The sequence below is a fragment of the Aptenodytes patagonicus genome, chromosome W, assembly GCF_965638725.1.
Source record: "Aptenodytes patagonicus chromosome W, bAptPat1.pri.cur, whole genome shotgun sequence".
Taxonomy (NCBI): domain Eukaryota; kingdom Metazoa; phylum Chordata; class Aves; order Sphenisciformes; family Spheniscidae; genus Aptenodytes; species Aptenodytes patagonicus.
The window spans coordinates 29,912,684-29,984,772 of record NC_134981.1 but is presented as its reverse complement, the minus strand read 5'-3'; positions in this window follow the sequence as shown (position 1 = coordinate 29,984,772).

The window sequence follows — 72,089 nt, the reverse complement described above, 5'->3', positions numbered from 1 at the left end:
GGCACTGGTGAGGCTGCCCCTCGAATACTGTGTTCAGTTTTGGGCCCCTCACTACAAGAAGGACGTTGAGGTGCTGGAGCGTGTCCAGAGAAGGGCAACGAGGCTGGTGAGGGGTCTGGAGAACAAGTCTTATGAGGAGCGGCTGAGGGAACTGGGGTTGTTTAGCCTGGAGAAAAGGAGGCTGAGGGGAGACCTCATCGCTCTCTACAACTACCTGAAAGGAGGTTGTTGTAGCGAGGTGGGTGTTGGTCTCTTCTCCCAAGTAACTAGCGATAGGACAAGAGGAAGTGACCTCAAGTTGTGCCAGGGGAGGTTTAGATTGGACATGAGGAAAAATTTCTTCACTGAAAGGGTTGTCAAGCATTGGAACAGGTTGCCCAGGGAAGTAGTGGAGTCACCATCCCTGGAGGTATTTAGAAGATGTGTAGACGTGGCGCTTTCGTGGTGGACTTGGCAGTGTTAGGTTTACAGTTGGACTCGATGATCTTAAGGGTCCTTTCCATGCTAAAAGATTCTATGATTCTATGATTCTTTGAATTGGAAAATGATTATTTTAGAAAAAGATTCTTGTAATTTAACAAAATATCTACTTTGCCCTAGTCATTTTATTTACAGTAACAAACAAGAAAACGTAGAGAAAACATTGAAAATGTTACCAAACCATTAAATATATGATTTAATTTTTAGAAACCGTGGAGTAAAAATAATTTTTATTGTTATTTGAATTTGAGTATTGTTAGTATTTTTGTATTTTCCCTCCTTAGAACTCTTCATCCATTTCAAATTCCTGTTTTTTTGCCATGTTCTTTTCGAGATAATGACAGATTTCATCTTGTGGATACCACAACAGGAAATTAAAAATAAGGGGGTAAAAAGGGAAAGATTTATTGTTTAAACTCCTTACAGTCCTGTCTGTGAGTACTGAAACCTCTGGTGCGCTTTTTGATTTCATTGGAAGTCGTCCTTATTTGTGGTATTATTGAAAGACAGATCGAGACCACTAAAATAAGACTTAAATATGAGGAAAGAAAAATTGAAGGTACCTCAAAGCTTGAGTTTCTGTTGAGGAGGACTTTGCATTTTCAGGTCAACAAAGTGGTTTACTTTTCTGCATCTTTTTACTTCCTTGCCCTTCCAAGAGAGGAGAAATGTTGGGATGTTCAACACACTGCAGGCAGGGCTGTCTACAAAGGAAATCAACTGACAAAATTACTACTTTTAGTTAGCTCAAAAGTAAAATTGAAAAGAAAATATAACTATTTTATAGTTATAAATATAATTCTATATTTATAATATAACCTGTAGGGCAATAAGCCAAACATTTTGTATGAAGCCAAGGAAAACAACCCAAAAAGAACAGCCACAAATAGATAATGGACTGCTGCTTCTACTTGAAAATAGAGTGATTGCTAATAATGCAAGGAGTGCATTTTAGGGCCAGTGCTCTTTAATTTTTAAAAAATTATCTGGACGCAGGAGTTGAATGTACATTAAGTAAGTTAGCAATGCTTTTTGCATACAGTTTGTTTGATACAGAGAATTCAAGGAAATAGGATTAGCTATATGCATAACAATAACTTTGGTTTGTTTTTTTTTTCATGAGTCTGAACAAGTATTCTGGGGAAACATCACTTAAGCCTTGTCCAGTTCTTATACTCTTCCTAAAGCATCTTCTGTCAGCCATCGTTGGAGGCAGAATATTGGTGCAAATAGACCTTAGACCTGACCTGGTGTGATCATTCATTTGTAGTAACATGACAGTGTTTCAGTGTGAAAGCTGGGTATTGCCTTTAATGTTCACAAGCTAAGGCAACAATCAGCAATATTGCTATTTAAATATTTAGTTCAGGGGTGCATTTTTATTTGCAACTGCTTATTGTTTTGGTCTGTGCCCCCATTTTGTAAAACAAGCAAGTAATATTCTGTGATTTCCAGAGAATTTTGGGAGGATGCTTCTGTTGTTTGAGGTGCTTGGATAATGTCATAGGAAAGCTGGTAACAGCTTTGGAACTGTCCGGTTCGATTTCTAGCTTCTTTTGTAAAGTACAACTGTGATTATTCCCATTGATATTATAATCATGGGTAACATGTAAAATGCAATTAAGTGAATGCCATACTGATTTTCTTTAGTATGCTCTGCAGTCATACTGCCTCAAGCTGCATTCTCATTAGGAGCTAATGAACTTAGATGTAATGCAGTAGGACGAACTTGCATGAGAGGCCTTTAAGGAACAGATAGTTGCTGCAGTTTCTAATTCAACAGAGTGCGCTGTCCTCTTTGGTGATATCATTGGACAAGTGGCTTTCAGGCCAAAGTATTCTAGACAGAAGATATCTAAGTGATTAACTTTTTGAGTGTGATATGCTAGGAAATTAAAAACTATCTACTAACATTTTTGCAACCGATTTAACTGATGCCCTACTTTCTTTGAAGTGTTGAATTAAATATTAAGGTAGAAACATGCTGATAGAGAAATACTCTGGCCTCTAAGTTAGCTAAACTGGTTATCAGACACTGGAATTTTATTTTCCAAGGTTACTGAATATTAGGTGTCAAAATGCATGCTGTAGCTACTTTAGTTGACCAAACAAATGTTCATTTCAGGGTTGAGACATTAAAGGAAGGCACTAATTTAATAGTAAATTCTGCATTGTGGACAAATTTTGAGTTCAATTACGTACCTTTTTTTTTTTCCTGTAAAACTCCTGTAGTTTTTGTTTTTTTCAGTTGGGTCATGCCATTTGGTTACTGCTATACATTTCTATGTATTTTGGTGGTGTGCTCCATTTTAAAACAGAGCAACTTTTCCAAGAATAGGAAATAAATGCTACAGTTTGTACTGTTCACTGCTATGCATATAAAATGCTTTGGGACCCATTTAGATGGTGAGAGCTTCATAAATGAACTTTTGTTCCTGTGAGCAGTGCAAGTAATGGTGATCCATGCTGTGAAAAGTCTACCTCTATTTGCACTTAAAAGTTGAAACTAGAAACATCAGCCAGATGTCTCTAGAGGAAAAAAATGTAATCCTGGAACACTTCTACGATGAGAAGCAAATTATTCTCATAACATATGAAATCAGGACAAAGAACAGAAGGTAAGAACAGTATTGTCATCCCTTAAGTTTGTTATGGCTATTTTTTTAGTAATACAATTTTTCCACAGTATTGCCAGAAAAGAATTTCAATATGCTGCTAAAATGAACAATTTGGAAACCATGGAAAAGCTGTTTAAAAAGAATATTAATATAAATGCTGTAGATACTGTTAGTATGAAGTGTCTGACAGATCACTGGTCTGAAATGTGACTCCTCCAGGGTTGTGTGGTAGAATCCCAACGTGCTAGCCGCATCAACTGCAAGGCAGTGAGGCTGCCAGAGTCCCTTTTAGGACCTAATTAATCAGTGTTTCGCATGTCCAGTATGGACTGTAGGATTTCATGCAGCATAACTCACAGATCTCTGCATTTAGCCACTAGTCTGTTGTGGTGGGTTAATCTTGGCTGGATGCCAGGTGCCCACCAAGCTGCTCCATCACTCCCCTCCTCAACTGGACAGGGGAGAGAAAATATGACGAAAGGCTTGTGAGTCGAGATAAGGACAGGGAGATCACTCAGCAATTACTGTCACAGGCAAAACAGACTTGACTTGGGGAAATTAATTTAATTTATTACCAACCAAATCAGAGTAGGATAATGAGAAATGAAACCAAATCTTAAAAACACCTTCTTCCCACCCCTCCCTTCTTCCCAGGCTCAACTTCACTCCCAAATTCTCTACCCCCTCCCTCCGAGTGGCGCAGGGGGACAGGGAATGGGGGTTGTGGTCAGTTCATCACGTTGTCTCTACTGCTCCTTCCTCCTCACACTCTTCCCCTGCTCCAGCGTGGGGTCCCTCCCACAGGAGACAGTCCTCCATGAACTTCTCCAACACGGGTCCTTCCCACGGGCTGCAGTTCTTCACGAACTGCTCCAGCGTGGGTCCTTTCCACGGGGTGCAGTCCTTCAGGAACAGACTGCTCCAGCGTGGATTCCCCACGAGGTCACAAGTCCTCCAGCAAACCTGCTCCAGCGTGGGCTCCTCTCTCCACGGGTTCACAGGTCCTGCCAGGAGCCTTCTCCAGCGCGGGCTCTCCACAGGGTCACAGCCTCCTTCGGGGCACATCCACCTGCTCCGGCCTGGGGTCCTCCACAGGCTGCAGGTGGATACCTGCTCCACCTTTAACCTCCATGGGCTGCAGGGGGACAGCCTGCCTCACCATGGTCTTCACCACGGACTGCAGGGGAATCTGAGTTGCTGGATCTCCCGGGACAGTTTCTCCACAGCCGAGACGAGGGAGGAAGAGAAACTTCCCTCATATTGCCTGAGTTGACTATCCAATTCATCCACTGTTTGTTCCTCTCCATCTTTCCAGGTTATCACTGCCAATGAATTGGCGTATGATGATGGTGAGCTCCTTATAAACTTCCGCCACATGGGTCGTGTGCACTTGACTTCGTCTGGATCTTTGGATAGTTGTTCATTGCTCAGGTCATCATAAATCACCTCCAGCACAGCTAATTTTCTCACTGGATACCTTTCTCCATGGTGGCCCACTTGCTTGGGCGACATATGACATCTTCCTTAAAGGGATACCTTTCCTTCATACTTGACAAGAGTCGCCTCCAAAGGCTGAGGACTCGTGTCCCTTTTCCAATCGCTTTGTCAATGCCCCCTTCCCTAGAAAGGGATCCCAGCTGCTTGGCTTCCCTACCCTCTAATTCCAGGCTACTGGCCCCATTATCCCAGCATCGGAGCAGCCAGGTGACAATATGCTCACCTGGACGACGGCTGAAATCTTTTCGTATATCTCGCAGCTCACTCAGGGATAGAGATCGGGTGGTCACTGCCTCGTTTATGAGTTCTTCCTCTTCTTCCTCCCCGATCAGCGGCCGGCTCTCCTCCTCCCATTCTCGTGATGGCCCTTCTCCAGGGTCATCTGTCTCGTACAGTTCTTCCTCCGGCTCCCTTTTAGAAGAAGCTTCTTCCTCCCTTACTAAACGAGCCGACTTCCGCTTCCAAGATTTCTTCTTGTGTACAGGGGCGACTGATACCGGCACAGGCTGGTTCTTTGGTTCAGCCACAGGGCATGTTGCCCGGGTCTGAGTGACCGCAGTGCGTGTCATTTTACCGTCAGAGCCAGAGACCTTCTACCTCTCTTCCCTTTGAGAGTATTGAAGAGTGTTGAACAGGGCTTGGTAGGCATGGGCCAGGCCCCAGCACGTTGCAATGATCTGCATCTCTCTGGAGTTGCCAGGGTGACAGCATACTTTGTCCAAATATTCTACTAACTTTTCAGGATTTTGCACTTGCTCAGGGGTGAAGTTCCAAAACACTGGGGGTGCCCATTGGCCTAGGTACTTGCCCATCTTGTCCCACACACCCTGCCATTCATAATTATTCAGCCTTGGGGCAGATCTCTGGATGATATTCTTAAATTGCTTACCAACTTTAGACAAAACCGAAACAATATTCCCAAGAAGTACCAATAGAAGTATCTTAACTACCCAAGGATGTTCAAAATACTGAAAAGTTACTGTAATGAAGGAGGAAACATCATAGAGAATGGCAGTGTCACTACCTTCTTCTATTTCCTCCGTAAAAAAACTCTCTGAAAAGTCACTGTAGTTGCTAGTTGTCTCCATGAAATGGTATCCGTGGTACAGTAATGGCTTCATTGCGAAACCTACATACCACGCTAACGTCAAGGTCAATGTTCTAAAAACAAACCTCCCAAGCGAGACATCACTATTCACTGCAGACCACAGCAAACTGCAAAAACCAACACCAATCCTTAACATGTACAGCAGGAAAAAGAGCACGATGCAGATTACACAAATCAATGTCGAGAACAGAGAAACCAACATTGTGACCCACAACTATTAACAGATATAAGTTCCTTAATACACTCCGGTTAAGCTGTTATTATCTCAACCCTTCGAGCCCCACGTTGGGCGCCAAAAAGGACTGTTGTGGTTTAACCTCAGTCGGCAACTAGGCACCACGCAGCCGCTCGCTCACTCCCCCCACCCGGTGGGATGGGGGAGAGAATTGGAAGAGCACAAGTGAGAAAAACTCGCGGGCTTTGATAAAAACAGTTTAATAATTGAAATAAAATGATAATAATAATATGATAATAACAATAATAATACACAAAGCAAGTGATGCACAGTACAATTGCTCACCACCCGCCGACCGATGCCCAGCCAGTCCCCGAGCAGCGGCCCCCCCCGGCCAGCTTTCCCCAGTTTATGTACTGAGCATGACGTCACATGGTATGGAATATCCCTTTGGCCAGTTTGGCTGTGCCCCCTCCCAGCTTCTTGTGCACCTCCAGCCTTCTCAGTCAGTAGAGCATGGAAAACTAAAAAGTCCTTGGCTAGTGTAAGCATTACCTAGCAACAACTAAAACATGGGTGCGTTATCAACTTTGTTCTCATCCTAAATCCAAAACACAGCATTGTACCAGCTACTAGGAAGGAAATTAACTCTATCCCTGCCGAAACCAGGACAGGCAGGGAAGTAACAGGAGAACCTCGCCCACATAAAGTTAAAAGTAAAACCAACTTGTGATACTGAGCACTTAGTTTAGTGATATAGCAGTTACGGCTCCTCATTATTAAAATAAGAGGGAAGGGGAGAAGACGACGCATTTGAGTGAAAGATAAGACCCAACCAAGGGCTTATCTACTGAGACCATGCAGCAACAAAAGCATAAAGGACGCGGACTGGAGGAGGCTCTTCGGAGCTCCCTCTCAGCTGGACCGAGATCCCCGAACCATCTGTGACCACTGGCTTGATCCTTATCGACAGGTCGTATTACCCTCCCTGTGTATGTAGTTGTGTCGTGTTATGTGTTACTATTTCGTGAACCTGTATGCTTGCTAAGGATTCTGGCTCTCATAATAAACTGTCACCATATAGTACCCGCCTGACTGTGGAGTCTGAGTAGTGGTTGTTTCCCCCCGCTTCTTTTGGTACTATACGGTGCATGACAGAGGGTTTCTTGAGTCGGTGGGTCGTGAGTTGGTGGTCGTGATCTCCCCCTGCCGGAATTACTTCTCTTTCACCTTTAGCTTCATGTTTTACTTATCACTGCTCAGTTCCTGCTGACCCGGTTATTTCAAGTTCTGGCTGCCACCACCCACTCTTTGTGGTTTTACTAACAAAGGCCTTACTAGCAACACAGGTTATTAATGACCTTGACTATTCAACGAAGTATTAAACAAAACAATTGGGCATCAATCAATGTCATTCCCCTTACAAATGTACATCAACAGTGGAGACTTACAGGTAGATTGCCTGAAGTTAAAAGACATAAAACTTGAACAGTAAATATTAAAAAGCTACTAGATCATTTATTAACGTCAACACATATTTACTTCTCTGAGAACTAACTTTTTAATGAATCTTAATATTGTCTTAAGCAAGGAACAGTGTGGGGAACTGTTAGAAATACTTGACAATATGGATCTGCTATTCAAGCTAACAGCAATTTAGCAACCAGTGAGAGATTTCTCTATGACCAAAGGCTTAAGAAAACAATTTACATGAAGCACTAAAACAAGTGCCACCAGTGCTAAGATTAGCTCCTGAGCTCACTGGTCATTCTTCCACACTACTTTATTTCAAGAAGAAAGAAGCAAAAAGAATGATATAACTGTTTTTACAATTAAAAAAAAAAAAAACAAAAAAAAAAACCAAAAACCAAACAAAACCCGGAGTGGCTTTGATAGCCATAACATTTCTTGAAAGATTTGAAAGTCACAGTCTTTACAGACCTGCAAAGAGAGTACATTACTTTGCAGCACAAGAATGCTGTGGCAATATTAATTTCTTATACTTGTAATGCCCTCTAAGATTAGTGTAGAAGACATTGTGGAAATACAAAGCATTATCATTCATATGTGTCTGAATACCTGCACTAGCAGTCAGTCAAGTTTTCTGTACATCAAGCAAATTTCCTTCACAACTTCCTCTGCAGAAGTTCCAAAGGCAACCAAATTTTCCACTGATTGATCTTTGTTCAGGGTAGTCATCCATTAGAGGTGTGTTGTCTTCAAACAGTACCCATGAAGAAGAGTATCCATCTCCATTGAATTTGGCAGACATATTTACATCACCTTTATCTATATTAGATAGTGTCCTGGTCTCGGCAGGGATAGAATTAATTTCCTTCCTAGTAGCTGGTACAATGCTGTGTTTTGGATTTAGGATGAGAACAAAGTTGATAACGCACCCATGTTTTAGTTGTTGCTAGGTAATGCTTACACTAGCCAAGGACTTCTTAGTTTCCCATGCTCTACCGACTGAGAAGGCTGGAGGTGCACAAGAAGCTGGGAGGGGGCACAGCCAAACTGGCCAAAGAAACATTCCATACCATGTGACGTCATGCTCAGTACATAAACTGGGGAAAGCTGGCCGGGGGGGGCCGCTGCTCGGGGACTGGCTGGGCATCGGTCGGCGGGTGGTGAGCAATTGTACTGTGCATCACTTGCTTTGTGTATTATTATTATTATTACATTATTATTATTGCTATTATTATTTTATTTCAGTTATTGAACTGTTCTTATCTCAACCCACGAGTTTTTCTCACTTGTGCTCTTCCAATTCTCTCCCCCATCCCACCGGGGGGGTGGGCGGGGGGAGGAGTGAGCGAGCGGCTGTGTGGTACTCAGTTGCTGACTGAGGTTAAACCACGACAGATAGAAACACAATTAATCCATCCATATACAACATATACTGTATTGATTTCCTTCTGCAGTGGCTGAAGAGACTTCATTAGCAATTTTATTTTTTCTGTTTGGAAAAAAAAGCATGTAATTATTGAGTCAAAACAACTGCTTTGTTCTTAATATGATTTGAGCTTGGCTGAGATCAGAAGAATTGGCTAGGAGACTGGTCTTAACTTCCAGAAAAACATCAAGGTTTAATGGCCTGTTGCTGTAACAGCAGAAAAACATCAACATTTTGGCATTATCATAGAATCATTAAGGTTGGAAGAGACCTCTAAGATCATCGAGTCCAACCATCAACCCAACACCACCATGCCCACTAAACCATGTCCCTAAGCGCCGCATCTACACGTCTTTTAAATACCTCCAGGGATGGGGACTCAACCACTTCCCTGGGCAGCCTGTTCCAATGTTTAACCACTCTTTCAGTAAAGAAATTTTTCCTCACGTCCAATCTAAACCTCCCCTGGCACAACTTGAGGCCATTTCCTCTCGTCCTATCGCTAGTTACTTGGGAGAAGAGACCGACACCCACCTCGCTACAACCTCCTTTCAGGTAGTTGTAGAGAGCGATGAGGTCTCCCCTCACCCTCCTTTTCTCCAGGCTAAACAACCCCAGTTCCCTCAGCCGCTCCTCATAAGACTTGTTCTCCAGACCCTTCACCAGCTTCGTTGCCCTTCTCTGGACATGCTCCAGCACCTCAATGTCTTTCTTGTAGTGAGGGGCCCAAAACTGAACACAGTATTCGAGGGGCGGCCTCACCAGTGCCGAGTACAGGGGCACGATCACTTCCCTAGTCCTGCTGGCCACACTATTTCTGATACAGGCCAGGATGCTATTGGCCTTCTTGGCCGCCTGGGCACACTGCCGGCTCATGTTCAGCCAGCTGTCAACCAACACCCCCAGGTCCTTTTCCGCCAGGCAGCTTTCCAGCCACTCTTCCCCAAGCCTGTAGTGCTACATGGGCTTGTCGTGGCCGAAGTGCAGGAAATATTTTTGTTTCATATCAGAGTGAAGGCCAGATGCTCTCTTTTTTGTGGAAATAAAAATCCTTTGCAGAAGTTTTTTCAATATTTTCCAAAGAAATTAGGGTTCTGGAATATTTGGTTCTAGAACCGTCAGCCTGATTAGCTTCTTGTTTTCAACTGCAGTCATTGTAGAACAAGTAATGTCAGCAGCCCTTTGTCTGACTCTACGAAATTTAATTAAGTTTCACATTCTGAGTGCTTGCTTGTTTCAAAAGAACACAGATATCAGAGAAGTATGAAGAGGCACATGACTACACATCAGTGATATCTGTTTTGTAGAGACAATGCCAATTTGTTTCTTTCTATTCTACTAATGCTTTTCAGTATAGCGTATCCTTGATTATCCTCTTAATGGCTATTTGGATCATTTTTGAATACTGATAATATAAATGTTCCGGTTTGTGCATCAATCAACCATTTGCATGACGACTCCTTTTTTATTATTCCCGATTGGGTATACAGTTGTGGATGTGGTTCCAACTCCATCTTCTAGAGCCAAGTGAAATCCAGTCATATCTTAAGCATTACTGTAACTCCTGCAGTGCTCATTTCTTTATACAGTTTTAGTCTTGTAAAATAATCATGTAAATAGAGCTTATGCACAATGTCTTTGCAGACAATTTCTCATGTTTCTCATGTACGAGACTCATTATAGTATTCTAGGAAACATCTTTGCAAAATACAAATAACCTTTAGAACAATAAGGAGGTGTAGAATAAATAAATTTAAGTCATAAGATTATTACTACTTATTTGCAAAATTATCATGTGGAATTCTAAAGGCAAAAATACATATCTAAAGCACGCAATTGGGTTTAATAAACCTAGTACCACTTTTCACACATTTTATTCAAGTTAAAAAGAAAAAATCCTCCAAGTCCAAATCATCAGCAGCATTCCTTTTATGCACAGTTGAGTAGTAGAGAAAGTTAACCCATAAACTAACAAATCAGAGGTAGAGAGTATATGGGAGGACAAATTATGCAAGGACTTAAGTATCTACACTTTCAATGGGTGCAGCTTATCTGAAGCATGTTATATGCATGAAGAGAGAGTAATTTGCTTAACTTTTTCTGTAGTGCTTTCTGTGTTAAAAAAGAATCTTCTCTTATCTTCAGAGCAGTTCAGTCTTTCTTCCAAGTTCTCTGTTATGTTCAGGTAGGCTTCATCTAGGCCCATAGGCATAAAATTTGGATTATATTCAGCCAGTATTTCTCTAACCTTGACAAACATATAGTGAAAGTTTAAAGCCTTGTTGCTGTAAGAGCAGATCTTGACACACAATTATGAGGTTAACAAATGTACTGACACTTCAAGATGACCAATCAATATTAAAGATATTTATAGAACAAATTATTTATTGATATTGGAAAATTATAGTACTGCTTCTCACAAGTAGCAAGATCTCAATAATAAGTGAGAACTAAACAGAGGTTTTGAGCAGTGTATTTTACTGCAGAGGTCACCAAGATCAGTGTATAAGGACTCCACAGCCACTAGGTTCATAGACACTGCAGTAACCACCTGAACAAAACTCTGGGGACCCGGGAACTCAGCAGAACCTCAGAATGAGCACACGAGCTGATGTACCTTTCTGCGCACTGTGTCTCAGACATCAGATATTCAAAGGTTAAAAAAAGAAACCTTTAAGTTTTAAATTACATTCAAACTAAAGTTATAGCCAATAGTTTAGAGCACTGGTTAATGCCACAGGCAAAACTTATTAGAAAATCTTTAGTGATAAGTGTATCTTCCCAAAAGGCAACATAATAAATTAAATGGTCAAAATAAAATCTCTACCTTTTCTCCTCTCCCCCCCCCTTTTTTTTTTTTTTAAACAAGGAGGAAAATTTGACCGTGTCATGTTTTCTCTATCAGTTCTGTTCAAATTCTTAGGTATCACAACATTTGGTCACGTGCACTTCATCTTTCTGAAAATGAATAAAGATAGGATTCACTGCTCAACTTTTAATGACAAAATGAAATCAATTTAAATATTTTAAATCCAAATCCCAAGGGAAAAACATAAATAAAAAAACCCAAGTCAACTTGAACCTTTAATACTTTACCCCCAAACAACAAATGAAATACATATCATGAAATCCAAGATCCTTAACAAGTTCAAACCCATTCTGAAACACTCATATTTATATATGCTTTTTTATGACAGAAGTGAGAAAAATCAAATAAGATCAAAATTAGTAATTAGCTTCCTTTTATTTATGTGGAGAGATTGAGGCTTCATAAAAATAAATAAATAAATCTTGGCACAATTTTATTGAAGTCAGGAGACTTGTGCCATGCACGAGTTTGATTTAAGATCTACAAAAGATTTTTTTTTTTAAACATGATTTTGTGTATCCTAAGTATTTCTCCTAGCACTAAATAAAATTACTTCCATTAAAGCAAGATGTAATTATTTTTTTCTCCCTGTTTGCCCTTTATTTCAAGTCTCTTCTTTTAAAACAAATGAATCTGCATTTAGAACTCACTAATGCTCTTTGCTTCTCTCTCTCTCTCCAGTAATTAGCATTCAAAATTATGAATATACATTGTATGCAATTATTATCTCCACATTTCCTATGTACCTGCAGCTTCCTAATAATTAGATTATGCTCCATGGTTTTGAAGTTTTAATAATAATAAGGCTCAAGTGGTACCACTAGCTCATTACACAGTTTTGAAAATCTCTATCAATCAGCATCACTACTGACTTCATTAAAACTGCAACATGAGTGAATGCAATGGTTTTTCATCTCCTTGCCCAAAAGCACAAATGTTTTGTTTAACTTATGTTCAAAGCCACATCACTGAAGAGTTTAACATTTAAACTACCACTTTTCATGTTACCTAGAACTGATGTATTGATAAAGTCTAAAACAAAGTACAGACTTTTGGTTAGAGAGCACTTTTTTCAGACTTACCTCTTTACTCACTTTGCCATATTTTTCGAAGTTTAATGGTACTATAGTTAGATGTGAGCATAGCTTTTTAGCAATAAATCCAGGCATGGCTGAACGTACACCAAATCTCCTAGCGTGGTAATTTGAGGTGGACTTAAGAGAGAAGAAATAAGTTTAGAGTTCAGTAATCAAGTTTTACTCAATGAAGTTTAGAGTTAAATAATCAAGTTCTAATCACATATCTCCACATAGAAAAGACTGACAAGGCTGAGAGTTAATATGCTTTCCCTGCCCCCCCACCCCTTCAATCTGTTTACATCCTTTAAACTTTCATCAGTACACTTTTAACTGAAAAATAAAATCCAGCTTACACGGTCTAGTCTAAGAACAAGTGTTTCCTCTATTATTTTTGTCATTTTTTCCACACACTCATAAAATTTATTTATATAACAGTGTCATTATATTATGCTATCATTGTATGTTTTATTATGCTTTAGATTCATGTAATTGATTTCTGTATTAGCTTGACATTCGGCCTTACCAACATACTAATTGATCCCACTGTTATAGGCTTTTCCTTCAGCTCTGAATTGTCTCTCATTTCCACAGCTGCATAGAAGGCATCCATGTCAATATATACAATAGTACTGCTAAGGTTATGGCTCTGTTCCAGTTCTATTACAAGTTTGTCAACCTGAACAGAATAAACCAATAACTGAAAAACTATTAACCTGGCAGAAGTGCAACAGTACAAACGATCCTAAAAACTCAAATGCATCTGGCACATAGTTAAAAAAACAAAAACAACAAAAAAACCCCCACCACCCCACTTCCCCTCCCCAAAAAAAACAACCAAAAAACATAACACCCCACACCAAAACCCACCCAAAAATACCCAACCCAAAACCCCCAAGTTTCTGGTGAAACTTACTCTCAGAGAACACTGCTACATCAAATGGTACAAAACCCCAAAAAACAACAAAAAAAAAACCCCCAACAACAAAAACCCAAACCGGGGGGGGGGGGGGGGGAGAGAAGATACATCACCTGATTCAGATAGAAACTTGGTAAGACCATTGAAGATACAGCTTTAGCTACTGTGACACAGGTTATTTAAAAAAAAAAAAAAGAAAAAAAAGAAAACATGCTATTAGAGTGTGTTTCCAACACTCCCAACTGAAGCTATCATACTTCAGAAAATTGGCTCAGACAGGTGAAGAGAAGACCAACAGCTCAAAGGGCAGATCCATTTATCTTGTCTTGTCAGAAATAAGGTCTCAAACAGGTTCATTTCCTGCTAATGTGGTGGGTTGACCCTTGGCTGGATGCCAGGTGTCCACCAAAGCCGCTCTGTCACTCCCCTTCCTCAGCTGGACAGGAGAGAGAAAATATAATGAAAGGCTCGTGGGGCCAAGATAAGGACAGGGAGAGATCATTCAACAATTACCATCATGGGCAAAACAGACTCGACTTGGGGAAAAATTAATTTAATTTATTACCAACCAAATCAGAGTAGGATAATGAGAAATAAAACCAAATCTTAAAACAGCTTCCCACCACCCCTCCCTTCTTCCTGGGCTCAACTTCACTCCCAAATTCTCTACCTCCTCCCCACGAGCAGCACAGGGAGACGGGGAATGGGGGTTGCGGTCAGTTCATCACACGTTGTCTCTGCTGCTCCTTCCTCCTCAGGGGGAGGACTCCTCACGCTCTTCCCCTGCTCCAGCATGGGGTCCCTCCCACAGGAGACAGTTCTCCACGAACTTCTCCAACATGGGTCCTTCCCACGGGCTGCAAGTTCTTCACAAACTGCTCCAGCATGGATCCTTTCCACGGGGTGCAGTCCTTCAGGAACAGACTGCTCCAGTGTGGGTCCCCCACGAGGTCGCAAGTCCTCCCAGCAAACCTGCTCCAGCGTGGGCTCCTCTCTCCACAGGGTCACAGGTCCTGCCAGGACCCTGCTCCAGTGCGGGATCTCCACAGGGTTACAGCCTCCTTCGGGGCACATCCACCTGCTCCGGCCTGGGGTCCTCCACAGGCTGCAGGTGGATATCTGCTCCACTGTGGGCCCCCATGGGCTGTAGGGGGACAGCCTGCCTCACCATGGTCTGCACCATGAGCTGCAGGGGAATCTCTGCTCCGACACCTGGAGCGCCTCCTCCCCCTCCTTCTTCACTGACCTTGGTGTCTGCAGAGTTGTTTCTCTCACATATTCTCACTCCTCTCTCTCCCAGCTGCTGTTGCACAGCAGTGTTTTCCCCTTCTTAAATATGTTATCACAGAGGTGCTACCACCATCGCTGATTGGCTCAGCCTTGGCCAGCAGCGGGTCCATCTTGGAGCCGGCTGGCATTGGCTCTATTGGACACAGGGGAAGCTTCTAGCAGCTTCTCACAGAAGCCACCCCTGTAGGCCCCCCGCTACCAAAACCTTGCCACATAAACCCAATACATCTGTGCATAAAATTGGGAACTAAAGACTTCTGAATTGTGGTCCCTGCTCTAATATTGACCCTGCGTTCCTGGGTGATTAATTTCTCAAGTTCCCCATCTTTTAGAGCTGGAAGACTTAACCTCACAGTCACTTTGAGAATGAATTTATGCCGCTAGTATTACAAATTTCAAATGCCGGTGAAGTGTGAAGTGTTATTGTTCAGTGTGTATGGAATCATAGGAGCATTCTACCATGTCCTCTGTCTATAGGCCAAGATCAGAGTTCAGATTTGCCAGAAATAGATGAAAATGCATTTCTTATACTGATATCAACTCTAGGTCTAAAATCTGAGGATGTATACTTCACAGTAACAAAATATAGTGCTGTGTTCCACATTAGAGGCAGTTCAACAACAATGAAGTGGTCTTGATATTAATCTGGGAATTGTGGAGAACAGTTTGCCCTCAGTGGCTACGTATAAATCATCTGCCCCTGAACATCCTATCGTTACTTAATCATGGGTCATTAACGAAGATGTTATACAGTACTGGCCCCAGGATCAATGCCTAGCGTGCTCTGCTAGTGACTCGTCTGCAGCTGAACTTTGTGTTGCTGATCAGAACACTTTGGGCTTCAGCTGGCTTTTGGTACACTTCAGTACATCCATTTGTCTAGGCCTGTACTTCATCGGTTTGTCTACGAGGATGTCATGGGAGACAGTGTCAAAACCCTTATGAAAGTTGAGATAAACATCCACTGCTCTCCCTTCATCCACCAAGCCAGTCTTCTCATTGTAGAAGGCTATCAAGTCTAATTACTTTTTTCTTTTTGGTCATAGTTGGGAAGGTTTTTCAGGGCAGGCTTCTGAGCCATAGTCAGAAATTTTGCCCAAGCCCAGCTTTCTTCTTGTAGCCTGCACACCAGATGCATGTTCCATATTGCCCTCTGCTGTTTCCCACTGCAATTACTGCTTGCTGTGCCCAGTTTGGGGCTCCCCAATACAGGAAAGATATTGATAAGCTGGAGCAAGTCCAGTGCAGGCCCATAAGATGACTAAGACTGAGGCACATGGTGGATAAGGAGGTGCTGAGAGAGCTGGGTCTGCTCAGCCTTGGGAGGAGAAGGGTAAGGGGGAGACATTATGGCTGTCTACAGCTACAAAATGAATATAGAGAAGACAGAGACAGACTCTTCTCAGAGGTGCACAGTGACAGGAAAAGAGGCAACGGACACAAATTGCAACACAGGAAATCCCAATTAGGTACCAGGAGAAAAAAAAATTGCTGTTAGAGCAGTCAAACACTGGAACAGGTTTTCCAGAGGGTGTGTGGAATCTCAATCTTTGGGGATATTAAAACCTTAAGTGGAGAAGGTCCTGAGCAACCTGGTGCAGTGGGACAGGCTTTGACTAGGAGGACATAGATGTGTGACCTCCAGAGGCCCCTTCCAACCGGAACTGTTTTGTTATTCAGTGAATAGTTTGAGTAGTGCCCTGAAGTCACTGTCCCAGTGTACTGGTTTTGGCTGGGTGTCCTGGTTTCAGCTGGGAGAGAGTTAATTTTCTTCCTAGTAGCTGGTACAGTGCTGTGTTTTGGATTTAGGATGAGAATAATGTTGATAACACACTGATGTTTTAGTTGTTGCTAGACAATGCTTACGCTAGTCAAGGAATTTTCAGCTTCCCGTGCTCTACCGACTGAGAAGGCTGGAGGTGCACAAGAAGCTGGGAGGGGGCACAGCCAGGACAGCTGCCCCAAACAGGCCAAAGGGATATTCCATACCATATGACGTCATGCTCAGTACATAAACTGGGGGGGGAGTTGGCTGGGAGAGGGGTGACTGCTGCTCCGGAACTGGCTGGATATTGGTCGGTGGGTGGTGAGCAATTGCATTGTGCATCACCTGTTTTGTATATTCATTTATCATTATTATTATTATTATTTTCCCTTCCTTTTCTGTCCTATTAAACTGTCTTTATCTCAACCCACAAATTTTACTTTTTTTTTTTTTCTCCTCCGATTCACTTCCCCATCCCACTGGTTGGTAGGGGGAGTGAGTGAACGGCTGTGTGGTGTTTAGCTGCCTGCCGGGTTAAACCACAACAGTCCTTTTGGGGCCCAACGTGGGGCACGAAGGGTTGAGATAACGACACATCTGTCCATAGAATCATAGAATCATTTAGGTTGGAAAAGACCTCTAAGATCATCGAGTCCAACCGTCAACCCAACACCACCATGCCCACTAAACCATGTCCCTAAGCGCCTCATCTAAACGTCTTTTAAATACCTCCAGGGATGGGGACTCCACCACTTCCCTGGGCAGCCTGTTCCAATGTTTAACCACTCTTTCAGTAAAGAAATTTTTCTTCACGTCCAATCTAAACCTCCCCTGGCGCAACTTGAGGCCATTTCCTCTCGTCCTATCGCTAGTTACTTGGGAAAAGAGACCGACACCCACCTCGCTACAACCTCCTTTCAGGTAGTTGTAGAGAGCGATGAGGTCTCCCCTCAGCCTCCTTTTCTCCAGGCTAAACAACCCCAGTTCCCTCAGCCGCTCCTCATAAGACTTGTTCTCCAGACCCCTCACCAGCTTCGTTGCCCTTCTCTGGATGCGCTCCAGCACCTCAACATCCTTCTTGTAGTGAGGGGCCCAAAACTGAACACAGTATTTGAGGGGCGGCCTCACCAGTGCCGAGTACAGGGGCACGATCACTTCCCTACTCCTGCTGGCCACACTATTTCTGATACAGGCCAGGATGCCATTGGCCTTCTTGGCCGCCTGGGCACACTGCCGACTCATGTTCAGCCGGCTGTCGACCAACACCCCCAGGTCCTTTTCCGCCAGGCAGCTTTCCAGCTACTCTTCCCCAAGCCTGTAGCGCTGCATGGGGTTGTTGTGGCCAAAGTGCAGGACCCGGCACTTGGCCTTGTTGAATCTCATACAGTTGGCCTCAGCCCATCGATCCAGCCTGTCCAGGTCCCTCTGCAGAGCCTTCCTACCCTCGAGCAGATCAACACTCCCGCCCAACTTGGTGTCGTCTGCAAACTTACTGAGGGTGCACTCGATCCCCTCATCCAGATCATTGATAAAGATATTGAACAAGACCGGCCCCAAAACTGAGCCCTGGGGAACACCGCTCGTGTCTGGACACCAGCTGGATTGAACTCCATTCACCACAACTCACTGGGCCCGGCCGTCCAGCCAGTTTTTGACCCAGCAAAGAGTACACCTGTCTAAGCCGTGAGCCGCCAGCTTCTCTAGGAGAATGCTGTGGGAGACGGTGTCAAAGGCCTTACTGAAGTCCAGGTAGACCACATCCACAGCCTTTCCCTCATCCACTAGGCGGGTCACCTGGTCATAGAAGGAGATCAGGTTGGTCAGGCAGGACCTGCCTCTCATGAATCCGTGCTGGCTGGGCCTGATCCCCTGGTTGTCCCGCACATGCCTTGTGAGCGCCCTCAAGATGAACCGCTCCATAATCTTCCCCGGCACCGAGGTCAGGCTGACAGGCCTGTAGTTCCCCGGATCCTCCTTCCGGCCCTTCTTGTAGATGGGCATCACATTGGCAAGCCTCCAGTCGTCCGGGACCTCCCCCGTCAACCAGGACTGCTGATAAATGATGGAGAGTGGCTTGGCAAGCTCCTCCACCAGCTCCCTCAGCACTCTCGGGTGGATCCCATCCGGCCCCAGAGACTTGTGAGCATCCAGGTGGCGTAGCAGGTCGTTAACTGCTTCCTCTTGGATTATGGGGGGTTCATCCTGCTCGCCGTCCCTGTCTTCCAGCTCAGGGGGCCGAATACCCTGAGGATAACTGGTCTGCCTGTTAAAGACTGAGGCAAAGAAGGCATTAAGTACCTCAGCCTTTTCCTCATCCTCGGTGACAATGTTCCCCCCCTGCATCAAATAAAGGATGGAGATTCTCCTTGGCTCTCTTCTGGTCATTAATATATTTGTAAAAACATTTTTTGTTGTCTCTAACGACAGCGGCCAGATTGCGTTCTAGCTGGGCTTTTGCCTTTCTCATTTCCTCTCTGCATGACCTAACGAGATCCCTGTACTCTTCTTGAGCCGCCTGCCCCTTCTTCCACAAGGGGTAAACTCTCCTTTTTTTCCTGAGTCCCACCAAAAGCTCCCTGTTCAGCCACGCCGGTCGTCTTCCCTGCCCGTTCTTCTTACGGCGTATGGGGACAGCCTGCTCCTGCGCCTTTAAGACTTCCTTCTTGAAGAACGTCCAGCCTTCCTGGACCCCTTTGCCCTTCAGGACTGTCGCCCAAGGGACTCTCTCAACCAGCGTCCTGAACAGGCCAAAGCCCGCCCTCCGGAAGTCCATGGTTGCGGTTTTGCTGCCCCCGCTCCTTACTTCACCAAGAATCGAGAATTCTACCATTTCATGGTCGCTAAGCCCAAGACGGCCTCCGACCACCACATCTCCCACCAGTCCTTCTCTGTTTGTAAGCAGCAGGTCGAGCGAGGCACCTCCCCTGGTAGGCTCACTTACCAGCTGCATCAGGAAGTTGTCTTCCACATACTCCAGGAACCTCCTAGACTGTTTCCTCTCTGCCATGTTGTATTTCCAGCAGACTGTGGGGATGGGAATCTCACTAATGGACATCTCCTGACTTTGATTTTAATGAGCAAACATTGTACCACCTGGCATGAGAAGGCACGTAAACAACAGAGGAAGTAATATGCTGCAGCTGAAAGGAGGAAAAGGAATGTGCTGCAGCTGGAAGGAGAAAACAAGATAAAGGCCATGAAGGCATTTCACAACAAATGAAGAAGAAGAAAGAACTGGCCAGTCTGCTAGAGCATAGATGTGTGTGAACACAAGGCTATAACCTCTCTGCAAGCTGCAGGTAGCACGTGAACACTTCTGCCTGCTATAAAAGATGCTAACAAGGAGCAATAAAGGTCTTTGGTTACTGCCTGCCAGAGTCTGTGCTGCTTAAACCCCCACAGCAGACGTCCGGGAAGTTGAAGTCCCCCACGAGAACAAGGGCTAGCGATTGAGAGACTTCTGCCAGCCGCTTGTAGAATGCTTCATCCGCCCCTTCATCCTGGTTGGGTGGTCTATAACAGACTCCCAGCAGGATATCTGCCTCGTTGGCCTTCCCCCTCATCCTTACCCATAAACACTCGACTGTATCATCATCACAATCGTTGAGCTCTAGACAATCGAAACACTCCCTAACATACAGGGCCACCCCACCGCCTCTCCTTCCTCGCCTGTCCCTTCTGAAGAGTTTATAGCCATCCATTGCAGCACTCCCATCGTGAAAGTCACCCCATCATGTTTCTGTGATGGCGACTAAGTCATAGCTATCCCGCTGCACAATGGCTTCCAGCTCCTCCTGTTTGCTGCCCATGCGCTGCGTGCATTGGTGTAGAGGCACTTGAGCTGGGCTATCGATTTCGCCCCCAGCATTGGCATGCCACCCCTAGGCTCATCTCTAGTGAGCCTGGTTTTATCCCCTTCCCCCTTCAAACCTAGTTTAAAGCCCTCTCAATGAGCCCTGCCAATTCATGAGCCATGATCCTTTTCCCCCTGTGAGACAGCTGAACTCCATCTGTCGCCAGCAGGCCCGGTGCCATGTAAACCTCCCCATGATCAAAGAAGCCAAAATTCCTCCGATCGCACCAGCCCCTGAGCCACGTGTTGATCAGGTGTGTTTTCCTGTTCCTTTCAGTATTCTTCCCTGCCACTGTAGGGATTGAGGAAACACTACCTGTCCTCCTGACCCTTCAGGCAGTCGCCCCAGTGCCCTGAAGTCCCTTTTGATCACTGCAGGACTTCTCTCTGCAACCTCATCACTGCCAGCCTGTAAAACCAACAGCGGGTAGTAGTCGGAAGACCGTACCAGACCAGGGAGTTTCCTAGTAATGTCTCTGACCCGGGCCCCAGGGAGGCAGCAGACTTCCCTGTGGGACGGGTCCGGTCGGCATATTGGGCCCTCTGTTCCCCTCAGAAGGGAATCGCCTATGACAATTACCCTCCTTTTTTTCTTAGCAGCGGCAGTCATAATGCGTGGGGCTGACTGCCTCACCCTAGGCAACCCCCTGGATGGACCTTCATCTACATCCTCGTTTGCCTGGCCCTCAAGTTCCAGGGCCCCATATCTGTTGTGTAAGGGCAACCGGGAAGGTGAGGGAAGCCAGGCAGGGGTTCGCCTGGCACCCCGAGCAGGGACCTGTTTCCATTCCCCCCCATCACTTAGGCCCCCTCCTTCTGCCTGGTGGCAAGAGGGCAGGGGATCCTCTGCTTCTTGTGGAGCCTCCATCTGCTGCCTTTGCCTCAGGGATGGTAGGGTGTGGCTCCACCAATCTATCTCCCTCTCACACTCCCTGATACTCCTTAACCTTTCCACTTCCTCCTTCAGCTCTGCCACCAGGCTGAGCAGATCATCCACCTGGTCACACCACACACAGGTGTTGTCTCTGCTGCCCTCCAGTACAAGTGACAGGCTCAGGCACTCCCTGCAGCCAGAGACCTGGACAGCTGTATGCTTGCATGAGGGCTCCATCTGGGTTGCCACATTCCTTCTGGTGATGGCTTTCAGCCGAGTGGAAACCATAGCTGGTCCTCTTCTGGGAAGGTGACGACTACTAGTTGAGTTGGCCTCTAGAGCCAGGAGGGGGACTGCGCCCCGCCCGCTCGCCTTCCCTGCACACCCTGCCTGCGCAAAGTGACGTGACGTGATGTGACGTGCCACGCCCTGCCTGCACAAAGTGACGTGATGCACCACGTCCTGTTCGCCCCACTCCGGGTCGCTCGCGCTCCCTGGGGGGCTGCTTGTGTATGTGAGGGGGTTTGGCCGCCGTCCCTCTTGTCCCCGCCCACGCTGAGTCAGAGCTGCCGCTCGTCAGGAGCTCCCTCCTCCAGTTCTGGGGGGGGGAGGGCTGGGCTTGGGGTGGGGGGCTCTTGACCAGAGCGTGTCAAGGCAAACTTGTTATAAGCATTCATCATATTGGTTTAACAGTCGCTGGTCACAATGTTGATTAATTCACTCTCAAAGTTGTCGTGCTTGCTCTCACAGTTGTGTTATGTAACACCTTACTTGCTGTATATGTTCCCTGTTGTGCTGTCTATCACCTCTGGCAGCTGCATCAAGGATATCATTTTGCTGCATGGTGTAACACTACTGGTTTATGATGTGATAAAATTTTTGGTCTTGAGACTAATTTTTGTATTTGTACTTCCATATTTGTATTCAGCATTGCCGTCATCTCCGTACCTTGGGAGTCACTTTTTGGAAACTATTAATAATTACACATTTTACCTTTTCTCCTCGGGGAACCAATCTATGGGGGAGATGGGGGGGCGACACTTTCCCCCACCCCTTCACCTTCCCTTTCTCCTTCAGGCCAGTTACAACAGCTCTTGAGAAGTTTGAATATCATTGGGATGTTCAAACCAGCATGGTCCTATTGCACTGTCTCCTGAATGTGGTTCAGGTTGTGATCTTGTTTAAAGGTTAAACAATTATTTAAGAATACCATCCAGAGATCAATCCCGGCGACAGGCACTGTGACTACTCAAACCCCGTTGACAGACACTGCAGCTACTCCAACCCTGGCGACAGGCACTGTAGCTACTCCAACCCCCGCGACAGGCACTGTGGCCGAACCAGAGAACCAACCCATGCCGGTATCAGTCACCCTTATACACAAGAAGAAATAGACAAGAAAATCAATTTGTTTAGTAAGGGATGAAGATGAACCAGGGCCATCACGAGAACAGGAGCAGGAAGAGGCAGAACCCAAAAATGAGATGGTAACCACCCGATCCCTATCCCTGAGTGAGCTGCGAGATATGTGAAAAGATTTCAGTCGTCGTCCAGGCGAGCATGTTGTCACATGGCTACTCCGATGCTGGGATAACAGGGCCAGTAGCCTGGAATTAGAGGGTAGGGAAGCCAAGCAGCTGGGATCCCTTTCTAGGGAAGGGGGCATTGACAAAGCGATTGGAAAAGGGGCACAAGGCCTCAGCCTCTGGAGGCAACTCCTGTCAGGCATGAAGGAAAGGTATCCCTTCAAGGAAGATGTTCTATGTCACCCAGGCAAGTGGACCACCATGGAGAGAGGTATCCAGTACCTGAGGGAATTAGCTGTGCTGGAGGTGATTTATGATGACCTGAACAATGAACAGCTATCCAAAGATCCAGATGAAGTCAAGTGCACACGACCCATGTGGCGGAAGTTTGTAAGGAGCATATCATCGTAATATGCCACTGACGGCTGGACTTGATGATCTTAGAGGTCTTTTCCAACCTTAATGACTCTATGATTCTAACTGATTGGCAGTAATGACCTGGAAAGACGGAGAGGAACAAACAGTGGATGAATTGGCTGGCCAACTCTGGCAATATGAGAAAAGTCTCTCTTCCTCCCTCGTCTCGGCTGTGGAGAAACTGTCCTGGGAGATCCAGCAACTCAGAGAGGATAGGTCCTACTCCCCACCTGTACGGACCAGTATCTCAGCCATTAGGAGTAAGCATCCCTCTGCTCAGGAGAGAGGATATAGTGGATATGCACCACGGGACACCCTCTGGTTTTACCTGCGTGACCACGGAGAGGACATGAGGAAGTGGGATGGAAAACCTACCTCAGCCCTAGGGGCACGGGTACGTGAGTTGCAAGGGAAAACAATCACAAAAGGGGGTTCTTCCAGGAAAATTGCTGCTCCAGTTTCCAGCGGGCAGTTCCCCAGAGAGAGTAGAAGGGCTGATCTTACTCCTGATCTTAATGAAGAAACTTCTGACTCGTATGTACAAGAAATGAGAAATGAGTACTGTGATGAGGATTAGAGGGGCCCTGCCTCCAGCCAGGGGGAGGAAAGGGACAACCGGGTTTACTGGACTGTGTGGATTCGGTGGCCTGGCACATCAGACCCACAGAAGTATAAGGCTCTAGCAGACACCGGTGCACAGTGTACCCTAATGCCATCAAGCTATATAGGGGCAGAACCCATCTGTATTTCTGGGGTGACGGGGGGATCCCAACAGCTAACTGTATTGGAGGCTGAAGTGAGTCTAACTGGGAATGAGTGGCAGAAGCACCCCATTGTGACTGGCCCAGATGCTCCGTGCATCCTTGGCATAGACTACCTCAGGAGAGGGTATTTCAAGGACCCAAAAGGGTACCGGTGGGCTTTTGGTATAGCTGCCTTGGAGACGGAGGAAATTAAACAGCTGTCCACCTTGCCTGGTCTCTTGGAGGACCCCTCTGTTGTGGGGTTGCTGAAGGTCGAAGACCAACAGGTGCCAATCGCTACCACCACGGTGCACCGGCGGCAATATCGCACCAACCGAGACTCCCTGATTCCCATTCATGAGCTGATTCGTCGACTGGAGAGCCAAGGAGTGATCAGCAAGACTCGCTCACCCTTTAACAGTCCCATATGGCCAGTGTGGAAGTCTAATGGAGAGTGGAGACTTAACAGTAGACTATTGTGGCCTAAATGAAGTCACGCCACCGCTGAGTGCTGCTGTGCCAGACACATGTCTGGCATGTGCTAGAACTTCAATACGAATCGGAATCGAAGGCAGCCAAGTGGTATGCCACAATTGATATTGCTAATGCGTTTTTCTCAATCCCTTTGGCAGCGGAGTGCAGGCCACAGTTTGCTTTCACTTGGAGGGGCATCCAGTACACCTGGAACCGACTGCCCCAGGGGTGGAAACACAGCCCTACCATTTGCCATGGACTGATCCAGACTGCACTGGAGCAGGGTGAGGCTCCGGAACACCTGCAATACAGTGATGACATCATCGTGTGGGGCAACACAGCAGGAGAAGTTTTTGAAAAAGGGAAGGAAATAGTCCAAATCCTGCTGAAGGCCGGTTTTGCCATAAAACAAAGTAAGGTCAAGGGACCTGCACAGGAGATCCAGTTTTTAGGAATAAAATGGCAAGATGGACGTCGTCAGATCCCAATGGATGTGATCAACAAAATAACAGCCATGTCTCCACCAACTAGCAAAAAGGAAACACAAGCTTTCTTAGGCGTTGTGGGTTTTTGGAGAATGCATATTCCAAATTACAGTCTGATTGTAAACCCTCTCTATCAAGTGACCCGGAAGAAGAACGATTTCAAATGGGGCCCTGAGCAACGACAAGCTTTTGAACAAATTAAAGAGGAGATAGTTCACACAATAGCCCTGGGGCCAGTCCGGGCAGGACAAGATGTAAAAAATGTGCTCTACACCACAGCCGGGGAGAACGGCCCTACCTGGAGCCTCTGGCAGAAAGCACCAGGGGAGACTCGAGGTCGACCCCTAGGGTTTTGGAGTCGGGGATACAGAGGATCCGAGGCCCACTATACTCCAACTGAAAAAGAGATATTGGCAGCATATGAAGGGGTTCGAGCTGCTTCGGAAGTGATCGGCACTGAAGCACAGCTCCTCCTGGCACCCCGACTGCCGGTGCTGGGCTGGATGTTCAGAGGGAGGGTCCCCTGTACACATCATGCAACTGATGCTGCGTGGAGGAAGTGGGTCGCGCTGATCACACAACGGGCTCAAATAGGAAACCCCAGCCACCCAGGAATCCTGGAAGTGATCATGGATTGGCCAGAGGGCAAAGATTTTGGAATATCGCCAGAGGAGGAGGTAACGCGTGTTGAGGAGGCCCCAATGTATAATGAACTACCAGAAAATGAGCAGCAATATGCCCTGTTCACTGATGGGTCCTGTCGTCTTGTGGGAAAGCATCGGAGGTGGAGGGCTGCTGTGTGGAGTCCTATATGACAAGTTGCAGAAACTGCTGAAGGAAACTGCAAGCCAAGCGGTTTAAGCCCCTCTGGTATGGAGGACGATGGCTGAAATATCAATATGGGGAGGCCTGGCAGATTGATTATGTCACACTCCCACAAACCCGCCAAGGCAAGCGCCACGTGCTTACAATGGTGGAGGCAACCACCGGATGGCTGGAAACATATCCCGTGCCCCATGCCACTGCCCGGAACACTACCCTGGGCCTTGAAAAGCAAGTCCTATGGCGACATGGCACCCCAGAAAGAATTGAGTCAGACAACGGGACTCATTTCCGAAACAACCTCATAGACACCTGGGCCAAAGAGCATGGCATTGAGTGGGTATATCACATCCCCTATCATGCACCAGCCTCTGGGAAAATCAAACAATACAATGGACTGTTAAAGACTACGCTGAGAGCAATGGGTGGTGGGACGTTCAAACATTGGGATACACATTTAGCAAAGGCCACCTGGTTAGTCAACACTCGGGGATCTGCCAATCAAGCAGGCCCTGCCCAGTCAGAACTTTTACGTACTGTAGATGGGAATAAAGTCCCTGTAGTGCACATAAAAAATATGTTGGGGAAAACAGTCTGGGTTATTCCTGCCTCGGGCAAAGGCAAACCCATCCGTGGGATTGCTTTTGCTCAAGGACCTGGGTGCCCTTGGTGGATAATGCGGAAGGATGGGGAAGTCCGATGTGTACCTCAAGGGGATTTGATTTCGGGTGAGAATAGCCAATGATTTGAATTGTATGCTGTTAATTGCTATGTAATACTGTATATCATCCCTTCTGTGGTGGCTATATGCCATATCAACGGTATCACAGTAAGAATCACCCAGATTAATGAAGAATCAACTTTGATGAAACCGAGCAAAGTGCAGCGATGATAGAACCAGACAAGTGCAGCGGTGATGGGACAAAAACTGGTTTCAGCATGCAAAAAAATCCAACACCACACACCATCTCTCCTGCCCTGAAGGACTGTTATGACAGATGGAGCCCAAAGTCATGGACTAAATGAACTCAACGTACATTTTATAGGGATGGCCTATAGACTAAGGGAATGATATCTGTGTGGAAAAGGGGTGGTGATTAATGGGAATGTATTATAAAGTGTGGGACCTGGGCATGACGTAGATGGTACAGAATAAGGGGTGGATACTGTCCTGGTTTCGGCAGGGAGAGAGTTAATTTTCTTCCTAGTAGCTGGTACAGTGCTGTGTTTTGGATTTAGGATGAGAATAATGTTGATAACACACCGATGTTTTAGTTGTTGCTAGGCAATGCTTACACTAGTCAAGGACTTTTCAGCTTCCCATGCTCTACCGACTGAGATTCTCTCCCCCATCCCACCAGGGGGGAGTGAGTGAGCGGGTTTGTGGTGCTTATTTGCCGGCTGGGGTTAAACGATGACACACAGCAAGCATCCTGCTGTCCAAAGTGTTATACCAACATGCATAAAAACTGTTCCTGTTCTCCATTAGAGATGGGAGTCAAGCTATTTATTCCTCATTTACAGAGAACAAACTGAGGAAGGGTAATAACTGCGAAGGTAGTGCCTTGATCCCTCTTCCCTCCTTTAGGTTCCTCTGACTCCATCTCTTAGACCAGGTGCTTTTATGGTGGAGTATGAATGTCTTGTGTTTTGTGTTTACAGAGCACTTAGCACAATGAGCCACAATTTATGATGCTGCACCTGGACATAGTACACAGAAGTTGAGGAAGAGATGTAGAAAAGCTAGAGAGATCTATGGCCAAGATGGGAGTCGAAGGAGAGACACTGGCTGGAAGTTGCTTATCTCCATTCCATTTGGCTCTAAGAAGTTAATGACTTTTTTTTTTCTCTCTAAGAGAAGAACTTTAAAGAGAATTTGAGAGATGAAAAAAGAATCTTAAAAAGAGGGCTAACTGGAAAATCATGGTGACTCATGGAAATATAATCATTACATATCATCACCTGAAATGTCATCCACTGCACCCAGTGCTAACTATCTCGGGTCGTTGCACAGTTTTTGGAGAGAGAGAGAGAAAATAATTTCCAGGTAGTATTTAATCCCCCCATCTTAGAATGGGATCAGTCCTTCTCTGGAGATGTCAGACCTTCTGTCAAGAAAAGGAGCAGCCTGAACATTTAGCTAGGTCTTGATGCATGACATTTAGCTTAATTTGAGTGAGATGAATCCCACTCACACTGCCAGGTGATAATACTGTTTTTCTAGAGCCTGCAGAGCAGAACCCACTCATCCACACATACATGGCCTGACAGTGATTCATCTTGCAGCTTGGACTGGAAATCTGGATATAATGTGAAAATTAGTTAAAGCAGGTGCTGATCAAAAGGCTAAGAATGAGGTTTGTTGATGACAAATTTTTACCAGCTCTAAACATATTTATGTTGGAAAAATATCAAACTTGTTCTAACAGAGTTGCTTATGGTTTTTCAGGAAGGAATGAATGTACTGCACTTTGCAGCTCAGCACAACAGCGTTAAAATAGTTGATTATTTTCTCAGAGATCTTCATCTGAATGACTTGAACAAGCCTGATGGGGTGCAGTATGTTTCTTACTGTTTATTTCTTTGATGTCATGAGGCATCTGTTGTGGGCAAAACAATCTCGACTTGGGGAATTTCAATGAATTTTAATTTATTGCCAGTTACATAAACTCTTAATTACCGAATCGGGTATTGAGAAACAAGTAAGATGAACAGCCAGACAAGCACTTAGGGAAAACACCTTTCCTCCCTCTTTGCCTGTCTCAACTGAACTCCAGACACCTCTCCTCCCCTGCTCCCCTTGCTTTTGCTGCATGTGATGTTCAGTCCCATTGGTGAGCTGATGGGAGGCAGAGGAGGTTGGGGTCAGTCCACAGTGGTTTCATTTTTTTGCCGCTCCTTGTTTCTTACTCTTTTCCTCTGCTCCGACAAGGGTTCCTCCATGGATTGCAGTCCCCCTGCGGCTGTACCTCCTCCTGTGTCTCTTCCCTTGTGTCTTCTCATGTCTCCTCCTGTATCTTCCCTTGTGCACCCTACCCGTAGCAGTGACTGCCCATTCTTAAATATATGTTCGTAGAGGATCCATGTGCTCCTCTGATGGGTTTAGTGCTGGCACATGGTGGGTTGGTTTTGTCTGTTGTGGAGCTGGCTGGAAACAGCTGTGACCAGCATAGGGCAGTCTGATCTCCTCCCACACAGCTTGCCCCTGCAGCCCCTACCAAAACCTGCCAGTTATGGCCAACACAGGCATCTTTCACCAATGTAGAATATAAAACTATGTGCAGCCATGCTACAGAGGTGCACTAACTCTTCAGCAGTGCCAGGGCCTTGTCCTCACTGGCTTTGCTGTGCTTGTATTTTTCCTTCCCACTATGTTGGGATCTCACTTTGAAGGCTTACCTAGCTACTGTAGGATATTTTATCTTTACATGAGGAAAAATTATTCTCATAGGATCTGTCACCAAAAGAATAAAGCTTCCCTATCCTCTTTTCGAGCCTTGAATTTTATTGACCCGATGGGGCGAAATTCTGAGTTCTTCCTACGCATGACAAGGCCAACAAAACAGAGTTAATTTATCAAAAGAAACCTTTGTGTTTTAGGCCTTGGGAAAGGAAGGGTTGTCGTGGTTTAATTTCAGTCGGCAATTAAGCACCACGCAGCCGCTCGCTCACTCCCCCCACCCCCCCCGGTGGGATGGGGGAGAGAATTGGAAGAGCACAAGTTAGAAAAAACTCGTGGGTTGAGATAAAAACAGTTTAATAATTGAAATAAAATGATAATAATAATAATATGATAATAATAATAATACACAAAGCAAGTGATGCACAGTACAATTGCTCACCACCCGCCGACCGATGCCCAGCCAGTCCCCGAGCAGCGGCCCCCCCGGCCAGCTTTCCCCAGTTTATGTACTGAGCATGACGTCACATGGTATGGAATGTTTCTTTGGCCAGTTTGGCTGTGCCCCCTCCCAGCTTCTTGTGCACCTCCAGCCTTCTCAGTCGGTAGAGCATGGGAAGCTGAAAAGTCCTTGGCTAGTGTAAGCATTACCTAGCAACAACTAAAACATCGGTGCGTTATCAACTTTGTTCTCATCCTAAATCCAAAACACTGTACCAGCTACTAGAAAGGAAATTAACTCTATCCCTGCCGAAACCAGGACAATATCCACCCCTTATTCTATACCATCTGCGTCATGCTCAAGTCTCATATTTTCCAGTACATTTTCATTAATCACCACCCCTTTTTATATATATATATATACACACACACACACACACACAGATATCATTCCCTTCGTCTGTGGGCCATCCCTCTAAAATGTTCGGTGAGTTCATTTAGTCCATGACTTTGGGCTCCATCTGTCATAATAATCTTCCAGGGCAGGAAAAATGGAGATGGTATGTGGTGTTGGATTGTTTCATGTTGAAGTCAGTTCTGGTACCATCATCACTGTGCTTTGCTTGGTTTCACTGAAGTTATTCTTCATTAGTCTGGGTGATTCTTATTGTAATAACATTAGTATGGCATATAATATTATTAGTATTATTAGTATATCTGTGTATTATTAGTATAACTATTATAACTATAATTAGTACTTAAGATCACATAATTCAGATCATTGGCTATTCTCACCCAAAGTCAAATCCCCTTGAGGTACACATCGGACTTCCCCATCCTTCCGCATTATCCACCAAGTGCACCCAGGTCCTTGAGCAAAAGCAATCCCACGGATGGGTCTGCCTCTGCCCGAGGCAGGAATAACCCAGACTGTCTTCCACAGCATATTTTTTATGTGCACTACAGGGACTTTATTCCCATCTACAGTACGTAAAAGTTCTGACTGGGCAGGGCCTGCTCGATTGGCAGATCCCCGAGTGTTGACTAACCAGGTGGCCTTTGCTAAATGCGTATCCCAATGTTTGAACGTTCCGCCACCCATTGCTCTCAGCGTAGTCTTTAACAGTCCATTGTATCGTTCAATTTTCCCAGAGGCTGGTGCATGATAGGGGATGTGATACACCCACTCAATGCCATGCTCTTTGGCCCAGGTGTCTATGAGGTTGTTTCGGAAATGAGTCCCGTTGTCTGACTCAATTCTTTCTGGGGTGCCATGTCGCCATAGGACTTGCTTTTCAAGGCGCAGGATAGTGTTCCGGGTGGTGGCATGGGGCACGGGATATGTTTCCAGCCATCCGGTGGTTGCCTCCACCATTGTAAGCACGTGGCGCTTGCCTTGGCGGGTTTGTGGGAGTGTGATATAATCGAGCTGCCAGGCCTCCCCATATTGATATTTCAGCCATCGTCCTCCATACCAGAGGGGCTTTAACCGCTTGGCTTGCTTGATTGCAGCGCATGTTTCACATTCATGGATAACCTGGGCTATAGTGTCCATGGTCAAGTCCACCCCTCGATCACGAGCCCATCTGTATGTTGCATCTCTTCCTTGGTGACCTGAGGTGTCATGGGCCCACCGAGCTAGAAATAATTCACCCTTATGTTGCCAGTCCAGATCACCTGAGCCACTTCTGTCTTAGCAGCCTGATCCACCTGCTGGTTGTTTTGATGTTCTTCAGTGGCCAGACTCTTGGGTACGTGAGCATCTACGTGACGGACTTTTACAACCAGGTTCCCCACCCGGGCAGCAATATCTTGCCACAATGCGGCAGCCCAGATGGGCTTGCCTCTGCGCTGCCAGTTGCTCTGCTTCCGTTGCTGCAACCACCCCCACAGGGCATTTGCCACCATCCATGAGTCAGTATAGAGATAGAGCACTGGCCCCTTTTCTCGGTCAGCAATGTCTAAAGCCAGCTGGATGGCCTTTACTTCTGCAAATTGGCTCGATTCACCTTCTCCTTCAGCAGTTTCTACAACTTGTCGCATAGGACTCCATACAACAGCTTTCCACCTCCGATGCTTTCCCACAAGACGACAGGACCCATCAGTGAACAGGGCATATTGCTTCTCATTTTCTGGTAGTTCATTATACATTGGGGCCTCCTCAGCACGCGTCACCTCCTCCTCTGGCGATATTCCAAAATCTTTGCCCTCTGGCCAATCCATGATCACTTCCAGGATTCCTGGGCGACTGGGGTTTCCTATTCGAGCCCGTTGTGTGATCAGTGCGACCCACTTCCTCCATGTAGCATCAGTTGCATGATGTGTACAGGGGACCCTCCCTCTGAACATCCAGCCCAGCACCGGCAGTCGGGGTGCCAGGAGGAGCTGTGCTTCAGTGCCGATCACTTCTGAAGCAGCTCGAACCCCTTCATATGCTGCCAATATCTCTTCTTCAGTTGGAGTATAGTGGGCCTCGGATCCTCTGTATCCCTGACTCCAAAACCCTAGGGGTCAATCTCGAGTCTCCCCCGGTGCTTTCTGCCAGAGGCTCCAGGTAGGGCCATTCTCCCCGGCTGCGGTATAGAGCACATTTTTTACATCTTGTCCTGCCCGGACTGGCCCCACGGCTACTGCGTGAACTATCTCCCGTTTAATTTGTTCAAAAGCTTGTCGTTGCTCAGGGCCCCATTTTAAATCGTTCTTCTTCCGGGTCACTTGATAGAGAGGGTTTATGATTAGACTGTAATTTGGAATATGCATTCTCCAAAAACCCACGACGCCTAAGAAAGCTTGCGTTTCCTTTTTGCTAGTTGGTGGAGACATGGCTGTTATTTTGTTGATCACATCCATTGGGATCTGACGACGTCCATCTTGCCCTTTTATTCCTAAAAACTGGATCTCCTGTGCAGGTCCCTTGACCTTACTTTGTTTTATGGCAAAACCGGCCTTCAGCAGGATTTGGACTATTTCCTTCCCTTTCTCAAAAACTTCTCCTGCTGTGTTGCCCCACACGATGATATCATCAATGTATTGCAGGTGTTCTGGAGCTCCACCCTGTTCTAGTGCAGTCTGGATTAGTCCATGGCAAATGGTGGGGCTGTGTTTCCGCCCCTGGGGCAGTCGGTTCCAGGTGTACTGGACGCCCCTCCAAGTGAAAGCAAACTGTGGCCTGCACTCCGCTGCCAAAGGGATTGAGAAAAACGCATTAGCAATATCAATTGTGGCATACCACTTGGCTGCCTTTGACTCCAGTTCGTATTGAAGTTCTAGCATGTCTGGCACAGCAGCACTCAGCGGTGGCGTGACTTCATTTAGGCCACGATAGTCTACTGTTAGTCTCCACTCTCCATTAGACTTCCGCACTGGCCATATGGGACTGTTAAAGGGTGAGCGAGTCTTGCTGATCACTCCTTGGCTCTCCAGTCGACGAATCAGCTCATGAATGGGAATCAGGGAGTCTCGGTTGGTGCGATATTGCCGCCGGTGCACTGTGGTGGTAGCGATTGGCACCCGTTGGTCTTCGACCTTCAGCAACCCCACAACAGAGGGGTCCTCCGAGAGACCAGGCAAGGTGGACAGCTGTTTAATTTCTTCCGTCTCCAAGGCAGCTATACCAAAAGCCCACCGGTACCCTTTTGGGTCCTTGAAATACCCTCTCCTGAGGTAGTCTATGCCAAGGATGCACGGAGCATCTGGGCCAGTCACAATGGGGTGCTTCTGCCACCCATTCCCAGTTAGACTCACTTCAGCCTCCAATACAGTTAGCTGTTGGGATCCCCCCGTCACCCCAGAAATACAGATGGGCTCTGCCCCTATATAGCTTGATGGCATTAGGGTACACTGTGCACCGGTGTCCACTAGATCCTTATACTCCTGTGGGTCTGATGTGCCAGGCCACCAAATCCACACAGTCCAGTAAACCCGGTTGTCCCTTTCCTCCCCCTGGCTGGAGGCAGGGCCCCTCTAATCCTCATCACAGTACTCATTTCTCATTTCTTGTACGTACGAGACAGAAGTTTCTTCGTTAAGATCAAGAGTAAGATCAGCCCTTCTACTCTCTCTGGGGAACTGCCCGCTGGAAACTGGAGCAGCAATTTTCCTGGAAGAACCTCTTTCTGTGATTGTTTTCCCTTGCAATTCGCGTACCCGTGCCCCTAGGGCTGCAGTAGGTTTCCCATCCCACTTCCTCATGTCCTCTCCGTGGTCACGCAGATAAAACCATAGGGTGCCCCGTGGTGTGTACCCTTTATATTCTCTCTCTTGAGCAAAAGAACGCTGACTCCTAATAGCCGAGATACTGGTCCGTACAGGTGAGGAGTAGGACCTATCCTCTCTGAGTTGCTGGATCTCCCGGGACAGTTTTTCGGACAGTTTCTCCACAGCCGAGACGAGGGAGGAAGAAAGACTTTCCTCGTATTGCCGGAGTTGACTAGCCAATTCATCCACTGTTTGTTCCTCTCCATCTTTCCAGGTTATCACTGCCAATGAATTGGCGTATGACGATGGTGCGCTCCTTATAAACTTCCGCCACATGGGTCGTGTGCACTTGACTTCGTCTGGATCTTTGGATAGTTGTTTATTGTTCAGGTCATCATAAATCACCTCCAGCACAGCTAATTCCCTCAGGTACTGGATACCCTTCTCCATGGTGGCCCACTTGCTTGGGCGACATATGACATCTTCCTTAAAGGGATACCTTTCCTTCACGCTTGACAAGAGTCGCCTCCAAAGGCTGAGGATACGTGTCCCTTTTCCAATTGCTTTATCAATGCCCCCTTCCCTAGAAAGGGATCCCAGCTGCTTGGCTTCCCTACCCTCTAATTCCAGGCTACTGGCCCCATTATCCCAGCATCGGAGCAGCCAGGTGACAATATGCTCACCTGGACGACGGCTGAAATCTTTTCGTATATCTCGCAGCTCACTCAGGGATAGAGATCGGGTGGTCACTGCCTCGTTTATGAGTTCTTCCTCTTCCTCCTCCCCAGTCAGCGGCCGGCTCTCCTCCTCCCGTTCTCGTGATGGCCCTTCTCCAGGGTACTCGTACAGTTCTTCCTCCGGTTCCCTTTTAGAAGAAGCTTCTTCCTCCCTTACTAAACGAGCCGACTACCGCTTCCAAGATTTCTTCTTGTTTACAGGGGCGACTGATACCGGCACAGGCTGGTTCTTTGGTTCAGCCACAGGGCCTGTTGCCGGGGTTGGAGTGGCCGCAGTGCATTTCGCCGGGGTTGGAGTGGCCGCAGTGCAAGTGCATGTCACCGGAGTCTGAGTGGCCACAGGGCCTGTTGCCGGGATTGGAGTGACTGCAGTGCATGTCGCCGGGGTTGGAGTGACCGCTGTGCAAGTGCATGTCACCGGAGACTGAGTGGCCGCAGGGCCTGTTGCCGGGATTGGAGTGGCTGCAGTGCATGTCGCCGGGGTTGGAGTGGCCGCAGTGCAAGTGCATGTCACCAGAGTCTGAGTGGCTGCAGGGCCTGTTGCCGCGGTTGGAGTGGCTGCAGTGCATGTCGCTGGGGTTGGAGTGGCCGCAGTGCATGTTACCGGGGTTGGAGTGGCTGCAGGGCCTGTCGCCGGGGTCGGAGTGGACACAGGGCCTGTCGCCGGGATTGGAGTGGCTGCAGTGCATGTCGCCGGGGTCGGAGTGGCTGCAGGGCCTGTCACCGGGATTGGAGTGGCTGCAGTGCATGTCGCCGGGGTCTGAGTGGCCTCAGTGCATGTCGCTGGGGTCTGAGTGACCGCAGTGCATGTCGCCGGGGTCTGAGTGGCCGTAGTGCGTGTTGCCCGGGTTTGAGTGGCCGCAGGGCCTGTTGCCGGCGTCTGAGTAGCTGCAGTGCATGTTGCTGGGGTCGGAGTGGCTGCAGGGCCTGTTGCCGGGGTCTGAGTGGCTGCACGGCGTGTCGCTGGGGTCAGAGTGGCTGCAGGGCGCGTTGCCAGGGTCTGAGTGGCCGCAGTGCGTGTCATTTTACTGTCAGAGCCAGAGACCTTCTCTTCCCTTTGAGGGTACTGAATGGTGTTGAACAGGGCTCGGTAGGCATGGGCCAGGCCCCAGCACGTTGCAATGATCTGCATCTCTCTGGAGTTGCCAGGGTGACAGCATACTTTGTCCAAATATTCTACTAACTTTTCAGGATTCTGCACTTGCTCAGGGGTGAAGTTCCAAAACACTGGGGGTGCCCATTGGCCTAGGTACTTGCCCATCTTGTCCCACACACCCTGCCATTCATAATTATTCAGCCTTGGGGCAGATCTCTGGATGATATTCTTAAATTGCTTACCAACTTTAGACAAAACCGAAACAATATTCCCAAGAAGTATTAATAGAAGTATCTTAACTGCCCAAGGATGTTCAAAATACTGAAAAGTTACTGTAATGAAGGAGGAAACATCATAGAAGAAGGTAGTGACACTGCCATTCTGTATTTCCTCTGTAAAAAACCTCTCAGAAAAGTTACTGCAATTGCTAGTTGTCTCCACGAAATGGTCTCCGTGGTACAGTAACGGCTTCATTGCGAAACTTACATACCACACTAAGGTCAAGGTCAATGTTCTAAAAACAAACCTCACAAGCGAGACATTACTATTCACTGCAGACCACAGCAAACTGCAAAACCCAACACCAATCTTTAACATGTACAGCAGGAAAAAGAGCGCGATGCAGATTATACAAATCAATATCGAGAACAGAGAAACCAACATTGTGACCCACAACTATTAACAGATATAAGTTCCTTAATATACTCCGGTTAACCTGTTATTATCTCAAACCCTTCGTGCCCCACGTTGGGCTCCAAAAAGGACTGTCGTGGTTTAATCTCAGTCGGCAACTAAGCACCATGCAGCCGCTCGCTCACTCCCCCCACCCCCGGTGGGATGGGGGAGAGAATTGGAAGAGCACAAGTTAGAAAAAACCCGTGGGTTGAGATAAAAACAGTTTAATAATTGAAATAAAATGATAATAATAATATGATAATAATAATAATAATACACAAAGCAAGTGATGCACAGTACAATTGCTCACCACCCGCCGACCGATGCCCAGCCAGTCCCCGAGCAGCGGCCCCCCCCGGCCAGCTTTCCCCAGTTTATGTACTGAGCATGATGTCACATGGTATGGAATGTCCCTTTGGCCAGTTTGGCTGTGCCCCCTCCCAGCTTCTTGTGCACCTCCAGCCTTCTCAGTCGGTAGAGCATGGGAAGCTGAAAAGTCTTTGGCTAGTGTAAGCATTACCTAGCAACAACTAAAACATGGGTGCGTTATCAACTTTGTTCTCATCCTAAATCCAAAACACTGTACCAGCTACTAGAAAGGAAATTAACTCTATCCCTGCCGAAACCAGGACAAGGGTGAAGAAGAATCTTCTTTATGTTGAGGTTATTTCATAATTATCTATTAGTTGCTTGCATTTTTTTTCTTAGACATTTAATATAGGCCACTATCAGGTAGCCTTTGATAATTGGTTAGACAGCCTCACCATCTGACCGGTGGTATTATTTTATGTCAAGATAACTTTCTGCAGTTGAATTGTAAACAGTTGGAAAAAATTTTGTTAGTTTAGCCACCAACAAAAAACCCCTCACAATGTACAGCACTAAATTCAGGCCTCCTAGGTGAAACTTCTGAGATTTGATCATTGTGGTCTGTGCTTACAGAATTCAGATCAAATGTGTTATGCCATGGAAATAAACCTTGCAATTTCTTTACTGCCTGTTTCTCAGCATCCTCAGACTTTTAATGAAATAGTTCTTTTGATAAATAGTTTCAAACTGAGAAGAATTAAGAATCAAATATTTCGAGCACATTTTCTACCTTGTTACCACTTCCGATCAGTTTTCAAATATTATCTTCAGGATATGCAAGATGTAGAATCTGTTTTTTACACTAAGTAAATATTGAATCTTTTTTTTAATTCTTACTCTTCTGGTATATATCTATTTTTTTTTTTATTTACTTAGTCATATGATATATGTTTGTGCAGAATATACATACACATATGCATGCCATATATATAGCAACTGGAAGCAGAGTATTTTTACTTTCAATAACACTGTATTTCTTTCCATGATTGTTTTCTAGAAAGGTAAAAAGCCATTTCTTCTGGCATCTGAAAAAGGCCATGTTGACATGATAAACAATTTGATTACTCTGAAACTGTTTACATCTGAAAAGATAAGGTAAAGGTTTCGTTTCCACACAAGTACAACTAAAAATGTGCTTATGAAAGATTACTTTGTTTCAGTGTAGTTACTATACAACCAAGCGATAAGAAGAAGCTGTGCAGATGTCACGTTCATGGCAGTGATATATATTGGACCAACAAATACACAAGGATGATGATTTTTCAGTAATTAAGGGAGGACAGTGGGACTTCTGGTCTTATTGCCAGGAGACTTTTTCATATGCATTAATAATTCATGAAAAGCAAGAAAGACTATCGTATGCTGTCTGCTGGGAGAAGTGGGAAAGTCTGGGGATTAAGGTGCCAGCCTCTGTACTGGGAGATCATGTTTCCCAGTTTTTTGCTCTGCTTGGCTGTGTCTGTATGTCACTGCTAAGCCCCGCATGACTAATTTTTCAAAGGTGATTAAATACTTCAGGATGCAAATAAACACCTATGGGGATTTTTCAGAAGTGCCTAAACACTTCAATCTGATTGAGTTTGCTTTTGACACTGCATTTTAAGGTGTCTAAATAATTTCAAAGTCTGCCCTTAAATTTCCTTACTCCTTGCTTCACTATTTGTGGAATGAGCATGTTGGTGTTTCTCTGCATCCAAGGCATTGCAAGAATAAATATGTTAAAAATTGTGAAATGGTCAGATACCGCATTTAGGTAAGTAAGCACCCAGGAAGTTTATCAGCAGAGGTTAAAAGACAATGTTGTCTCAGACATCTAGCAGGCTGAACATGTAAAGCAGCAATGATGGAAGGTGAATGCTGTGATCCTACAGAGTAAGTAGGTAAGAAGCCAGGACAGAAACTCATCTCCTGGGTCACTAAAAGCAATCGCACTGTATCCATCATTTCTAAAAAGGATTTTGGATTCCCCCCCTTCCTCTAGTGCTGTGACTGAAAAGCTCTTCTGGACCCTCGTTTCTCTGAGGGTTAGAATCCTTCTAATTTCCAACTTCAGTTTGTTTCTAGCCAGTTTTATGCTTGTTCTTGTGTCAGCATTGTCTTTTAGCTCAAAAGCTGCTGCTCTTCCTGATAATCATCTAGCTTGCTCTTTGTTATTATTTGCTTGCTGATGTGCTTTTTTAAATTAATTAGCTAGTGAGAAATTGTGCTGATGGTGAAGAAGATTGAAGATTGCGATGTTGGCATCAAAGCCACTACAAGATTATATATACTTACCTAGGTTTTGGATGTTAATCTTTAAATCAGTGCTTTTGGGGGCTTGGTGTAGTCCCCATCCTTGTAGGAACCAGTGCCCAAAGTTTTCTTCTTATTCATTCTTTAGGAGTTTGAATTTTAGGTCTTTTCACTGGTAATACACTGCAGTTTTCAGAATATGAGACAACCAACTAGACCAGCAAGGTCATGTCTGCGTACATGTGAAAAGGCTCCTTTCAGATTAGTCTGAATCTTGGAACATGCTGTGGATCTGCCTCCTCCTTGTATGTAAAAGAAAGATGGAAAGACCAAAGGCTTTGTGTTTGAGTGTATGGTTTTTTTACTTAATGTTTTGACGTTATTCTGGGTTTTAAAATATCTTTTTGACATTTTAATTTCAAGGAGGGAAACACAGCAGCCAAAAATGGTCACAGCGAAGTTGTAGAAATTCTGCTTGAACAGTGGGAGGAAATAAATGACCTCAGTCAGGTAAGGACACAGAAATTACTGAAGGAGATAAAGTTAGAGATTTGAAAAATCAATTAAAAAATAACATTTTAAAGGAATAAATGTTGCACTGAGTAGACTTCATTAGTTCTGCTGCTTTTCTAGTATGCTTGCATCCTGTTTCGTTGTCCCTCCTCCAATAAATTCAGCTCCATTAACTCCTTCAATGTCTCTTCCTCTGTCCTCTATTCCTCACACAACGACCTCCCCTGTCTTGCATGCCCTAACTACTGGTAGAAGGAAACAGAGGGCCTAACCTCCACCTTGCTTCCTGTTCTCCAACATTTCTGGCCATGTGATCCCATTCCTTTTACTGCCTCTGGTGCTTTTCAGACTATTCTGAGTCAGTTCAACATGCATACGCAGCACATACCATTGCAGGCACCTCAGCAAAGAGGTCTCAGATTTGTACCTTGCTCATCTGATCTCAATTGGCTGCACAGAATTGGCTGCAGACATTACCTACTCACTTTTTCTTTCTCAGGTTAGTGCTGGTAAGTTCAGCCAGCATATTCATAAATTGCATATTAGCTGTGAAGGTTGTATCCCTGAGTTGACCCACTCATGAGCATTCATGCTTAATTTTAAGGCTTAAAGTAGGGGTGGCAGAGGGAAATGCACACTAACTACTCAGCTCAGCATTCCTGCTTTGCAAAGGGCCCTTGTGTCTTCTGCTGCTTCTGTGGGGCAGCTGGAATGAACTGGACAAGTTAATTCACTTTCTCATGGGCTGGCATGCCCATTGCGGGAACCTGCTGTGTGGCTGATGGTTGTTCTGCTGGCCCAGCAGGAGAAATGAGTAAGGGACACCCACCCCTACCCAAGGCCCTCCTCTTCCTTTATCAGCAACAGATTTACAGGTTGAGGGGTTCTCTCTTATCCAACTAATCTGTTTTTTCCATATATGCAAGCTTTGAGGCACGTGAGCCCTTTTGAAATGTGAAGCCCCCGTGTTTCCAAGCCTTGTCTAACAAAGGTGTTGCTTGTACAAAGCTTGTACTGCTTGTGCCCCTGCCTTGCCATGGCTAACGGTGTGACCTGTCTGTCCAGTCGGAGATGTTCTGCTCTGTGGATAAACAGGTCTTTCTTTCCCCAGCATGAGCAAAGTACTAAAATGTATTAAAGTTTACCAAAATGATGGTAGCAGGAGTTCAAGCAAGGAAAAAATCAGGAATTATTAATGCTTCTGTGAATGCTGAAACACTAGAGTAACTTTCAGTAAACTTTTGTGTATTTTAGGAGTTCAGAAACAGGTTTTATATCATTGTGCAGCCGATGTAATTTATTTTAGAGACTTGCTGTGGAGACATGGAGTCTTTTTTGGGGTGAGGAGGTTTGAAATAAATATGCAGCAGGATTATTTCTGCTAAAAGTGCTCCTTATAACTAGCACTAGAGTTGGGAATTAATCAGAAATCCATGGCATTGGACTGACAGAAACTGACACTTACGGTATGTGCTAACGTGCTAGCGGTGTTGCCTGGTGTTGAACAGCAGCGATTGCTACCCACCATCTTTGTTTCTGTGCCTGTTGCTAGTAATCTTCTTTGAAAAGAGTGCAATAAAGATGTGTGAAATAGTTATCTGTATTGTAAACTTTACCGTAGACCTGTCGACATAAATGTCATCCGTCACTTAACTGTTGGTGAGTTGCCTTTTCATTTAAGTGTTAATTTAGGAGCACTCAGGTTGTGTTCTCTTGTGACCATCTCCCCTTTTCTATTGAGCTGGATGAGTCTGATTGAGCTAACCTGTTTTGTGTCACAACTTTATAAATCAGCTTTATAGTCACGTGGCTTAAATTGGAACAGACATTTTCTCTCTGTTGGTCTAGAATGGAGAAACTCCATTTTACTTTGTTGAAGGAGGTCATGAAAAATGTGCTGAACTCTTACTGGAAGCAGGGAGTGACATCAATGTTTTAACTCAAGTATGTACACAGTATCCCTCCAGCACACTGATACTGGGACATCCTGGGCTGTGGGAAGGACCTTATCTTTTCTCTTCTGTGTGTACTAACAGTTTATTTGTTCTGCTTATTTTTATGAAATGCTAAAAAAATAATTTTAATAAAATATAATTGGGAATGTAGAGAATGCTAACAATAAAACTGGAAGAAATATAGCATAGATTTATTTGACAGAATACTGTGGTGTGGCTTTTTTATTTACTGTATGTCCAATAGTAAAACATATGGCTAGGAAATGTAACCAACTAGGGTAATTGAAAATCCTCATTTTTGGCAGTGTATATGACTGTACTGATGACAAACCTGTTCTCCACATCTGGTTCCTGGACTCCAATCCAGCTCAGATCTGTTGAATGGCCTTGGCTTGCCTGCTGCGAGAATTTGCAGCAAAGCTTTTGATTCCAGCAGACTGAGAGCTTGTTTGTTTTAGCAGAATTATTAAGTGAAAATTTTCTATTGATTTATTTTTAAAAGTTTGTTAATATGACTGTACTTGCTAGTTAAAGGTCAAACTGAACTAACAGGCTAGGAGACATGTTGGCATTGTTGTTGTCCTTGGTGCAGGATAGCTGACAATGCTGATTTATCTCTTTATTAAGAGAGATTGAAAAGGACTATGGAGTACTGGTGTTTTCAGCATGTTTGTTGTGATATAGTAAAAATGGGAAGTTCCTTCAGTATTTACAACAAAAACACATGATGCTAACTGCTGATCCACTTCATTTTCTATCATTTTATCAAAGGGAGGTGTTTTTTGGGGGGATAATAACACAAATTTAAATGAAAGATTATTCTGTATTGATAGCTCTCTTGAGTACTGCTTTTTCCAGTGACAAAAACATAAGTTTTTGCTGTCTATACCATCTTTCAGAACAATAGCAGTGCATTCAGACAGCTGAATGAGACTAACTAGTTCCTTTATATTTTTTTACTATATATGTTACTGATTATGTGGTTTATGGATGTTGTTTAGCAATGTGTATGGACCAACAAAGACAAGGTCCTGTTGCACAAACCCAGTGAGTGCTTGGACAGACCAGTGCAGTGCAGTGTAGAGGTGGCCAGGCTAAGCTAAGGACTGGCCATTATGAGATGATGAGCAAAGTACCCTGCTTGGACTAAGCAGCACTAATGCAGGTATCCCTGTGTGCCACTTCATCTTGTCATGTGTATATAGAATCATAGAATCATAGAATTATTTAGGTTGGAAAAGACCTTTAAGATCATCGAGTCCAACCATAAACCTAACACTACCAAGTCCACCACTAAACCATGCCCCTAAGTGCCACGTCTACACCCCAGGGATGGTGACTCAACCACTTCCCTGGGCAGCCTGTTCCAGTGCTTGACAACCCTTTTGGTGAAGAAATTTTTCCTCATGTCCAATCTAAATCTCCCCTGGCGCAACTTGAGGCCATTTCCTCTTGTCCTATCACTTGTTACTTGGGAAAAGAGACCGACACCCACCTTGCTACAACCTCCTTTCAGGTAGTTCTGGAGAGCAATAAGGTCTCCCCTGAGCCTCCTTTTCTCCAGGCTAAACAACCCCAGTTCCCTCAGCCGCTCCTCATAAGACTTGTTCTCCAGACCCCTCACTAGCCTCGTTGCCCTTCTCTGGACACACTCCAGCACCTCAATGTCTTTCTTGTAGTGAGGGGCCCAAAACTGAACACAGTATTCGAGGGGCGGCCTCACCAGTGCCGAGTACAGGGGCACAATCACTTCCCTACTCCTGCTGGCCACACTATTTCTGATACAGGCCAGGATGCCATTGGCCTTCTTGGCCGCCTGGGCACACTGCTGGCTCATGTTCAGCCAGCTGTCAACCAGCACCCCCAGGTCCTTTTCCGACAGGCAGCTTTCCAGCCACTCTTCCCCAAGCCTGTAGCGCTGCATGGGGTTGTTGTGACCCAAGTGCAGGACCCGGCACTTGGCCTTGTTGAATCTCATACAATTGGCCTCGGCCCATCGATCCAGCCTGTCCAGGTCCCTCTGCAGAGCCTTCCTACCCTCGAGCAGATCAACACTCCCGCCCAACTTGGTGTCGTCTGTAAACTTACTGAGGGTGCACTCGATCCCCTCGTCCAGATCATCGATAAAGATATTAAACAGAACTGGCCCCAAAACTGAGCCCTGGGGAACACCACTTGTGACCGGCCGCCAACTGGATTTAACTCCCTTCACCACAACTCTTTGGGCCCGGCCATCCAGCCAGTTTTTCACCCAGCGAAGCATATGCCCATCCAAGTCATGAGCAGCCAGTTTCTCCAGGAGAATGCTGTGGGAAACGGTGTCAAAGGCTTTACTAAAGTCCAGGTAGACAACATCCACAGCCTTTCCCTCGTCCACTAAGCGGGTCACCTTGTCATAGAAGGAGATCAGGTTAGTCAAGCAGGACCTGCCTTTCATAAACCCATGCTGACTGGGCCTGATCACCTGGGTGTCCTGTACGTGCCGTGTGATGGCACTCAAGATGATGTGCTCCATAACCTTCCCTGGCACCGAGGTCAGACCAACAGGCCTGTAGCTCCCCAGATCCTCCTTCTGGCGCATCTTGTAGATGGGCGTCACATTTGCTAACCTCCAGTCAACTGGGACCTCCCCGGTTAGCCGGGACTGCTGATAAATGGTTGAAAGTGGCTTGGTGAGCACTTCCGCCAGCTCCCTCAGTACCCTTGGGTGGATCCCATCCGGCCCCATAGACTTGTGTGTGTCTAAGTGGTGTAGCAGGTCGTTAACCATTTTCCCTTGGATTATGGGGGCTTCATTCTGCTCCCCATCCCTGTCTTCCAGCTCAGGGGGCTGGGTACCCCCAGAACAACTGTTCTTACTATTAAAGACTGAAGCAAAGGCGGCATTAAATACTCCATTCCAGATTAAATTCTGAAAAATACAACAACAGGGTTATCTCCTAACCTTATGAGAGCTTTGCAAGAAAAAAATCTTAGTTCAGTAACTAAGCAGTCATGTATGTTTGATTCCATTTTTATGGTGCAGTCTTTATTTCATGCTTTTTGACACATGCAAGGCGAGGTTTAGGACATACTACAGGACAGCTTTAGGCTCTCCCCAGTACAGTGTTTCTCTTCTGAGTTTTAAAAAATAAACAAACAAACAAAAACCTTTGTTCTCCTCCCTTTGCAGCAGCACAGCTTCTCTTTGCTGCTAATTGTGTGTCTAAGCAGTGGCAGGGTGGGACAGTAAGAGCAGCCCTCAAATCTGGTCAAAAACAGCCTGGACAAGGATAGAGAAGAGTTGGGTAAAAGCAGTAAATAGAAAAAAGGGCAGAGAGAACAAGACACTCTTTCACACAAATTGGTATCATGCACTTCCTCACAGCAACATGACATTTCGTTTTGTAACTAATGCTTTTTCACAGATGATAAGTCAGCTCATTGTAACAAAAAGACAGTTCTTACAATAATGGTTCAAAACACTAGTTTCATGTATGGTAACACCACCTGAAAAACTTCATATTCCATAACTGTAAGATCTGAGCTGCTCCCAAAGGCTGTGCTCTTAGCTTCAGGTAATGGGATACTGTTGTGGTTTAACCCGGCAGGCAGCTAAACACCACAAAGCCGTTAGCTCACTCCCCCCCGCCGCCCAGTGGGATGGGGGAGAGAATCAGGGGAAAAAAAAAAAAGTAAAACTCGTGGGTTGAGATAAAGACAGTTTAATAGGACAGAAAAGGAAGGGAAAATAATAATAATAATAATAATAATGATAAAAGAATATACAAAACAAGTGATGCACAATGCAATTGCTCACCACCCACCAACTGATGCCGAGCCAGTTCCCGAGCAGCGGTCACTGCCCCCCGGCCAACTCCCCCCAGTTTATATACTGAGCATGACATCATATGGTATGGAATATCCCTTTGACCAGTTTGGGTCAGCTGTCCTGGCTGTGCCCCCTCCCAGCTTCTCGCTGGCAGGGCATGGGAAGCTGAAAAGTCCTTGAGTAGTGTAAGCACTACTTAGCAACAACTAAAACATCAGTGTGTTATCAACATTATTCTCATGCTAAATCCAAAACACAGCACTATATCAGCTACTAGGAAGAAAATTAACTCTATCCCAGCCAAAACCAGGACAGATACAAACACTTATGTTTCCATTTCCCAACATCTGTGGAGCTCTTGCAGAAAACCATCTGCTTAAACAACTTTTCTTCTCCTCAGGCAGTTCAGTAAACAATTCCAAAAGGTTAGGAGCATTACGGACTCACTGCGGACTCATCTACAGACTTATATCTTCTTATCTATCTTCTTATATATCTTCTTATATCTTGTTATATCTTCTCTGGCAACAAATGACTTCACTTCAAATTCCCCTTTAAGCTGAAAGAAACAATCACATACCTGACAACTCCAGCTGAACTGACACAAATCAAATATGCACAACACACTGAGTTTGTGGAGGTGTTTTTCATGATAATTAATCTAGATCTGTGATTTACCAGCACAATTCCCTGCACCATTAAGTATCATGGATTTGGACACACAGGGCCGGAGAGGGGGTGGTAAAAGACCAGCTAATTCATGTGCCTGCACTCGGGCAGGATCAAGTATGCTTATACTGCCTCAGGAGGCACTTGGCTAACCTGGAAAAACACCCACTCACTAGCAGGAAGCAGGAATGAGAATGAAGTTACAGATTTGTGTGGCAGTTTAGCAATGAGAGCAAAAGAGGAGCAAAATAGTTTGTGAGCTACACCCTGAGAGTCAAATGAATTCCTTTCACCAGTCCTTGCACCCTGGTTTGCTAGCTCTGGTGCTCACAGAATTACTTGCTTTACATAAATAAATAGTGTTAGCATCTTCCTTCTTGCAGTTTTTACAGTGGATGCTAGAAGAGGCATCTTTTACTTCCTCACTAGGGCCATGTCACACCAGGAGAAGCGCTGGAGCTGAGTAATGCAGCCCGATCTGCCCCCCGTATAACAACCAGCACCACTAAGGAAAGGCGACGGGTGATAGCAGTAGGCAACTCTCTTCTGAGAGGTACGGAGGCACCCATTTGCCGACCGGACGCACTCTCTAGAGAGGTGTGCTGCTTACCAGGGGCTCGCATCAGGGATGTCACCGAGAGGCTACCAAGCCTCGTACAGTCCACTGACTATTATCCGCTGCTGCTGTTTCACGTGGGCAGCAGTGACACAGCCAGGAGCAGTCTGAGGACTATCAAGAAGGACTACAGAGCCCTGGGAGCGGCGGTAAGGGACTCGGGAGCGCAGGTAGTTTTCTCATCAATCCTGCCGGTCAAAGGGAAGGGGTTTGAAAGGGCCAGTCGAATCTGGCGAGTCAACAAATGGTTATGGGACTGGTGCCACAGCCAGGGGTTCGGCTACTTAGACCATGGGACTCGCTTTGAGAAACCTGGTCTACTGGGGGCTGACGGGGTCCATCTGTCAGAGGAGGGGAAGAGCATCTTTGGTCATAGGCTTGCCAAGCTGGTGAAGAGGGCTTTAAACTAGAGATGCCAGGGGAGGGGAACCTCAGTCCATCCCACTCCTACTGGTTTGATGCCAGGGCCAGCAATAGATGCCCAGAGCCTGGAGAAGGATCACAGGTCAGCAGGAGAGCGCCTGAGGAGCAGCACAAAGGAACTCCAGCCAGTAAGACAGCTTCATCGGGGGCCCAACTTAAATGCCTCTATGCAAACGCACGTAGCATGGGGAATAAACAAGAGGCGTTAGAGACGTGTGCACGCCTGCAGGGCTATGACCTTATTGGCATCACGGAGACGTGGTGGGATGGCTCCTATGACTGGAATGTTGGGATGGAGGGATACAGGCTCTTTAGGAAGGACAGGCAGGGGAGACGAGGAGGGGGTGTCGCCCTCTATGTCAATAACCAGCTGGAGTGCATGGAGCTCTGCCTGGGGACGGATGAGGAGCCGACCGAGAGCTTATGGGTCAGAATTAAAGGGAAGGCAGGGACAGGTGACATTACGGTGGGGGTCTGCTACAGGCCACCTGACCAGGAAGACCAAGCGGATGAGGCCCTCTATAGACAGATAGGAGCAGCCTCACGCTCACAAGCCCTGGTCCTCATGGGGGACTTCAACCACCCTGACATCTGTTGGAGGGACAACACGGCAGGGCATAAGCAATCCGGGAGGTTCCTGGAATGCGTCAATGATAACTTCCTTCTCCAAGTGGTAGAGGAGCCAACGAGGAGAGGTGCTATGCTGGACCTTGTTCTCACCAACAAGGAGGGGCTGGCGGGGAATGTGAAGCTCAAGGGCAGCCTGGGCTGCAGCGACCACGAAATGGTGGAGTTCAAGATCCTTAGGGCACCGAGGAGGGCGCACAGCAAGCTCACTACCCTAGACATCAGGAGAGCAGACTTTGGCCTCTTCAGGGACCTGCTTGGTAGAGTGCCATGGGACAAAGCCCTGGAGGGAAGAGGGGCCCAAGAAAGCTGGGTAATATTCAAGGATCACCTCCTTCAAGCTCAGGAGCGATGCATCCCAACAAGGAGGAAGTCAGGCAAAAACGCCAGGAGGCCCGCGTGGATGAGCAAGGAGCTCCTGGACAAACTCCAACACAAAAAGGAAGCCTACAGAGGGTGGAAGCAAGGACAGGTAGCCTGGGAGGAATACAGAGACATTCTCCAAGCAGCCAGGGATCAGGTTAGGAAAGCTAAAGCCCTGACAGAATTAAATCTGGCCAGGGACATCAAGGGCAACAAGAAAAGATTCTACAGGTACGTCGGGGATAAAAGGAAGACGAGGGAAAATGTGGGCCCTCTCCGGAACGAAACAGGAGACCTGGTTACCCGGGACACGGAGAAGGCGGAAGTACTCAATGACTTTTTTGCCTCGGTCTTCACCAGCAACTGCCCAAGTCTCACCGCCCAAGCCGCAGAAGGCAAAGGCGGGGACTGGGAGAATGAAGAGCCACCCACTGTGGGAGAACACCAGGTTCGAGACCATCTAAGGCACCTGAAGGTGCACAAGTCCATGGGACCCGATGAGATCCATCCGCGGGTCCTGAAGGAACTGGCGGATGAAGTTGCTAAGCCACTATCCATCGTATTTGAGAAGTCGTGGCAGTCCGGTGAAGTTCCCACTGACTGGAAAAGGGGAAACATAACCCCCATTTTTAAAAAGGGAAAAAAGGAAGACCCGGGGAACTACAGGCCAGTCAGTCTCACCTCTGTGCCTGGGAAGATCATGGAACAGATCCTCCTGGAAGCTATGCTAAGGCACGTGGAGGACAGGGAGGTGATTCGAGACAGCCAGCATGGCTTCACCAAGGGCAAGTCCTGCCTGACTAACCTAGTGGCCTTCTATAATTAAGTGACTACATCAGATGACAAGGGAAGGGCTACGGATGTTATCTATCTGGACCTCTGTAAGGCCTTTGACACGGTCCCCCACAACATCCTTCTCTCTAAACCGTAGAGGTATGGATTTGATGGGTGGACTGTCCGGTGGGTGAGGAATTGGTTAGATGGTCGCATCCAGAGGGTAGTGGTCAACGGCTCAATGTCCAGATGGAGATTGGTGATGAGTGGCATCCCGCAGGGGTCCGTATTGGGACCGGTACTGTTTAATATCTTCATCAATGACATAGACAGTGGGATCGAGCGCACCCTCAGCAAGTTTGCAGATGACACCAATCTGAGTGGTGCGGTCGACACGCCAGAGGGACGGGATGCCATCCAGAGGGACCTGGACATGCTCGAGAATTGGGCCTGTGTGAACCTCATGAGGTTCAACAAGGCCAAGTGCAAGGTCCTGCACCTGGGTCGGGGCAACCCCCAGTATCAATACAGGCTGGGGGATGAAGGGATTGAGAGCAGCCCTGCCAAGAAGGACTTGGGGGTACTGGTGGATGAAAAGCTGGACGTGAGCCGGCCATGTGCACTCGCAGCCCAGAAGGCCAATCGTATCCTGGGCTGCATCAAAAGAAGCGTGGCCAGCAGGTCGAGGGAGGTGATTCTGCCCCTCTACTCTGCTCTGGTGAGACCCCACCTGGAGTACTGCGTCCAGCTCTGGAGCCCTCAGCATAAGAAAGACATGGACCTGTTGGAGTGGGTCCAGAGGAGGGGCCACAAAAACGATCAGGGGGATGGAACACCTCTCCTATGAAGAAAGGCTGAGAGAGTTGGGGTTGTTCAGCCTAGAGAAGAGAAGGCTTTGGGGAGACCTTACTGCAGCCTATCAGTACTTAAAGGGGGTTTATAAAAAATATGGCGGCAAACTTTTTAGCAGGGCCTGTTGCGACAGGACAAGGGGGAATGGCTTTAAACCAAAGGGGGGTAGATTTAGACTAGATATAAGGAAGAAATTTTTTACGCTGAGGGTGGTGAAGCACTGGAACAGGTTTCCCAGAGAGGTGGTGGATGCCCCATCCCTGGAAACGTTCAAGGTCAGGTTGGACGGGGCTCTGAGCAACCTGATTTAGTTGAAGATGTCCCTGCCCACGACAGGGGGGTTGGACTAGATGACCTTTAGAGGTCCCTTCCAACCCAAACTATTCTATGATTCTATGATTCTATGATTCTGCAAACAGTGTATTTGAGATAGCTTGGGTATTTTGAAGTGTATTGTGTCAAAACCCAGTAAATGTAATCAATTCTCAGGGAGCCCACATAAACCTATGGCTCCAAACAAGAAAAACTGAGCACGCCAATACAAGACTCTTGTGGGTTGACCTTGGCTGGCTGCCAGGTGCCCACCAAGCTGCTCTATCACTCCCCCTCCTCAGCAGGACGGGGAGGGGGGGAGAGAAAATAAGATGAAAAAGAACTCGTGGGTCAAGATAAAGGCAGTTTAATAAAGAAAAAGCAAAGACCACGCACAGAAGCAAAGGAAAACAAAAAGATTTATTCTCTACTTCCCATCAGCAGGTGATGTCCAGCCACTTCCTGGGAAGTAGGGCCTCAGTACGCGTAGTGGTTGCTCCGGAAGACAAACGCCTCAATAACGAATGCCCCTCGCCCCTCCTCCTTTCTCTTAGCTTTTATTGCTGAGCATGATGTCATATGGTATGGAATATCTCTTTGGTCAGCTTGGGTCAGCTGTTCTGGCTATGTCCCCTCCCAACCTCTTGCCTACCCCTAGTCTGCTGGCCTTTGGAGAGGAGGGGTTGGAGAGACAGCCTTGATGCTCTGGGAGCACTGCTCAGCAGTAGCCAAAACACTGGTGTGTTATCAACACCTTTCTAGCTACAAATACAAAGCACAGCACTATGAGGGCTGCTATGGGGAAAGTTAACTCCATCCCAGACAGACTCAATACAAAGACTGATTTATGAAGCATTAATATGCCCTCAATTGAACCTTCACCATCCTATGAAATACCTCCCTTTCATCAAGTATGTAGGTATAGCAGGTTCTTTGTGGCTCATTGCTACGACCATCATTAATGGAATAAATAAACTTTCTCAGAATTCTAGATGGTCCCAAGTAAGACCTCGTGACATGACAAGTCCTGAATTTTCAAGACCCATTTGGGCTGGGTCTGAGTTTCAAGGCATGTCTCTAGAATGGATCTCACCAGCAGCCCAGCTCCAAATACTCCTCTGATTTTAAGAGGTGCTAAACAGCTTTTCTTGTTCAGACACTTACCGCCTATAGAGCATATACAGATTCATAAGTGACGTGGGATAGTCAATGCAGGCCAAAACAATTGTCATCTATACTTTAGTACGGCTGACTCTCAGCCCTTTAGGGAGGGCCATTGCTAAGCAGCCTACATTTAAATAAGCATGACAACCAGGGAAAGAAGGTTAGAAATTCAGACAATCTGAGGTCAGTCTAAGCCATGTCTTTCACACTGTTGCCTGGCTCTTTCCCATTTCATTGATTGAGTTTTATAATTAACATAGATTATAAAACAGAAGAGATTATTAAACAGAAGAGGGCACTCCCGCTGCAGCAGCTGAGCTCTCACTAACAAAGGAACGACAAGACACCTGCACTCCTCCATTTTTCAACCACAGATTTTGCTGTACCAAAGGACACGGGTCAACATGGATTCAGATCATCCTGACCTCTGATGCTGATGGCACAGTTTGAATTTGGTTCAGAATCTCTCTCTACCCATTTTCTCTGTGTGTAGAGCATGATGCAGGAAAATGATAAGATCTGCCTGCATAATCCTTGCATGTGTGAGGAATGCAATCTACCTTATCCATGGTCTTGAGACGCAGCCTGCCTTCAGCAGCACTTCCACGAGCTCCACATTGCCAAGATTGGCCGCCAGATGTAGAGGAGTTTCCTGCCTCTGGAATTAATGACACCAAATAAACACAATAAGCCAAACTCCCCCTTAGAAGCAGAGTGCTCACAATCTGAATGTAAAGAAGATTCACAAGAAGAGACAGCCTTGGCTAGAAAACACTGAACAGAATGAAAGCATTTAACTTTTGAGTGATCTAACTGCCAGTTTTGTTTCAGGCAAACAAGAGAGCATCTGGGATCTCCACAGAAAACCAGACAGGAGTTCCAGCTGGTTCAAGAAAAAGTTGCTGTCATGCCCCTCTAATGTACTGTAACGTAACAAGCTTTCTCTCTACCCTCTTAAAACAAGGTGTTTTGGACAGAGTGCTTCATGCAACTACCAACCCCCACCCATACTATCCTCTCGAGTAACCTTTTCCTGCTGAAATTCATGCAAAGACAACTGGACATCCATAATTTTCAACAATACATTGTGCCACAGTCCACAACAGGGTTTCTTAGCCAGCCCTGCCACAAAATGATGATATGGAGTAGAAGGCAGAACAGAAGTCTACCTGCTCCATAACAGGTCCAGTGAACTTTAAACCACACACACAGAGAAAAAGAAAAAAAAAAGGCAAAAAAAGAGCATTGAACAAAAACAATCCATTAACAAAAAGTACAACTATAGGGGCATTCAGCTTCAAGTCTAATATTTGGGTCTGAAATTAGGGTTGTGTAGTCTCTACACAGCTGCATGTACCCAAGTAAAACCTATTTATTTATTTATCCTTCTATAGAATATTGGAATATGGAATTCCAGATGTCTATGGGTGCAATGCAGCAGCAAATAAGATATGCTGTTATTTGTGGAAATCTTGCATATCTGGACGTGTCCCTTAGTGTGTTTCATGTGACACAGCATCCTTTTAAGTTGAAGGTTTTGTGCCTATGCTTCTCTAATGTTGCAAGTCTACATTCTATAGGTCTGGTTAGAGAACTTTTTTGGCCTTTTGTATTGGGTTTAGGTGGCAAGCTTTTGGTAGCAGAGGGGTGCAGGGGTGGCTTCTGTGAGAAGATGCCAGAAGCTTCCCCCATGTCCAATAGAGCCAGTTCCAGCCAGCTCCAAGACGGACCTGCCGCTGGCCAAGGCTGAGCCAATCAGCGATGGTGGTAGCGCCTCTGTGATAACATATTTAGGAAGGGGGAAAATCTGCTGAGCAACAGCAGCTGGGAGAGGAGTGAGAATATGTGAGAGAAACAACTCTGCAGACACCAAGGTCAGTGAAGGAGGAGGGGGAGGAGGTGCTCCAGGTGCCGGAGCAGAGATTCCCCTACAGACTGTGGTGAAGACCATGGTGAGGCAGGCTGTCCCCCTGCAGCCCATGGAGGTTAATGGTGGAGCAGATATCCACCTGCAGCTTGTGGAGGACCCCAGGCCAGAGCAGGTGGATGTGCCCTGAAGGAGACTGTGACCCTGTGGAGAGCCCGCGCTGGAGCAGGTTTTCTGGCAGGACCTGTGGCCCCACAGGGGATCCACGCTGGAGCAGTCTGTTCCTGAAGGACTGCACCCCGTGGAAAGGACCCACGCTGGAGCAGTTCATGAAGAACTGCAGCCCATGGGAAGGACCCACATTGGAGAAGTTCGTGGAGGACTGTCTCCTGTGGGAGGGACCCATGCTGGAGCAGGGGAAGAGTCTGAGGAGGAAGGAGCGGCAGAGACAACGTGTGATGAACTGACCGCAACCCTCATTCCCCATCCCCCTGCGCCGCTTGTGGGGGGGAGGAGGTAGAGAATTTGGGAGCCCGGGAAGAAGGGAGGGGTGAGGGGTGTTTTAAGATTTGTTTTTATTTCTCATTATCCTACTCTGTCTTTTGATTGGCAATAAATTAAATTAATTTCCCCAAGTCAAGTCTGTTTTGCCTTTGACAGTAATTGTTGAGTGATCTCCCCGTCCTTATCTCGACCCATGAGCCTTCGTCATATTTTCTCTCTCCCTGTCCAGTTAAGGAGGGGGAGTGATAGAGCAGCTCGGTAGGCACCTGGCGTCCAGCCAAGGTCAGCCCACCACACCTTTAGATAACTATCAAAATGCTACCTTAACATAAAGTTTGCAGAGTCAAACACCAAGACCTTACACACCAAGAAACACCAGCCTCAGGGTTCCACATAGAGTCTCTCATGAGCTCTTTTGGGAATACACACTATGATCACACACCCTCATAAATTTCCTCACACCCTCATAAATTTCCTCCAACAATACATCCTACTCTTTTTTTCTACAGTAATTTAGAGATGTGTATGCAGGTATTGTACCTAACTTCAGGTATGCTAGAGATGAAGCACATAATGTTTCTAAAAGATGTGTGCAAGAAGTTTACAAAATTCTCTATTTTATGTGACAGAATAGCTTATCATACTTGTTTTGACTCATCATACTTATTTTGACTCTAGCCACAAATGACAGCCTCTGTGTCCTGCAAAAATGTGTATAAATTAATCTTTAGCGAGAAAATGAACAATGGGAAGGGGCGAAATACAGATTCCTCAAAGACTAGTCCTTGTTACTATCGTGGGGAGCATTCCCGCCTGTCACATGGGAGACCAAGGTGCGTTTCCCTGACAGGGAGCCATGGTGCCCAACGTGGGACTCGACAGACCTGGTGGTTCAGTCTTTCCACAGCTGAGATGTAGAGTCGATGGAGACGGGGAAGAGAGATTCTCTTTGATGCGATGTAGCTGGCAGGCCAGTCTGTACACAGTTGGTGCCTCGATGTCTGCCCAGTCCATTATGGCCAGGGTGCTGGCGTACAACATCCGCACACTCCATACAAACTTCTGTCACACGAACCACATGCACTGGATGTCATCCGGATCTTTGGAGGCCTGGTTGTTGGCCAGGTTGCTATAGACCACCTCCACCACCCCTAATTCCCTCAGATACTGGATACCTTCCTCTGCAGTAGCCCACTTGCCTTGCTGCTTTACAATATCTTCTTTGAGGAGATACCTTGCCTTCATGCTCGATAAGAGCTGCCTCCAGAGGCTTGCAGGTGGCTACCCATCTTCCAATCCCTTTGTCAATCTCATAGTCCCTAGTGATGGACCCCAGCTGCTGGGCTTCCCTACCTTCCCAGCATTGGAGCAACCAGGTAGCAATGTGCTCGCCTTGCTGATGGATTAATACTTCCTGCTTATCTCGCAGCTCTTTCAGGGATGGGGACCAGGTAGTTTCCGCCTCTTTTGTGATTCCTGTCTCTTCCCTCTCCTGTCCTGCTGCAGGCCAGGCTGCCTCTTCTGATTCTTCCCCTTTCCCCCCTCAGGAGGAGCTGCTGCTTCTCTTACTAACCGAGTTGATCTCCACTTCCACCATTTCTTCTTGACTACAGGAGCAACTATTATAGTTGAGGGTTGGGTCTCTGGTTAAGCCACTGTGTCTGTGTGCCCTCAGATCGAGCAACCTTCTCAGTGTCCATATGGGTGGCTTCAGAGCAGGAGACCTTCTCAGCGTCCCTTTATGTGCTCCTTGATTGGGAGACCCACTTTCTCTTTCGAGGGCACTGGACAGCAGCTCGGTAGGCGTGGGCCAGGCCCCAACACAGCATTAGTAGTCGCTGTGTTTCATCAGGGCAGGCAAGGCTCCCCACCTTCAAATGGTGTACCAATTCAGCAGGACTACATGCCTGTTCAGGCATGAAATCTCAAGCTATCGGAGGCGATAACAGCCCCAGGCACCTGCCCAACTCCTCCCACATACACTGCCACCTGGGGATCGACTGCCTCCGGGCATGTTCCTGTGTGGCATTCCCAATTAGTTGTTTAACCTTATGAACATTAATCAAAATCAAAATCAGGCTCATGACACACACCAGTACAAACAGTCTGATTACACAAGGATATTCAAGGAACTGAGAGGCTGTTACAAGAACGTGGGAGAGACCTATCCTGGAGGAGAGGAAGGGGTAGGTGCCATTTGTTCCTCTCTCCACAAAGCATCTCTCTGAGGAGAAAAGGGAAAAGGTGTAATTGCTGATATTCTCCATGAGATGGTTTTCTGAGTACTGGGACAGCAGAAGCTTAGGGCCCAAAAATACTAGCTTAGGCTCAAGGCTAGTGCTTTTATCATGGCTCTTCCAGGCAAAGCAAAACAAAGTGATACACAACACAGCAAAAACTGAAAACGGTCATTAACAATTATAGGAGGTTTTTGTACAGCAAGAAAGGGATCAAGCAAGTCAGCACCAAAGGAAATCCGTCAGCATCACGATCAGCAACAAGTGGCCTTCCACAGAGGAGGGTATCCAGTACCTGAGGGGGTTAGTGGTGGTGGAGGTGGTCTACAGTGACCTGGCCACCAACTAAACAGACCTCTGAAGACCACCAGCACTGAGCAGAGGCCGCACAATCACAGTAAAGGTGGGGAAAACAGATGCTGACGTCCCTGAGTGAGCTCAAACCACCAACCTTTCGGTTAACAGCCGAGCACGCTAACCGATTGCACCACAGAGACCTAGAATCATAGAATCACTGAGGTTGGAAAAGACCTCTAAGATCATCGAGTCCAACCATCGACCCAACACCACCATGCCCACTAAACCATGTCCCTAAGCGCCTCATCTACTCGTCTTTTAAATACCTCCAGGGATGGGGACTCCACCACTTCCCTGGGCAACCTGTTCCAATGTTTAACCACTCTTTCAGTAAAGAAATTTTTCCTCACGTCCAATCTAAACCTCCCCTGGCACAACTTGAGGCCATTTCCTCTCGTCCTATCGCTAGTTACTTGGGAAAAGAGACCGACACCCACCTCACTACAACAACCTCCTTTCAGGTAGTTGTAGAGAGCGATGAGGTCTCCCCTCAGCCTCCTTTTCTCCAGGCTAAACAACCCCAGTTCCCTCAGCCGCTCCTCATAAGACTTGTTCTCCAGACCCTTCACCAGCTTCGTTACCCTTCTCTGCACACGCTCCAGCACCTCAACGTCCTTCTTGTAGTGAGGGGCCCAAAACTGAACACAGTATTCGAGGGGCAGCCTCACCAGGGCCGAGTACAGGGGCACAATCACTTCCCTACTCCTGCTGGCCACACTATTTCTGATACAGGCCAGGATGCCATTGGCCTTCTTGGCCGCCTGGGCACACTGCCGACTCATGTTCAGCCGGCTGTCAACCAACACCCCCAGGTCCTTTTCCGCCAGGCAGCTTTCCAGCCACTCTTCCCCAAGCCTGTAGCGCTGCATGGGGTTGTTGTGACCCAAGTGCAGGACCCGGCACTTGGCCTTGTTGAATCTCATACAATTGGCCTGGGCCCATCGATCCAGCCTGTCCAGATCCCTCTGCAGAGCCTTCCTACCCTCGAGCAGAACAACACTCCCGCCCAACTTGGTGTCGTCTGCAAACTTACTGAGGGTGCACTCGATCCCCTCATCCAGATCATTGATAAAGATATTGAACAAGACCGGCCCCAGTACTGAGCCCTGGGGAACACCGCTCGTGACCGGCCGCCAACTGGATTTAACCTGTGACCCCATCACTCAGTGTGATGCTGTACGGCATGGAGCATTGCTTTGGTCAGCCCCGGTCACCTGCCTGGTTGTGTCCCCTCCCAACCCCCTGCGCACCCCCAGTCTATTCACTGGGGGAAGCAGAGTGTGAAACAGAGGTGGCCTTGATGCTGTACAAGCACTGTTCAGCAACAGGTAAAACACTGGTGTGTTACCAGCACTGTTTTGGTCACAAATCTAAAACACAGCACCCTACGGGTTGCTATGAAAAAAATTAACTCCATCCCAGCCAATTGACACTCTGCACTGGGTTTCCCTCCGAGATCAAAATTGTTGAGACATTTCTGTCATTTATTATGCATGAATCATAACACTCGAACAATAAATTAATCTAAATATTTTCTGAGTATATAGCATTTTGCTATCCTTATCTTGCACAAACAATACTAGCACATCATGTACCAGTGGCTAATACATATCCACACATGCAAAAAGATAAGAAGGGAACTGCCTCTTCCTTCCTATTTTTTTGTACCCTGAGCTCATAAGGAAAAGAAAATTATTTCAAGCAAAATCCACATAATCTCCTCTTTACCAGTGAAGTTATGTTAATTCCCAGTTTTTCTTACGTGATTTAAGGAGATTATATCATGATTGGCATCCAAGAGGTTTTGACAAGGTGACTCGCTTAGTGGACGAGGGAAAGGCTGTGGATGTGGTCTACCTGGACTTCAGTAAGGCCTTTGACACTGTCTCCCACAGCATTCTCCTGGAGAAGCTGGCGGCTCATGGCTTAGACAGGTGTACTCTGCGCTGGGTCAAAAACTGGCTGGACGGCCGGGCCGAAAGAGTTGTGGTGAATGGAGTCAAATCCAGTTGGCGGTCGGTCACGAGCGGTGTTCCCCAGGGCTCAGTATTGGGGCCAGTTCTGTTTAATATCTTTATCAATGATCTGGATGAGGGGATCAAGTGCACCCTCAGTAAGTTTGCAGACGACACCAAATTGGGCGGGAGTGTTGATCTGCTCGAGGGTAGGAAGGCTCTGCAGAGGGACCTGGACAGGCTGGATCGATGGGCCCAGGCCAACTGTATGAGATTCAACAAGGCCAAGTGCCGGGTCCTGCACTTCGGCCACAACAACCCCATGCAGCGCTACAGGCTTGGGGAAGAGTGGCTGGAAAGCTGCCTGGCGGAAAAGGACCTGGGGGTGGTGGTCGACAGTGGTTCTTCGAGTGAAGAACAGGCTGGTAAATCCCCAGGTTTTGGAACTAGGGATCTAAGATCACAAATTCTTAGATCCTGACAGGTATGCATCAAGTCCTCCAACATTAGCTTGGAAAATAAGAATACTTAATAATTTGATGCACTCGGTACCTCACCTGGTCCAAGTTGCACCCTGGGTGTGAAGGCTACCATCCTGTTATTCTTCATTTAAGTATGCTGTTGTAGGATATAACTAAAATGCATATGTCAACTACATGTAGTTGCATATGCAACTAAAAGCATATGTAACAAAAATTAATTTAATTTTCATTTGAAAGTAGATGTTAGTAACGTTGGAACTAAACAAAGAGCTTCAGACAAAAAAAAAAAAAATCACATTTTATCCTTTATTTAAAAGTGTGCAAAAGTTTCTTTAAATAAAAAGTGTTTAGTTTAGTAAGTTCTGAAATAGTTTGGAGGTAGAACAACGTTTCATGTTCTTTTCTTCCCCTCCAGATGCTTACTATAAGCACTTACTTTTTTAAAGTTTTTTTTTTTTTAGAAAAGGGTAAAATCATGATACATACTTTAGGCCTTGCTACATCACATCTGAAAAGACTGGGAAGAGGTTTAAATTGTACCTTAATAAAAGCCCCCACCGGTGAGGGGGCAAGCTGCTCCAGTGCCGGCCCTGTCCGCAGTGGAGCAGTAGATCTTGGCGTACAGAGGGGTTTCCTGAGGCAGGGAAATGCCAGGGCAGCGGAGAGACCCACCAGCTCTCACAAGAGATACTGAGGAGGCCTGGGCGTTGCCAGAGCATCCGCGACTGCCGCCCCCCCCCCCCATAAAAACCAGCCTAGGGAGCGCTAGCGACCAGGGCATGGCACAGCAGTTTGCGCGGAAGGGCATCATCACCCTACCAGCTCAAAAGGTCAGTTCAATCGGTGGTCATCATTCTCCCAGAAGGAGCTTATCTGTGGTAACCACCTAGCAGAAAGCAATGACGTCCTCCGCACTCACCAGAATGGATGTGGCTACCCAGACAGAGCTCCCACAAAAACATGCAGCCACCCAGGTCTCAGGCTGCAGGGAGTGCCAGAGCCTTTCACTAGTACCTGATGGCAGTAGTGAGAACACCTGTGTGAGGTGTGACCAAGTAGATAATCTGCTCAGCCTGGTGGCAGAGCTATGACAGGAAGTGGACAGGTTAAGGAGCATCAGGGAGTCTGAGAAAGAGATAGACTGGTAGAACCATGCTCTGCCCTCCCTGAGACAGGAACAGCCACCAGAAAAAACCCAAGATCAAGGGGATCCTCCCCCCACCAGGCAGAAGGCAGTAACTTAAAGGAAAGGAGTGAATGGAGGCAAGTCTACGCTTGGCGTGGCAGGCGAATCTCCTCCCTGTCTACCTTACCTTCCTAGGTGCCTCTGTACAACAGGTATGAGGCTCTGGATGTGGAAGGTCAGTCAATGGATGATGTGGATGATGGTCCATCTACACCAGGGGTGTTGCCAAGGTCAGAAAGGCCTACCCCCTGTATCACGACCACCTCCACGAGGAAGAAAAGATGGGTTATAGTTGTAGGTGACTCCCTTCTGAGGGGAACAGAGGGTCCAATATGCTGGATAGACCCTCCTCTTAGGGAAGTCTGCTGCCTCCCTGGGGCCCAGGTTAAGGACATCACTAGGAAACTTCCTAGCCTGGTATGGCCCTTGGACTATTACCCATTACTGCTCTTCCATGTGGGTGGCGATGAAGCCGCAATGCATAGTCCAAGGGCAATTAAAAGAGATTTTGGGGCCTTGGGACGGTTGGTAAGGGAATCTGGAGCACAGGTTATTTGTTCCTCTCTCCTTCCAGTTGTGGGCAGTGACATTGGAAGAAACAGACGGACCCAATCTATTAATACATGGCTCCGTGGCTGGTGTCACTGCCACAGTTTTGGGTTTTTTGATAATGGGATGGTCTACACGGCACCAGGCCTGCTGGTGTCAGATGGGATTCATCTTTCTCAAAGGGGGAAGAGGGTCTTTGCTCACGAGCTAGCAGGGCTCATTGACAGAGCCTTAAACTAGACTTGAAGGGGGAGGGGGATAACATCAGGCCTGCCTGTGACAAGCTGTGGGATGACATGCCAAGGTTAGAGGGACGGGGTGCTAGCGAGGGCCCTCAGCCTGTTGCTCTGAGACTTTCTGGGTACACTGGAGCACACTTGAAGTCTTACAGAGAGGAGCCAGGGGCTCCTGAGGTAATAGGAGCCAACAGGGAAACACGAGTGAAATACCTCAAAGGAATTAAGGTGTGTTCCTCTAAGAAGGTGACATGGCCGACAGCCCAGCTGAAGTGCCTCTACACCAATGCACGCAGCACAGGCAACAAACAGGAGGAGTTGGAAGCCACCGTGCTGCTAGAAAGCTACGACCTAGTTGCCATTACTGAAACTTGGTGGGACGAATCCCATGACTGGAGCGCTGCTATCGAGGGCTACAAGCTGTTCAGAAGGGACAGGTGAGGAAGGAGGGGCGGAGGGGTTGCCCCCTTTGTCAAGAAATGGATAGATTGTGAAGAGCTGTCTCTGAAGAATAGCCACAAGCAGGTTGAAAGCTTATGGGTAGGAATTAGAGACCGAGGCAACAAAGGGAATCTTGTGGTTGGTGTTTACTACAGGCCGCCCGGTCAAGGGGAGCCTATTGACAAAGCCTTCTTACTCCAGCTACAGGAAGCATCACGCTCGCAGGCTCTCATCCTGCTGGGGGACTTCAATCACCCTGACATCTGCTGGAAAAGTAGCGCGGCGAGCTGCAGGCAATCCAGGAGACTCCTGGAGTGCATTGAGGATAACTTCTTAGGCCAGGTAATAGACAGCCCTACCAGAGGGGACGTGATACTGGACCTGATGGTCACCAATGCAAGTGAGCTAATCGGTGACGTCAAGATTGGAGGCAGCCTGGGCTGCAGTGATCATGCACTGGTGGAGTTTGCAGTCCTGAGGGATATGGGTCAGGCGAAGAGTAAAGTCAGGACCCTGAATTTTAGGAAAGCAAACTTCCAGCTGTTCAAGGAGTTAGTCAATGGGACCCCCTGGGAAACTGCCCTCAGGGACAAGGGAGCAGAACAGAGCTGGCAGATCTTTAAGGATGCTTTCCATACAGTGCAAGAGCTCTCGATCCCCAGGTGTAAGAAATCAGGAAAGGAAGGCAAGAGACCAGCATGGCTGAGTCAAGACCTGCTGGTCAAACTAAAGAGCAAGAAGGAAATGCACAGGCAGTGGAAGCAGGGACAGGTATCCTGGGAAGAGTATAGGGACGTTGCCTGGTTGTGTAGGGATGGGGTTAGGAAGGCCAAGGCGCGGCTGGAGCTGAACTTGGCAAGGGCCACAAAGAATAATAAGAAGGGCTTCTATAGGTATGTCAGCCAGAAAAGGAAGGTCAAAGAAAGCATACCCCCCTGATGAACACAACTGGCAAACTGGTAACAACGGACGAGGAGAAGGCTGAGCTACTCAATGACTTTTTTGCCTCAGTCTTCACTGTCAGTCTCTCTTCCCGCACCTCTCGAGTGGATGGACCTCAAGGCAGGGACTGGGAGAGCAAGACCCCTCCCACTGTAGGAGAAGATCAGGTTCGAGACCACCTGAGGAACCTGAACATACATAAGTCTATGGGACCTCATGAGATGCATCCCAGAGTCCTGAGGGAATTGGCTGATGGAGTTGCCAAGCCACTCTCCATGATATTTGAAAAGTCATGGCAGTCAGGTGAAGTCCCTGGTGACTGGAAAAAGGGAAACATTGCACCCATTTTAAAAAAGGGTAGAAAGGAGGACCCTGGGAACTACTGACCTGTCAGCCTCACCTCTGTGCCTGGGAAGATCATGGAACAGATCCTCCTGGAAGCTATGCTAAGGCACGTGGAGGACAGGGAGGTGATTCGAGACAGCCAGCATGGCTTCACCAAGGGCAAGTCCTGCCTGACTAACCTAGTGGCCTTCTATGATGGAGTGACTACATCAGTGGACACGGGAAGGGCTACGGATGTTATCTATCTGGACCTCTGTAAGGCCTTTGACACGGTCCCCCACAACATCCTTCTCTCTAAACCGTAGAGGTATGGATTTGATGGGTGGACTGTCCGGTGGGTGAGGAATTGGTTAGATGGTCGCATCCAGAGGGTAGTGGTCAACGGCTCAATGTCCAGATGGAGATTGGTTACGAGTGGCATCCCGCAGGGGTCCGTATTGGGACTGGTACTGTTTAATATCTTCATCAATGACATAGACAGTGGGATCGAGCGCACCCTCAGCAAGTTTGCAGATGACACCAATCTGAGTGGTGCGGTCGACACGCCAGAGGGACGGGATGCCATCCAGAGGGACCTGGACATGCTCGAGAATTGGGCCTGTGTGAACCTCATGAGGTTCAACAAGGCCAAGTGCAAGGTCCTGCACCTGGGTCGGGGCAACCCCCAGTATCAATACAGGCTGGGGGATGAAGGGATTGAGAGCAGCCCTGCCAAGAAGGACTTGGGGGTACTGGTGGATGAAAAGCTGGACATGAGCCAGCAATGTGCGCTCGCAGCCCAGAAGGCCAATCATATCCTGGGCTGCATCAAAAGAAGCGTGGCCAGCAGGTCGAGGGAGGTGATTCTGCCCCTCTACTCTGCTCTGGTGAGACCCCACCTGGAGTACTGCGTCCAGCTCTGGAGCCCTCAGCATAAGAAAGACATGGACCTGTTGGAGCGGGTCCAGAGGAGGGCCACGAAAATGATCAGGGGGATGGAACACCTCTCCTATGAAGAAAGGCTGAGAGAGTTGGGGTTGTTCAACCTGGGGAAGAGAAGGCTTTGGGGAGACCTTACTGCAGCCTATCAGTACTTAAAGGGGGCTTATGAAAAAGATGGCGGCAGACTTTTTAGCAGGGCCTGTTGCGACAGGACAAGGGGGAATGGCTTTAAACTAAAGGGGGGTAGATTTAGACTAGATATAAGGAAGAAATTTTTTACGCTGAGGGTGGTGAAGCACTGGAACAGGTTGCCCAGAGAGGTGGTGGATGCCCCATCCCTGGAAACATTCAAGGTCAGGTTGGACGGGGCTCTGAGCAACCTGATTTAGTTGAAGATGTCCCTGCCCACGGCAGGGGGGTTGGACTAGATGACCTTTAGAGGTCCCTTCCAACCCAAACTATTCTATGATTCTATATCATTCAAACAGAAGGTATTAGAAAAGTTAAGTCAAAAGTTATATCATTGTTCTTGTAAACTCAACCCATAGGTTCGCACATACTACCTGGAGTCTTATAGTGAATGGTATCATCTGTTACACTTGAAAATCTGCCACCTGCTCTCGGTTCTGAGGCAGTGACCACTTCGGGACACACTGTTCAAACTTCAGAGTCACTGTAGTGTAACAAAGCAGCTCTTCATATTCATCTTGTCACAGTGATGACAAAGAATTATAAAACTACAATTACATTTCTAAAAAGTAGGTATATATAGGAAGGATTGGAAATGGTTTTAGATAATTTTTGAGAGTATTTTTTTTTATTTTGGTGGAAACTAAGAGGATTTCCCTTAAAGTTGCAAAAGTGAGCTGTTTTCTTACCACTTAGAAGCTAGTTATACCGGTTATAATAATTTATCTTTCTCTTATTTCATGTTTGTTCCGATTACAACTAGATGCAGTGTAATAGTTACACAGAAAGACTTTGCTAGATGCCAGAATTGGATACTGTAATAAGCACCTTAAAAACATGAACTAAAAAAAAATTGTTCTAGATCATGTAAGCTATTAATCACCCGATAATATTTTTGAACATCACTATTACTGCAAAGGAAAAAAAACTTAGTATGTATTTTTACAGCCATGACAAAGATGCTACTGAGCAGTCACATTTCACATTCTAGAACATTACACTTTCTTTGGTAGAAGTTCTAAATCAAATCATCAAAAGACATTTGATTATCCAGTATTTTCTTTAGATTAGATATAATTATTCTCACCTTATATTATGCATTTTTAAAATTATATAGTTATAGTGAATGTGCATATATAACTAATATAAAAGCTTTACTGTTAAAAAGTTATAAACCAGTCTAACTGATATGTGGCATTATACTGTGTACCAAAGTAAGCCAATTAACATTTTTTTGAAATCTCCTAATTAAACACATTTTCAGAATGAAAGTATTTCAAGTTCAATGTGAAACTGTGAACAATCTGTATTATAGTTTAAACATACAATCCATTCCAACAGTAATTAATTGAAAAAGTTCCAGTAGCAGTTAAATGCTGAAGCTGATCAAATCCACTAATTAAACATTTGGAAAAAACCACCAGTTGGAAAGTATTAAACCAGGCCACTAGCAGTAGTTTTTTCTTCACTTAATACTATTGTACTAATTCTGTTTAGTATCCTAATGAGGTCAAATCTCAGAAACCAATTGTGAATTGAAAAATTATTTTCCTCTTCAAGCTGGGGAAAGTTAGAGTGGAAACAACCAGTCTAAGGTACCAATTACATGTAATATGTTGTTGAATCTAACAGTTGAAAAGGAAAATGTTTTAAAACTTTCAATATAACCCTTACATTTACGTGGGTTTCAACTAATTAGAAAACTTTTAAAGAAGCTAGGTTTTGTACATTTTATCTGAATTCTAGTTTCCTTTCAAATTTCCATTTCCCATCTTCTAGCCTATCACGTTAAAATTAAAAGTCTAAATAAATGTATATGAAGCTATATAATTACAAATACATTGCATGTTTTTGATCAGCAAAAGGAAGTACCATATTCCACATAAATGGTATAGTTAGTTGCAAATCAACAAGCTATCAATTTTTTTTTTAGATTTAACCCATAAAGGTAAATTAAATACAGAAGTGAGACATTGTAGCATAAATAAATAAATCCAGATCAAAACAAAGACTTAAACTGATTTACTTTACAGGGAACTATTTTTCAATATATGTTCAATAGCATGTAGGAATTGGATAATAATCCTGTAAAACATATGGAAATCATAAGATAATGTTACATTCTACATTAAGAAAGCTGACACACGTTAGCAGTTTGTCCTGGTTTCGGCTGGGATAGAGTTAATTTTCTTCCTAGTAGCTGATATAGTAAAGATTGTGCATCTTTACTAGGTACTTACTTAAACTCCTTGGTAAGAGCACAATTCTTTTATACTGCATGTTATGTGAAGAGCAAAAGATGATGAGCAAATTGCTGTCTATTCTACTCTGGTGCTCTTGAGCCCCTAATATAAGACAACCTGTGGTATGTGAGCTGATATTCAGAAAACAAGTCACTCTAACAGGTCAACACAGAGACAGAGATAGGTATGTGAGCAAGAAAACCTTGCTATTAAACCTTGATGTTAAAACTTGCAGAGCTGCTTAGTCCAAATAAAGTTCTATTTTATTGCCTCCACAAGTTCAGCCCATACAAATGTTTTAAGATCAAATTTATAAAGAATATCTTACAATATTCCAACCACACATATTACTGTATTCTACCACTTCCAATGCGCATCCATAGCTTTCAAAAGAAATACAGTTTAGATTCTATCAGATGTCAGAAGAAGAAAACAGATATCTTCAGATGAGTTATTCAACCAGGAACAATATGGAACTGTACAAAATTCCCTGCAGCAAAATTTCAGCAAAGTAAAAAACCTAATATATTAGTGTTTACCTTAACTCATCTAAATTAAATGATTGTGCAGAAGACATTAGATCACTTCTTTGTTTTCTTCAAAGAGATCACATGACCAAAGAGCAACTTAAAACTAATTCTTCCCCCCAAACAAGTTAGTTTTCAGTCAGAGCTGATCCAGCTGTTTCCATGATTACCTTATCCAATTCAAGGGACATAGTAGATGTCAGGTGCAAGAAGGTGGCTCATTTTGAGTCACCTAATTTAACCACTAGCCCACAGTCTGTCTTACTATAGACAACCTGAGCACTCAAAATATATATATCAAGTTATGGCAGGAGATTTATCTAGTCTTTCAAGTTCTAACACTCTTATTAAAACCCAAAGAATCCATTATGTGCAAGAATACACACTCTTACACACCAACAGAAAGTTTCAATAGACAGCATCTGGTGAAAAAATCTGGAAATAAATGCTTATGAATTACAATATTACAACACTGATGGAATGAAGTTGAAAGCAAATATCAAAGAAAACACAGTATCCCAGTTGTAACCAGAAACTTTGACAAAAAAAACATCCTGGAGACTGCAATAAGAAGAATATGTAAGACACAGAAAACATTAAGTGATTAAGTGTACTATCTCAATCTTAAATATTCCATAACAAGGATGCTGCAATTGGAATGCAGTATTGATCAATAAATTTCAAATAAAAACATAATAAAACAAACTTAACAATATATCTTTGTTTTACTTACTGTCTTTGTTCTGCTTTAAACAAAACTTTCAAGCTGTTATGTCAACTACAAAAATTGTTAGAGCATAAAACTACAGGAATCTAGTTCTGAGGCCTGAAGGTCAGAGGAGTTTTGATCATTTAATGCATACTACCTTGGTTTTATAGAAGTAAATAAATTAGTGTTGCAACGGGCAAAGGGCACAAGAGCATTTAGAGGGTTGTGGGTTTTTTTTCCTTCTTAAAGCATTATAAAAATCTACAGATGCTGCATAAAATTTGTCCTTAGGATGACAGTCAAGGTTACTAAACAACAGGAAAACAATGAATTGAATGGACAAAGTCTTGCAGAATTCAATTATAAGTAAATGGAAATTCTCTAAGAGCCAGTGGATTCTTTTTTAAGGAAAAGGTAATAATCTGGCCTCTATTTAAAAGCATCAAGTTATTAAAAAAGCCCAAACAAAACAAAACAAAACAAAAAAACCCTTTCAAAATTATCTAAAAAGAGTACTTTCCTGTCAATATTCCTATTGCTCAGCTACAACCCGTGTTCTTATTTTTCAACAGTAAATCCTTTCCCACAGAATGTATTTTACAGTTACATAAGGTCTACCTTGCACAATTACTTTTATAAGTAGCTCTGCCTCCTACTGCATTTGTGTTGAGTTACAGGAGCCAGTTATAGTCTACATTATGTATTTATCTGCTTTGCATTCAAGTAAAGCTGGATTTGCAAAGGTATTTGGACATCTGAAGATAAAAATGGAACTTAAGATTCACAGAAGCATCTAAAACCAAGTTATTCAACTGAAGTTAGGCAGCTAATGAGATTTACAGCCCTAATCACATCTTCAACAAACTAAAATCCTTTTCAAATCCAGTTCACTGCAATAAGAATGTTGCATGTCAAAACTGAATTATTGCTAGACTAGGCACGTTCTCAGTTGAAAAGCGGCTATTCATTAATATTAGTTTACTTTATTATTCTCTACGAGGTGGCCTTAGAACCTCCTTGATAATCAACCAGATCATAAAAGAAAATTCTGGTCTTTCAAAATTTGTCACACAATGCCTTCATCCTGTTTTCCAATTACAAAAGGCATTGGAAACACAGATGAATTACTATTAATGAATGCAGATTAAGAAAATTTATCCATGAGATATGACCACAAACAGAGAAGCATATGAACTGCAGAAATGAATCGCTCATAAACTGGTAGTTTAAAAAGAACAAAGTCAATCCACACAAAGAAAAAAACTTAATTTAACAGTGCTTCTGCTGTACATGCCTATTCCACCAAGTGACAAAAGCGGAGATGCATTTCTACAGGGCAACTAGCAAAACTTATTTTTGACAAAACTAACTTGTTTTGGATAGAATCCTATCAAAGGAAAAAACACCCCACACTACTCAAATAGTATTAAAGGATGAAAATCTGCTGCTTTCAAAAGAATAAGACAAAGACTTTATCCAGTATCTTTGCATCCTCTCAAAAGAATGCTGAGCACAGAAAAGAAAAAAAACCCACCATTATAGTTCCAGCATATCTTGGCATATTTGATGCAGAAAAAAATAATTACCATTTCCTTTCTGAGATTAACTTGGCCACAATCCTACTCTAAGGGAAATAAAATCCATTAAAAAAAAATCCAGTTCTTACACCATCATGTAAGAAGCCTTAACACATAGCTACACTTCATCCCTCAGAAATAATGGGCTTCTATCCTACTGCATCAAATTTATGCTTCTTGATAAGACTTAACACACATAAAGAATAACACCAGAATAAAAAGGTAAGAAAACTGTACTATTCTACTTATAGCTGTCATTGATCAACCTCTTATGGTTAGATGAGAATTTTCACATAAATTGAAATTTCTTGTGAAATAAACAATAGGGAATCCAAGTGAAGACATTTTAATCTCAGATTTTTTTGTCTAATTTGCTTCTTTTCACTAATATTTATATTATTTTCCTGTACACCTAAAACAGAAAAAAAAATGCAAGTTTTGTTAGATTTCCTCATAATTATCCTTTACCAAATAAAATGCCATGATAGTGAACCAAATGAGATTGCCTCTTTCTACCTGAAGATCTGAAGAAACAGAACAGCACCGAACAGAGTCTTTTGGCAAAACTGGACTTGGGCTTTTCTCCTCTGATGACATTCTGCACAAAGTTAGTCTATAAAACAGTAGAAGCTGAACTTAATTTTTCAGTTCCAACATGTTTACTGTATGTTCACCAAGATTTTTCCCAGAAGATTCTGCTGTAGTAATTACGTGTCGTGGTTAAATCTCAGTCGGCAACTAAGCACCACGCAGCTGCTCGCTCACTCCCCCACACCCAGTGGGATGGGGGAGAGAATTGGAAGAGCACAAGTTAGAAAAAGTCGTGGGTTGAGATAAAAACAGTTTAATAATTGAAATAAAATGATAATAATAATAATAATAAGATAAAAAAAATAATACACAAAGCAAGTGATGCACAGTACAATTGCTCACCACCCGCCGACCGATGCCCAGCCAGTCCCCGAGCAGCGGCCCCCCCGGCCAGCTTTCCCCAGTTTATGTACTGAGCATGACGTCACATGGTATGGAATGTCCCTTTGGCCAGTTTGGCTGTGCCCCCTCCCAGCTTCTTGTGCACCTCCAGCCTTCTCAGTCAGTAGAGCATGGAAAACTAAGAAGTCCTTGGCTAGTGTAAGCATTACCTAGCAACAACTAAAACATCGGTGCGTTATCAACTTTGTTCTCATCCTAAATCCAAAACACTGTACCAGCTACTAGGAAGGAAATTAACTCTATCCCTGCCGAAACCAGGACAATATCCACCCCTTATTCTATACCATCTGCGTCATGCTCAAGTCTCATATTTTCCAGTACATTTTCATTAATCACCACCACCCTTTTTTTTTTTGAATATATATACAGACACACACACACACACACAGAGATATCATTCCCTTCGTCTGTGGGCCATCCCTCTAAAATGTTCGGTGAGTTCATTTAGTCCATGACTTTGGGCTCCATCTGTCATAATAATCTTCCAGGGCAGGAAAGATGGAGATGGTATGTGGTGTTGGATTGTTTCATGTTGAAGTCAGTTCTGGTACCATCATCACTGTGCTTTGCTTGGTTTCACTGAAGTTATTCTTCATTAGTCTGGGTGATTCTTATTGTAGTAACATTAGTATGGCATATAATATTATTAGTATTATTAGTATATCTGTGTATTATTAGTATAATTATTATAACTATAATTAGTACTTAACATCACATAATTCAGATCGTTGGCTATTCTCACCCAAAATCAAATCCCCTTGAGGTACACATCGGACTTCCCCATCCTCCTGCATCACCCACCAAGTGCACCCAGGTCCTTGAGCAAAAGCAATCCCACGGATGGGTCTGCCTCTGCCCGAGGCAGGAATAACCCAGACTGTCTTCCACAGCATATTTTTTATGTGCACTACAGGGACTTTATTCCCATCTACAGTACGTAAAAGTTCTGACTGGGCAGGGCCTGCTCGATTGGCAGATCCCCGAGTGTTGACTAACCAGGTGGCCTTTGCTAAATGCGTATCCCAATGATTGAACGTTCCGCCACCCATTGCTCTCAGCGTAGTCTTTAACAGTCCATTGTATCGTTCCATTTTCCCAGAGGCTGGTGCATGATAGGGGATGTGATACACCCACTCAATGCCGTGCTCTTTGGCCCAGGTGTCTATGAGGTTGTTTCGGAAATGAGTCCCGTTGTCTGACTCAATTCTTTCTGGGGTGCCATGTCGCCATAGGACTTGCTTCTCAAGGCCCAGGATAGTGTTCCGGGCGGTGGCATGGGGCACGGGATATGTTTCCAGCCATCCGGTGGTTGCCTCCACCATTGTAAGCACGTGGCGCTTGCCTTGGCGGGTTTGTGGGAGTGTGATATAATCGATCTGCCAGGCCTCCCCATATTGATATTTCAGCCATCGTCCTCCATACCAGAGGGGCTTTAACCGCTTGGCTTGCTTGATCGCAGCGCATGTTTCACATTCATGGATAACCTGTGCAATAGTGTCCATGGTCAAGTCCACCCCTCGATCACGAGCCCATCTGTATGTTGCATCTCTTCCTTGGTGACCTGAGGTGTCATGGGCCCACCGAGCTATAAATAATTCACCCTTATGCTGCCAGTCCAGATCCACCTGAGCCACTTCAATCTTAGCAGCCTGATCCACCTGCTGGTTGTTTTGATGTCCTTCAGTGGCCCGACTCTTGGGTACGTGAGCATCTACGTGACGGACTTTTACAACCAGGTTCTCCACCCGGGCAGCAATATCTTGCCACAATGCGGCAGCCCAGATGGGTTTGCCCCTGCGCTGCCAGTTGCTCTGCTTCCATTGCTGCAACCACCCCCACAGGGCATTTGCCACCATCCATGAGTCAGTATAGAGATAGAGCACTGGCCACTTTTCTCGGTCAGCAATGTCTAAAGCCACCTGGATGGCCTTTACTTCTGCAAATTGGCTCGATTCACCTTCTCCTTCAGCAGTTTCTACAACTTGTCGCATAGGAATCCATACAGCAGCTTTCCACCTCCGATGCTTTCCCACAAGACGACAGGACCCATCAGTGAACAGGGCATATTGCTTCTCATTTTCTGGTAGTTCATTATACATTGGGGCCTCCTCAGCACGCGTCACCTCCTCCTCTGGCGATATTCCAAAATCTTTGCCCTCTGGCCAATCCATGATCACTTCCAGGATTCCTGGGCGACTGGGGTTTCCTATTCGAGCCCGTTGTGTGATCAGGGCGACCCACTTCCTCCATGTGGCATCAGTTGCATGATGTGTACAGGGGACCCTCCCTCTGAACATCCAGCCCAGCACCGGCAGTCGGGGTGCCAGGAGGAGCTGTGCTTCAGTGCCGATCACTTCCGAAGCAGCTCGAACCCCTTCATATGCTGCCAATATCTCTTTTTCAGTTGGAGTATAGCGGGCCTCGGATCCTCTGTATCCCCGACTCCAAAACCCTAGGGGTCGACCTCGAGTCTCCCCTGGTGCTTTCTGCCAGAGGCTCCAGGTAGGGCCGTTCTCCCTGGCTGCGATGTAGAGCACAGTTTTTACCTCTTGTCCTGCCCGGACTGGCCCCACGGCTACTGCGTGAACTATCTCCTCTTTAATTTGTTCAAAAGCTTGTCGTTGCTCAGGGCCCCATTTGAAATTGTTCTTCTTCCGGGTCACTTGGTAGAGAGAGTTTACAATCAGACTGTAATTTGGAATGTGCATTCTCCAAA